Here is a 60,948-nt window from a genome sequence, read left to right on the forward strand (position 1 = left end):
AGAATTACTGATGAGTCAGTCAGTCAGTCAGTCAGTGAGGGCTTTGCCTTTTATTAGTGTACTAGCAGAATACCCGCGCTTCGCAGCGGAGAAGTAGTGTGTTAAAGAAGGTACGAAAAAGAAAAGGAAAAATTTTAAAAATAACGTAACATGATTGGTAATGTAATTGTTTTGTCATTGATATGAGTGTTGTTCTCATATCTATCTATGTATATATATATATCTCTATCTATCTATATATATATATATATATATATATATATATATATATATATATACCAGCTTGGCAGCGGAGAAGTAGTGTGTTAAAGAAGGAAAGAGAAAGAAAAGGAAACATTTTGAAAATAACGTAACATGATTGTCAATGTAATTGTTTTGTCACTGTTATGAGTGTTGCTGTGATATATATATATAGCAACATACCCGCGCGCATAGCGATGTCATGTGTTAAAGAAGTTATGAAAAGAAAAGGAAACATTTTAAAAATAATGTAACATGATTGTCAAAGTAATTGTTTTGTGTATTTGGCAGCGTCACAAAGTTGTTTTCAGTAGCTGGATCAGAGAATGTACCACGCGTGACACGCCTCCTTTTACTGTTTTTTCACAGCTTGGATTGCTGCTGTCATATATATATACACACACACACACACACACACACACACATATATATATATATATATATATATATATATATATATATATATATATTTACACATATCTTCATATCTACATATACACATATATATATATATATATATACATATACATATACATACCTATCTACATCATATATACACACACATACATACCTATCTACATCATATATACACACACATACATATATATACACATACATATACTTGTGTGTATGTTTGTATGTGTCTATATGTGTGTGTATAGCTTTGGTCACTGAGTGCAAGGGAAAAATAATAAAATATAGTCTATAAGTTATTAAACAGTAAAACATTAACGTTTTAAGAAGTACAGGTACATTGAGCACTACTGGAGTGGTTGGGTAAACTACATTTTAAAGACTGTGTAACACAACAGGTAAGTAACTAACAGCAGCTAAAATATATATGGATCATCTCTGGTAGTAGATCCCTTTTGAAAGGCTACACGACGGCTGTGGTATAGAAATTACATTTTCTATGTGAACGTTCAAATTTGTGCCTCTGGTAATGTGCCTTACCGGCAATTAAAGAAAATTAGTTTTGTGTCCTCTGCAGTGTTAAGAGAAAGGCTTTGGTTTGAGATAAAAGGAAAAAGGTGTAAAGAAAGGAAAGTTGCCTTTTTCTTTTATATAGTATAGAGAGATGTGTTAGTTGGCGTTATGATTGCCTTTTGGGACAGTCGCGGTGGGTCTTGTGTAGACTGGTGAGGCGTCCCGCCATTAATCGGCTGTGATGGCACTGTCAGTCCTCCACTCCTGTGCGTGTCTTCATAATCCGAGCTGAGGACCTCATAATCGTATACGTGCAAAAGAAAGTGTGAATCGCCTTAATATTATTTTGCCGTGGTGTAGAAAAGGGGTCCGTGTTTGCACTTGTCTGGGCTATAGCGCAGGGGAGGATGAAAAAATTAAAAGTGCTCACTTTGACTTAAGGCAGAAGCGCAGTCAGCGTCTCAAAGGCCGGCACAGCTATGCGCAGCGCTGGCTGCTCGACTTTTGCTGGGCAGGAAACCCCAGTTTTGCAGACACGTTCATGATATCAAAAGTCTCAGCGCTCTTTGGAGGTCATTCATATATATGTATATATATATATAGCAAAATACCTGCGCCTCGCAGCAGAGAAGTAGTGTGTTAAAGAAGTAATGAAAAGAAAAGGAAACATTTTAATAATAGCGTAACATGATTGACATTGTCATGAGTGTTGCTGTCATATATATGCCTGCCTAAATAAGTCACCCTCGCTTTGCTCTTACTTTTTTACCGTTCATTTAATCATGGCTAGTGGCGGAAAAATTATAAAATGGAAGGAGGATGGCTTTACCAAAACAATTATTGATGGCGAATCGATTATTCATAAAGCTTGAATTGGTGATCTGTTTTTCTGTGTTAACCTCAGATTTTTTCATACTTCTTCTCAAACTAAGGTGGTGCGAGGGTAAAATGAATCGGGATGCGCTGATCAATGTAATCGGTGTACCAGGAAATCATGCATTGACAAAAGCTCCCCTTTGCTTGTAATGCAAAGTGTGATTAAATGCATTATTTTTAAGGCGTTATGGAGCACATGCATCGAAGCTTCTCAGCTGTGCTTGTGCTAAGAAAAGGAAAGATTTTAAAAATAGCGTAACACGATTGTCAATGTAACCTTTTGTAAGTAGTGCCTGGAGGATTCAGTGTGGAGAAACTCTAGAGACAGCGTGTGTATTAACTTGTGGATTTTTCTGTGAGTATTTGGTGGCAGTCTGCGAAGTTGCTTGGAAGGCGGCGTTAGCTGCAGCTCAGCTCAGAGCGAAATGAGATGAATGGGAGGAGATGATGGCGTGACTCCCCCACCCGCCTTAACTGTCAATCCCCCACAAACACAGTCTCTCGGAATTTGCATAAGCACACCCCTTCACCTACAATTTTAACTTAGTTACAAAGTGATCAAAACTCGTTTATATCCTGCGTCCTCTCATTAAACTTGTATCCCGCATTACCTGTGGGTATGTGAAATGCCAGCGGTAGCCTGTCTATGAACTTAATTTAAAGTTTAGGTTTACACCTTGCTTTCTTTCCGAGGTAGCTGCACTCATGAATATGGTAGTAGATGTCACTTTCATTTCGCTTCTTATTGTTTTTAGCCTTCTCAATTATATAATGCATGTTTTCTTAAGCGGTTTTTGGAGGTCTTCCTGGTTTTCTACGCACTGCGTTGACAGTCAGTTCACGTAATTACGTGGGAGGCATGATGATGTCACACGAAACTCCGCCCCCCATGTCTTTCCAGCTCAACTCCATTACAGTAAATGGAGAAAAATACCTTCCAGTTATGACCATTAGGAGTAGAATTTCGAAATGAAACCTGCCCAACTTTTGTAAGTAAGCTGTAAGGAATGAGCCTGCCAAATTTCAGCCTTCTACCTACACGGGAAGTTGGAGAATTAGTGATGAGTGAGTGAGTGAGTGAGTGCTTTGCCTTTTATTAGTATAGATATATAATATATATATATATATATATATATATATATATATATACAGTGGTGTGAAAAACTATTTGCCCCCTTCCTGATTTCTTATTCTTTTGCATATTTGTCACACAAAATGTTTCTGATCATCAAACACATTTAACCATTAGTCAAATATAACACAAGTAAACACAGAATGCAGTTTTTAAATGATGGTTTTTATTATTTAGGGTGAAAAAAAATCCAAACCTACATGGCCCTGTGTGAAAAAGTAATTGCCCCCTGAACCTAATAACTAGTTGGGCCACCCTTAGCAGCAATAACTGCAATCAAGCGTTTGCGATAACTTGCAATGAGTCTTTTACAGCGCTCTGGAGGAATTTTGGCCCACTCGTCTTTGCAGAATTGTTGTAATTCAGCTTTATTTGAGGGTTTTCTAGCATGAACCGCCTTTTTAAGGTCATGCCATAGCATCTCAATTGGATTCAGGTCAGGACTTTGACAAGGCCACTCCAAAGTCTTCATTTTGTTTTTCTTCAGCCATTCAGAGGTGGATTTGCTGGTGTGTTTTGGGTCATTGTCCTGTTGCAGCACCCAAGATCGCTTCACCTTGAGTTGACGAACAGATGGCCAGACATTCTCCTTCAGGATTTTTTGGTAGACAGTAGAATTAATGGTTTCATCTATCACAGCAAGCCTTCCAGGTCCTGAAGCAGCAAAACAACCCCAGACCATCATACTACTACCACCATATTTTACTGTTGGTATGATCTTCTTTTTCTGAAATGCTGTGTTCCTTTTACGCCAGATGTAACGGGACATTTGCCTTCCAAAAAGTTCAGCTTTTGTCTCATCAGTCCACAAGGTATTTTCCCAAAAGTCTTGGCAATCATTGAGATGTTTCTTAGCAAAATTGAGACGAGCCCTAATGTTCTGTTTGCTTAACAGTGGTTTGCGTCTTGGAAATCTGCCATGCAGGCGTTTTGCCAGTCTCTTTCTTATGGTGGAGTCGTGAACACTGACCTTAATTGAGGCGAGTGAGGCCTGCAGTTCTTTAGATGTTGTCCTGGGGTCTTTTGTGACCTCTCGGATGAGTCGTCTCTGCGCTCTTTGGGTTATTTTGATCGACCGGCCATTCCTGGGAAGGTTCACCACTTTTCCATGTTTTTGCCATTTGTGGATAATGGCTCTCACTGTGGTTCACTGGAGTCCCAAAGCTTTAGAAATGGCTTTATAACCTTTACCAGACTGATAGATCTCAATTATTTCTGTTCTCATTTGTTCCTGAATTTCTTTGGATCTTGGCATGATGTCTAGCTTTTGAGGTGCTTTTGGTCTACTTCTCTGTGTCAGGCAGCTCCTATTTAAGTGATTTCTTGATTGAAACAGGTGTGGCAGTAATCAGGCCTGGGGGTGGCTACGGAAATTGAATTCAGGTGTGATACACCACAGTTAGGTTATTTTTTAACAAGGGCACAATTACTTTCTCACACAAGGCCATGTAGGTTTGGATTTTTTTCTCCCTAAATAATAAAAACCATCATTTAAAAACTGCATTTTGTGTTTACTTGTGTTATATTTGACTAATGGTTAAATGTGTTTGATGATCAGAAACATTTTGTGTGACAAACATGCAAAAGAATAAGAAATCAGGAAGGGGGCAAATAGTTTTTCACACCACTGTATATATATACAGTAATCCCTCGCTATATAAACGCTTCGACTTTCGCGGCTTCACTCCATCGCGGATTTTAAATGTAAGCACATCTAAATATATATCACGGATTTTCTAACTGGTTCGCGGATTTCTGCGGACAATGGGTCTTTTAATTTATGGTACATGCTTCCTCAGTTTGTTTGCCCAGTTGATTTCATACAAGGGACGCTATTGTACATATTACATATTAAATAAAACTCCTCAATGATATACGATATGCTTCCCGTGCGCTGCTTCGTACACTTAAAAGCTCTAACAGCCCATATTGATTTTTCATTGTTTGCTTTTCTCTGTGTCTCACTCTCTGTGAGAAATACAGGCAGATACTTATCCATCATGCAATACCATCAGGGAGACGTATGATTGTCCCCATTATCTGCTTCTGACGGAGGGGGTTTGAGCAGAGGGGCTGTTTGCACAGTGGCTGTTTGCTTAGAAGATACGGACGCACCTGTAAAAAAAATGCTGAAAGGCTAACTTCACATTGATCCCTTCATTGCGGCCGATTTATTGCGGTGCTTGCATACTTAAAAGCGCACCAGCCCTATTGATTTTTGATTGTTTACTATACTCTCTCTCTGACATTCCCTGCTCCTGACGGCGCACCTTGAAGAGGAAGATATGTTTGCATTCTTTTAATTGTGAGAAAGAACTGTCATCTCTGTCTTGTCGTGGAGCACAGTTTAAACGTTTGACTAAAGGGTGTTCCTTCATGTCTAGAGGGCTCCAATAATGTTAAAATACGTATTTATAAGGTCGTAAACAGGTTTTCAATGCTCTAACTGCGAAAATATTAGATTTATAAATAAAGAATCCTACTTCTTGGAAATCCATTTATCTGGCTGGAGCGGATCAACCGCTATAAACAAGGGTTTACTGTATAACTGCGGAGAATATTTATAAACAGTGTGGGAGAGTTTCTAAGAGCTTAAAATATATAAAAACAACCATACAAACATATGGTCTCTACTTCGCGGATTTTCACCTATCGCAGGAGGTTCTGGAACACAACCCCCGCGATCGAGGAGGAATTACTGTATATATATAAAACAATTACATTGACAATCAGGTTACGTTATTTTCAAAATGTTTCCTTTTCTTTTTCTTTCCTTCTTTATCACACTACTTATCTGCTGCGAAGCGCGGGTATTTTGCTAGTATTACATATTTGTGAGTGGCAACATTATGTGAACTTTTGCTTTCAGTATCTGGTTTAATCCCCCTTTCCAAATCATTAACTTTATTCTTCTTTAAATAACCATTCTTTGGTAGAACGACTTGTGTGCTTAGGGTCGTTGTCTTACTGCATGACCCACCTTCTCTTGAGATTAAGTTCATGGACAGATGTCCTGACATTTTCCTTTAGAATTCTCTGATATAATTCAGATTTCATTGTTCCATCAATGAAGACAAGCTGTCCTGGCCCAGATGCAGCAAAACAGGCCCAAACCATGATACTTACTACCACCATGTTTCACAGATGGGATAAGGTTCTTATGCTGGAATGCAGTGTTTTCCTTTCTCTAAACATAGCGTTTTTCATTTAAACCAAAAAGTTCTATTTTGGTCTCATCCGTCCACAAAACATTCTTCCAATAGCCGTCTGGTTTGTCCATGTGATATTTAGCAAACTACAGATGAGCAGCAATGTTTTGTTGGAGAGCAGTGGCTTTCTCTTTGCAACCCTGCCATGCACACCATTGTTGTTCAGTGTTCTCCTGATGGTGGACTCATGAACATGAACATTAGCCAATGTGAGAGAAGTTCCCCTGGGGTCCTTTGTGACCTCGCCGACTATTACATGCCTTGCTCTTGAATTGATCTTTGTTGGTCGACCACTCCTGGGGAGGGTAACAATGGTCTTCAATTTCTTCCATTTGTACACAGTCCGTCTGACTGTGGATTGGTGGAGTTCAAACTCTTTAGAGATGGTTTTGTAACAGTTTCCAGCCTGATGAGCATCAACAACTCTTTTTCTGAGGTCCTCCGAAATCTCCTTTGTTCGTGCCATGATACACTTCCACAAATATGTGTTGTGAAGAGCAGACTTTGATAGATCCCTGTTCTTTAAATAACACAGGGTGCCCACTCACACCTGATTGTCATCCCATTGATTGAAAACACCTGACTCTAATTTCAGCTTCAAACTAACTGCTAATCCTAGAGGTTCACATACTTTTGTCACTCACAAATATGTAATATTCAATCATTTTCCTCAATAAATGACCAAGTATAATATTTTTGTCTCATTTGTTTAACTGGTTTCTCTTTATCTACTTTTAGTATTTGAGTGAAAATCTGATGATGTTTTAGGTCATATTTATGCAGAAATATAGAAAATTCTAAAGGGTTCACAAACTTTCAAACGCAACTGTACACTAAACATTTAAATATCTTGTTGGACATGCTGGAAAATAGAACTCCAAGATGAAGCTTACTTTTTATTTCTGAGGCTGCAGATTAAACAAGATAAGTAATTACAAAGCTTTAGCTTTTAGCTGTAGCTTATTAGTATTTGACTGTATACTTCTTAACTCATAATCCCAGACAGTATCCAGCAGTGCTTGGTGTTTTCTCTTCTTTAATGTCACATGAATCTAACCAGCGGGTACTTGATAATGTGTGTGCTGCCCTTGCTCGGATGATTATGACCTGCCTACCATGTGTACCTGTTGAACAGGTAAGGTTTGGTATCAGATAGATTAATTAAGTTGCCTGTTCATTTGCAGGCAGGTTTAGGCTTATTGAATCAAAAGATAATGATGCAGACTTTCATTTGTCATGTCTTAGGTTTTTCCAGTCTTCCTGCAGCACCTTCCTTTAAAAGAAGATTTAGAGGAAAACAGCACAATATTTAACTGTTTGGCTTTCCTGTACAGCAAAAACCAATCTCTGGTAAGGGATTCCTTGTAAGCTTGCAAGGTAGAGAACTTCACCTGATGTCGAAATTTCATCCGTTAAGTTTTATTATTAGGTTCTTTATGAAAATGAAGTGTTAGGGTGTAAATATTCTTTAACTGCATAGTTTGGTTTCAGTCATTTATTATTTTAACAATATATGTTTGGTTTCTGACTTTGACTTAATTCTGCCATAATAGGACCTGGACAGGTAAAGCTGGTTAGTAGAATGATGGATGGAGACTAATTATCACATTCCTTGTTTTGAATTTTTGTTTGAAATTTCCTGATAAATCAAAAACAAACTTGTTTTGGATACATGCGTGTGTAATATCATGTAACATGTTAGTGTGGAGAACATTAACATTTTTTGACTGCTTTTGACTTGGTTATATACAGAATCCTGATTTTTGTCATTATTATTCCTCACCAGAGGTGTATTTTCCAGGATGGGAAATACTAAACAAAAGGTAACTGTAAGCTCTATGGCTTATCAACACATGAGGTCAGTAGTTATCACAAATTACAGCTGCATAAAGGCAGGTTGAAAAGGATATTAATTATCAGTACATAACATGTTTGGTCATTCCAATAGTTAAGTTGTCCCAGTACCTCACTGAGATACTTTTTTATAAAAAAAAAAAAAGATTTCTTTTTATAGTATACAATGCATCCAGAAAGTATTCACAGCGCATCACTTTTTCCACATTTTGTTATGTTAAAGCCTTATTCCAAAATGGATTAAATTCATTTTTTTCCTCAGAATTCTATTTACACACAACACCCCATAATGACAACGTGAAAAAAGTTTGAGGTTTTTGCAAATTTATTAAAAATAAAAAAATTGAGAAAGCACATGTACATAAGTATTCACGGCCTTTGCCATGAAGCTCAAAATTGAGCTCAGGTGCATCCTGTTTCCCCGGATCATCCTTGAGATGTTTCTGCAGCTTAATTGGAGTCCTCCTGTGGTAAATTCAGTTGATTGGACATGATTTGGAAAGGCACACACCTGTCTATATAAGGTCCCACAGTTAACAGTTCATGTCAGAGCACAAACCATGCATGAAGTCAGAGGAATTGTCTGTAGACCTCCAAGACAGGATTGTTTCAAGGCACAAATCTGTCGAAGGTTACAGAAAAGGTTCTGCTGCTTTTGAAGGTCCCAATGAGTACAGTGGCCTCCATCATCTGTAAGTGGAAAAAGTTCGAAACCACCAGGACTCTTCATTGAGCTGGCCGGCCATCTAAACTGAGTGATCGTGGGAGAAGGGCCTTAGTCAGGGAGGTGACCAAGAACCCAATGGTCACTCTGTCAGAGCTCCAGAGGTCCTCTGTGGAGAAAGGAGAACCTTCCAGAAGGACAACCATCTCTGCAGCAATCCACCAATCAGGCCTGTATGGTAGAGTTTCCAGACAGAAGCCACTCCTGAGTAAAAGGCACATGGCAGCCCGCCTGGAATTTGCCAAAAGGCACCTGAAGGACTCTCAGACCACGAGAAACAAAATTTTCTGGTCTGATGAGACAAAGATTGAACTCTTTGGTGTGAATGCCAGGTGTCACGTTTAGAGGAAACCAGGCACCGCTCATCACCAAACCAATACCATCCCTACAGTGAAGCATGGTGGTGGCAGCATCATGCTGTGGGGATGTTTTTTAGCGGCAGGAACCGGAAGACTAGTCAGGATAAAGGGAAAGATGACTGCAGCAATGTACAGAGATATCCTGGATGAAAACCTGCTCCAGAGCGCTCTTGACCTCAGACTGGGGCGACGGTTCATCTTTCAGCAGGACAACGACCCTAAACACACAGCCAAGATGTCAAAGGAGTGGCTTCAGGACAACTCTGTGAATGTCCTTGAGTGGCCCAGCCAGAGCCCAGACTTGAATCCGATTGAACATCTCTGGAGAGATCTTAAAATGGCTGTGCACCGATGCTTCCCATCCAACCTGATGGAGCTTGAGAGGTGCTGCAAAGAGGAATGGGCAAACTGGCCAAGGATAAGTGTGCCAAGCTTGTGGCATCATATTCAAAAAGACTTGAGGCTGTAATTGCTGCCAAAGGTGCATCGACAAAGTATTGAGCAAAGGCTGTGAATACTTCTGTACATGTGATTTCTCCGTTTTTTTATTTTTAATAAATTTGCAAAAACCTGAAGTAAACTTTTTCACATTGTCATTATGGGGTGTTGTGTGTAGAATTCTGAGGAAAAAAATGAATTTAATCCATTTTGGAATAAGGCTGTAACATAACAAAATGTGGAAAAGGTGATACGCTGTGAATACATTCCGGGTGCACTGTATGATTCATTATTTTGTTCCAGGATCTCACTACCCGTTATGTAAAGCTGTACTTCTTGGATTCTGTCTTAAATGTTCTTTATCGTTATTTTTAGTGATTTGCCTGTGTACAATTCACTGTTTTAACTCTTAAGAATTCTCCTTGATCAATTGTACCTATGCCTTTGATGATTTTAAAAGCCTGGATTAGCTTCCTGCTCAGCCACCTTTGCTTAATATGAAAGAGGACTTGTCAAAGGAGGGCGTGCCATATATGGAAGATCAACTGCAGAAGACTCTTTGAGTGTTTTCTGTCATAAGTGGTCGATGACAAAGTGGGAAAAGCAACTGAGAAATATGCAATGATTAGGAAAGAGCAAATAATTCTTTTTCTGAGTTTTATACCCATAGAAAGATGAGTATCATGCTTATTGCTTCAGAAAATAATCAGTTTATATTGAACAATATTGGTATCCTGGTGTAACCTCCTGCAAAGATCACAGTTTAATTCCCAGTGGGCCACTGTCTCAGTGTAGGTTGTTACTGTTTCTGTTTGAGGTTTCTTTGGGTACCGTTATTCCATCTCATTTTCTAAAGTTTTTGAATTAATTTGCAATAGTAAACTTGTTCAATATGCGTATGTGATTATATATATCTATACTAATAAAAGGCAAAGCCCTCACTCACTCACTCACTCACTCATCACTAATTCTCCAACTTCCCGTGTAGGTAGAAGGCTGAAATTTGGCAGGCTCATTCCTTACAGCTTACTTACGAAAGTTGGGCAGGTTTCATTTCGAAATTCTACGCCTAATGGTCATAACTGGAAGGTATTTTTCTCCATTAACTGTAATGGAGTTGAGCTGGAAAGACGTGGGGGGCGGAGTTTCGTGTGACATCATCACGCCTCCCACGTAATCACGTGAACTGACGGTCAACACAGTACGTAGAAAACCAGGAAGACCTCCAAAAAGCGCTTAAGAAAACATGCATTATATAATTGAGAAGGCAGCAAAACAATAAGAAGCGAGCGAGTGACATATACTACCATATTCATGAGTGCTGCTACCTCGGAAAGAAAGCAAGGTGTAAACCTAAACTTTAAATTAAGTTCATAGACAGGCTACCGCTGGCGTTTCACATGCCCACAGGTAATGCGGGATACAAGTTTAATGAGAGGACGCAGGATATAAACGAGAGTTTTGATCACTTTGTAACTAAGTTAAAATTGTAGGTGAAGGGGTGTGCTTATGCAAATTCCGAGAGACTGTGTTTGTGGGGGATTGACAGTTAAGGCGGGTTGGGGAGTCACGTCATCATCTCCCCTCCCATTCATCTCATCTCGCTCTGAGCTGAGCTCCGTGCTACGCCGTCTTCAAGCAACAACCGTCACACTGCCACCAAATACTCACAGAAACATCCACAAGTTAATACACACGCTGTCTCTAGAGTTTCTCCACACTGAATCCTCCAGGCACTACTTACAAAAGGTTACATTGACAATCGTGTTACGTTATTTTTAAAATCTTTCCTTTTCTTAGCACAAGCACAGCTGAGAAGCTTCGATGCATGTGCTCCATAACGCGTTAAAAATAATGCATTTAATCACACTTTGCATTACAAGCAAAGGGAGCTTTTGTCAATGCATGATTTCCTGGTACACCGATTACATTGATCAGCGCATCCCGATTCATTTTACCCTCGCACCACCTTAGTTTGAGAAGAAGTATGAAAAATATGAGGTTAACACAGAAAAACAGATCACCAATTCAAGCTTTATGAATAATCGATTCGCCATCAATAATTGTTTTGGTAAAGCCATACTCAGTGTAATCCTTCTTCCATTTTATAATTTTTCCGCCACTAGCCATGATTAAATGAATGGCAAAAAAATAAGAGCGAAGCGAGGGTGACTTATTTAGGCAGGAATATATATGACAGCAACACTCATGACAATGTCAATCATGTTACGTTATTATTAAAATGTTTCCTTTTCTTTTCATTACTTCTTTAACACACTACTTCTCCGCAAGGCGGGCTGGTATTTTGCTATATATATATATATATATATATGAATGACCTCCAAAGAGCGCTGAGACTTTTGATATCGTGAATGTGTCTGCAAAAACTGGGGTCTCCTGCCCAGCAAAAGTCGAGCAGCCAGCGCGCGCACACATAGCTGTGCCGGCCTTTGTTAAGTCAAAGTGAGCACTTTTAATTTTTTTCTTCCTCCCCCTGCGCTATAGCCCAGACAAGTGCAAACACGGGACCCCTTTTCTTCACCACGGCAAAATAATATTAAGGCGATTCACACTTTCTTTTGCACGTATACGATTATGAGGTCCTCAGCTCGGATTATGAAGATACGCACACAGTGGAGGACTGACAGTGCCATCACAGCCGATTAATGGCGGGGCGTCTCACCAGTCTACACAAGACCCACCGCGACTGTCCCCAAAAGCCGATCATAACGTCAGCGAACACATCTCTCTATACTACATAAAAGAAAAAGGCAACTTTCCTTTCTTTACACCTTTTTTCCTTTTATCCCAAACCAAAGCCTTTCTCTCTTAACACTGCAGAGGACACAAAACTAATTTTCTTTAATTGCCGGTAAGGCACATTACCAGAGGCAGAAATTTAAACGTTCACATAGAAAATGTAATTTCTATATCACAGCCGTCGTGTAGCGCCTTTCAAAAGGGATCAACTACCGAGAGATGATCCATATACATTTTAGCTGCTGTTAGTTACTTACCTGTTGTGTTACACAGTCTTTAAAATGTAGTTTACCCAACCACTCCAGTAGTGCTCAATGTACCTGTACTTCTTAAAACGTTAATGTTTTACTGTTTAATAACTTATAGACTATATTTTATTATTTTTCCCTTGCACTCAGTGACCAAAGCTATACACACACATATAGACACATACAAACATACACACAAGTATATGTATGTGTGTATATATATATCACCCTATATATATATATATATATATACACACACACACCCTATCTATATATATATATATATATATATATATATATATATATATATATATATATATATATACACACACACATACACACATATATATAATTTGTGTGTGTGTATGTATGTATGTGTGTGTATATATGATGTAGATAGATATAGATATATATATGTGTATATGTAGATATATATATGTGTATATGGAGATATGTATGTATGTTTGTATGTATGTGTGTGTGTGTGTGTGTGTGTATATATATGACAGCAGCAATCCAAGCTGTGAGAAAACAGTAAAAAGGTGGCGTGTCAGACGTCATGGTACATTTTCTGATGCAGCTAGACGAAAATAACTTAGTGACGCTGCCACCAAATACACAAAACAATTACTTTGACAATCATGTTACATTATTTTAAAAATGTTTCCTTTTCTTTTTCATAACTTCTTTAACACACTACTTCTCGCTGCCAAGCTGGTATTTTGCTATATATATATATATATATATACATATATATATATATATATATATATAATCTATACTAATAAAAGGCAAAGCCCTCACTCACTCACTCACTCACTCATCACTAATTCTCCAACTTCCCGTGTGGGTGGAAGGCTGAAATTTGGCAGGTTCATTCCTTACAGCTTCCTTACAAAAGTTGGGCAGGTTTTATATCGAAATTTACACGTAATGGTCATAACTGGAAGCAGTTTTCTCCATTTACTGTAATGGAGATGAGCTTCAACGCCGTGGGCGGAGTTTCGTGTGACATCATCACGCCTCCCACGTAATCACGCAGTACATAGAAAACCAGGAAGACCTCCAAAAAGCGCTGAAGAAAACATGCATTATATAATTGAGAAGGCAGCGAAACAATAAGAAGCGGCGAGTGACATATACAACCATATTCATGAGTTCTGCTACTTGAAACAAAGCACGATGTAAACCTACACTTTAAATTAAGTTCATAGACAGGCTGCCGCTGGCGTTTGTAATTTAGTGCCTGCCCATATAAGGCCGTCCGCCAGCGCAATCCAATAGCAAACTGCCACGGGTAAATATTCACGGGTGAAGGACTGTGCTTATGGAGAGGAAGATGAGATGGTCAGGGTGGTGTTTGACACAAACTCAGTGAAACTGCGAGAGAAAGTTTTAAGTGCCAGGACTAAGGTAACATTAAATACAGCCATGGACATAGCACAAGATGGCACCAGCACAGCTGGGAAACTTCGATGCATGTACACCGAGCGGCTCACGTGAACTGACGCAGTGCACAGACAAAAAGCAACAGTTCCAAAGAGCTGAACAAAACCGAATTACACAATTGAAAAGGCAGCAAAAAAATATGAAGCGTCTGATACATGCAAGCATATTCATAAATCCAACTACTGCGGAAACAAAGCACACGGTGGAAAAAGTCAATGTCCCGCTAAAGGAAGACAGTGTAAAAAATTCCGTGCATGCAGTGTGTCAGGTCTCAGATAAAGAAGAAGACGAGCTGTTTATTGATGCAGTAAGAAACGAATCGATGAATGAAACCTGTCATCTTTACAACGATTGACAAACACGGAATGTAACTTGAACACAACACATCCTACAAATACGAACCTGATTGAAAGAAATAATGATAATCAAATCCTTGATGACAGCAACACTCAGTAACACTCACAAAACAAATACTGTATATTGACAGTCATGTTATGTTATTTTTAAAATGTTCCCTTTTCTTTTTCTAGCTTTTTAACACACTACTTCTCCGCTGCGATACGCTGGTATATATATATGTATATATATATCCCTATCTACATACTCGAATAATGGATACTTTATTCGCCATCAATGATTGTTTTGGTAAAGCCATACTCAGTGTATTCATTAGATGAACGGTAAAAAAGTAAGAGCGAGGGGAGGATGACTTATTGAGGCATGCAGGCTGTAGTGCGCGTCAACTCTATCTGAATTGCGCGATCACATTTAAAAAAATATATCTTTTCAAGTTCTATTTAGTCCATATGTGTCAAACTCAAGGGCCGCGGGCCACATCCAGCCCGGCGTGTAATTATATCCGGCCCGCGAGATCATTTTATATACTGTATTATTGTTATTAATGGCCCGGGTATATGAAGCGCTGGTAACACAATAAACTACAGATCCCATAATGCAGCGCTTCAGCTGCCTTGCCGAACTCTTACCGCGTTAATCAAGTCTAGCTTATGATGCTGCAAGTTATTGCGAAGCTAGCTCACACGATGCTGAAGAGAAAAGTTGATTCTGAAAATAGAGCCTTTAAAAACCGATGGGAGGCTGAGTATATGTTTACTGAACCCGTGTGTCTCATTTGTGGAGCTAATGTGGCTGTAATTACAGAATTTAATCTAAGACGGCACTATGAGACAAAACATCAGGGTAACCTGAATGCAATGCAGAAGATACAGAAAGCAGAATAATTAAATAAGAATCTGACACTTCAGCGGACGTTTTACCGTGCACAATCACAAAGTGATTTCAAGTGAAGCTGCTTTTATGGGAGACACAAATGCACCAGTGCACCTTGCCCCACTTTCCCTGTTGCCAAGTAATGTTAAACCAAGTTGTCACTACGGTGTTCCCAAATCGCACTTTGCTGATAAACTGAGCGCACTGAGTTTGCACGGCGCTTTGGTGACTTTGAAGAACAAAAAGTCCGTCTACATGCGGCTCGAACCTTGTGCATGTTTGGTAGCACATATCTGTGTGAGAAGCTCTTCTCAGTGATAAAGACTAACAAAACAGCACACAGGAGTCGCCTCACTGATGAGCACCTGCAATCCATCCTGAGAATCTCCACAACACAGAACCTCACACCAAACAGAAACGAACCTGTTGCCAAAAAAAGATGCCAGGCGTCCAGCTCTAAAATGACATATGAGCAAAGACAACTGAATGATTTGATTTGTTATTGCTGAAAGGAACACATTTTATTTATATTTCTAGGTTTTGTTATGCAGCATGTTCATATTTGAATTTGTATAATTTTGACAGGATATATTTTTATGGAGAGCAAAATCTTTTGGGATATTTAAAATCTAAGTTTATTTTTATATATAAAATTACATAAGAGTAAAGAAATTTGAATGTTTGTTCTTTTAATGTTTACTTTATTTCTAACTTGTATAATTTAGACAGGATATATTTTTATGGAGAGCAAAATATTATAAGTTGTTTAAGGTTTGAGTTGATTTATTCAGGAATAATATTCCTGTCTGTTTTACCATTCCTACCAAAGATATTTCTGTCGACTAAATAAAAATTCCTTCTATTTAAAATTTAAATAGAACTTGAACAAATCGATAGTTCATAATATCCACGCAGACTTGCACGTAAGAGCGGAGTTATCCATTTTAACAAGCAGCGTATTGCACTGATACGAAATAGCTGTGTGTGTATATATGTAGATATGTATGTATATGTATATATATGTTTATATATATGTGTGTGTGTATGTATACATATATATGTATTTGTGTGTATATATGTGTGTGTATGCATATGTATGTGTATATATGTAGATATATATATGTATGTATATATGTGTATATGTATAGATATGTATATATATATGTTTATGTGTGTGTGTGTAAATATATATATATATATATATATATGACAACAACACTCATCACTCACAACAGTGACAAAACAATTACATTGACAATCATGTTACGTTATTTTCAAAATGTTTCCTTTTCTTTTTCATTGCTTCTTTAACACACTACTTCTCGCTTGGCTTGGTATTTTGCTAGTAGATATATATATATAAGATAGATAGATAGATATGAGAACAACACTCATATCAATGATAAAACAATTACATTAACAATCATGTTATGTTATTTTTAAAATTTTTCCTTTTCTTTTTCGTACCTTCTTTAACACACTACTTCTCCGCTCTGGCCTGGTATTCTGCTAGTCTATACTAATAAAAGGCAAAGCCCTCACTGACTCATCACTAATTCTCCAACCTTCCGTGTAGTTAGAAGGCTGAAATTTGGCAGGCTTATTCCTTACAGCTTACTTACAAAATTTGGGCAGGTTTCATTTCGAAATTCTACGCGTAATGGTCATAACTGGAGCCTATTTTTTCATCCATATACTATAATAGATGTCTGCTCGATGTAATTTAGTGCCTGCCCATATAAGGCCGTCCGTCACCGGCAGTCCAATAGAAACACTGCCGCTAAATATTCACGGGTGAAGGACTGTGCTTATGCAGACGAAGATGAGATGGTCAGGGTGGTGTTTGGCACAATCTCAGCGAAACTGCGAGAGAAACTTTTAAGTGCCGGGTCTTAGCTAACATTAAATACAGCCATGGACATAGCACGAGATGCCACCAGCACAGCTGGGAACCTTCGATGCATGTACACCGAGCAGCTGACGTGAACTGACGCAGTGCACAGACAAAAAGCAACAGTTCCAAAGAGCGCTGAACAAAAACCGAATTACACAATTGAGAAGGCAGCAAAAAAATATGAAGCGTCTGACACATACAAGCATATTCATAAGTGCAACTACTGCAGAAACAAAGTACACGGTTGAAAAAGTCAATGTCCCGCTAAAGGAAGACAGTGTAAAAAAAAACCAGTGCATGCAGTTTGTCACATCTCAGATAAAGAAGAAGACGAGCTGTTTATTGATGCAGTAAGAAACAAATCGATGAATGAAACCTGTTATCTTTACAACGATTGACAAACACGCAATGTAACTTGAACACAACACATCCTACAAATACGAACCTGATTGAAAGAAATAATGATAATCAAATCCTTGATGACAGCAACACTCAGTAACACTCACAAAACAATTACTGTATATTGACAGTCATGTTACGTTATTTTTAAAATGTTCCCTTTTCTTTTCATAACTTCTTTAACACACTACTTCTCCGCTGCGAAGCACGAGTGCATATATATATATGTATATATGTATATATATATGTATATATACATATATGTATATATATATATGTGTATATATATATGTATATATATATGTGTATATATGTATATATATATATGTGTATATATATATATATGTGTATATATATATGTATGTATATATATATGTATATATATATATGTATATATATATATATATGTATATATATATATATATATATATATATATATATATATATATATATGTGTATATATATATGTATATATGTATATATATATATATATACATATACACACCCCAATCTACATACTCTCAAATAGACAAACCACACGCCGTGGCGCAATGGAAGAGGCTTTGCCTCTAGCGCAGACGTCCGAGGTTCGATTCCCGAGAGGGGGTGCAGTGAGTGTGTACGCCTGATGACCCCAAAATTAGGGAGATTATTTCTCTCTAAATAATAAAAACCATCATTTGAAAACTGCATTTTGTGTTTACTTGTGTTATATTTGACTAAAGGTTAATTGTGTTTGATGATCAGAAACATTTTGTGTGACAAACATGCAAAAGAATAAGAAATCAGGAAGGGGGCAAATAGTTCTTCACACCACTGTATATGTGGATGTATGTGTGTGTGTGTATATATTTAAAGGAATTTGAAGAAAACTACCAAGTCATGTAGTAGAAACTTTGGCAGTATTTTAAAGGCATCTGGATGAGATTAAGGGTCAAGATAACATAGTATGAAACTTATTATGAAGTGTTATCTATTTATACCCAGGACCCATCTTTTTTGCCAGGTGCCACTGTCTAATGCTTTTATGAGACAAGACATCATGTACAGTGAAAGGATATACAATCCACAGTGAGGTCATTCCTTCTTTACTGGCATGTTCATATACTTTGTCACTACTAGGGTGTGCTTTTTTGCCATTCCCTTTCCACACTTTTACTAGCCACTCACCACATAGTGCAAATGTGTCTGAAAGGCCAATAACCCAGTACTGCTAGTCATTGGCTGCCTGTACTGGACAAAGTGATATCTGAGAATTGATTGACTTTTAACAGTTGTGTAATTGTACTGTTGAATGGTCTCCGAAGACCGTAAATACTGAGCACTGAACTATCATAACCAGCCAACATTTATTGTGGAATCTAGAAGCAGGCACAAGCATCAGATATTTCTTAGTTTTTCTTTAGATGATGTTTTTATCCAAGACGACTTATCACATTTGAGGTACAATTGGTTGCATTTCTTTTGTTTTTCCAATAGGAGCATAGGCAGATGAAGTTACTTGCTCATAGTCACAGTGTCAGTAGTGGGATTTGAACCCACAAGTTCAGGGTTTGAAGTCCTAAGCCTAAACCACTATTTCATTTCAGTTATTAATTTAATTAGACGTCAGTCTGTGTGATTAATTTATTTTCTTTTTTAGGTTTGTAGGTTTATGCCTACTGGGACTGTTACTTTGGCTTGTTCTTGCTCCCTTTGAAATCCTATACCAGAGTAATGGAATTGCGCCTCTGTTTCATAGTTGAATAACTGATCCAGGAGGAACAATGCAGATTATGTTCTGACCTTGGAACCGGAGACAGACTCTTTACCCATTGCATGGATATTTTAGGGGTCATGAAAATTTGCCAGTCCTTTCTACATGTGCTTTGTAGAATTGGAAAAACAGATGATTATGTACTAAGTAGTATCTTGTGGAAGGTTCCTCGAGATTATGGAGTTTTGGGCTGCTACTTCCTGTATTTACAGAGCGAAAGTTGTGTTTGCATATTTGTTAATTATTGAGATCTATTCAATATAGTAGTTGAACTCTACCAAGGGTTCTTTTTACTTTTTGGTATATGCAGTATAGGGAAAGTATTGTAGTTGTGCAAAGATTTGATTTTGAGAATTTTGATGAATCAAGTATTAGGTACAAAACGTAGATTTCTATTAACTTTTGGGCTATTTCCATTAACCAGAAGTGGTACTTTACCTCTGTTTTATTTAACTTTACTTTTATAATAATTGTACAATATATATAATTTGACTTGTTGTTGATGGTTCTTTAATGTACATAATATAAAAATGTAATCATTGTCTTGCAGTTTACTCCTCAAATATCCATTCCTATATCTAAGTATGCAAGAAAATCTAGGGGAGACCACTTTATATATATATATATATATATATATATATATATATATATATATATATATATATATATATATATATATAATTTATAGATGATGTCCCCTTGGCTTCATCATACTGTGATCTATTTTACACACTGTACACGTTTGCAGCTCAGTGTGATGCTTTTGGGATGGGAATTGGTACATTCAAATTTGTGGACATGATTCTCTCCCTCTCTTCAGGTAAGAGGTGAACAGCACCAGTCCTATGTGAAGGAATTCAAGTATCTTGGGGGCTTGCTTATGTGTGAGGGAAATAGTGACCATTAGACTTATCATCAAATTTGTAGAAAAGCAGCAGTTCCATGAAGGTTTGTATGAGAATGTAATGGTGATTGAACAGGACCCAAATCCTGTCAAAGCTTTTCATTACATTTTTTTCCTGTGTGCACAATTTTGTATGAATCATGGATGTTTACAGTTGGTTACCGTCAGTAGTTAGGATATTTCAGATCGGTGGAGTTAATGTTTTCCCAGTATTCTCACATCACCATCCAGCAGAAATGGGCATACTTGCTCCTTGAAGGTCATTGAGGCTACCGTTTTCATCCATTTAGTTTCTTAATTAGCACCTATCTCATTTAGTTTATTGAAAATGTCATTTAATTTAGTTTTCTGCTCCTCCTTCCCTTGGTATTTCTGCTATCTTGGACATTTTGTCTAGCTTGTATTTTATTTTTCTAGAAAATCAACACAATATTCAAGAATACAACAGAAATAGGGATGTATTATAAATCATATTGGTATCGGTCTATTTTTAATGTTTTAGAGCATTTTTGTACATTGCACTTTATTCAGTTTTTGCTTTTTTACGTTGTGGATTTTGTTTCTCTGGTTTTATTTTGACTTGAATTGAAATTGTTTGTTTTGAGTAACATCTTGTTTTTGTTGTTTATAAAACACTCTAAGCAACATTACATGACCAAATTCAGTTGGATCAGTGATGTCATCAGATAGGAGTCTATAAATATGGCAGCATTTGTGTCCTTAGATAGATAGATAGATAGATAGATACTTTATTAATTAGATAGATATGTACTTTATTAATCCCAAGGGGAAATTCACATAATCCAGCAGCAGTATACTGATACAAAAAACAATATTAAATTAAATAGTAATTAAAATGCATGTAAAAGCAGACAATAACTTTTGAGTAATGTTAGCATTAACTCCCCCGGGTGGAATTGAAGAGTCGCATAGTGTGGGAGAGGAACGATCTCCTCAGTCTGTTAGTGGAGCAAGACAGTGACAAAAGTCTGTCTCTGAAGCTACTCCTCTGCCTGGAGATGACACTGTTCAGTGGATGCAGTGGATTCTTCATGATTGACAGGAGTTTGCTTAATGCCCGTCACTCTGCTACAGATGTTAAACTGTCCAACTTTACTCCTACAATAGAGCCTGCCTTCTTAACAAGTTTGTCCAGGCGTGAGGTGTCTTTCATCTTTATGCTGCCTCCCAGCACACCACCGCGTAAAAGAGGGCACTCGCCACAACCGTCTGGTAGAACATCTGCAGCATCTTGTTGCAGATGTTGAAGAACGCCAACCTTCTAAGAAAGTATAGTTGGTTCTGACCTTTATTATACAGACCATCAGTATTGGCAGTCCAGTCCAATTTGTCATCCAGATGCACTCCCAGGTATTTATAGGTCTGCACACAGTCACCTCTGATGATCACAGGGTCCATGAGGGGCCTGGGCCTCCTAAAATCCACCACCAGCTCCTTGGTCTTGCTGGTGTTAAGATGTAAGTGGTTTGAGTCGCACCATTTAACAAAGTCTTTGATTAGCTTCCTGTACTCCTCCTCCTGCCCTCTCCTGATGCAGCCCACAATAGCAGTGTCATCAGCGAACTTTTGCACGTGGCAGGACTCTGAGTCGTATTGGAAGTCTGATGTATATAGACTGAACAGGACCGGAGAAAGTACAGTCCCCTGCGGCGCTCCTGTGTTGTTGACCACAATGTCAGACCTGCTGTTCCTGAGACGCACATACTGAGGTCTGTCTGTAAAGATAGTCCACGATCCATGCCACCAGGTATGAATCTACTTCCATCTCAGTCAGCTTGTCTCTAAGGAGCAGAGGTTGGATGGTGTTGAAGGCGCTAGAGAAGTCCAAAATTATAATTCTTACAGCGCCACTGCCTCTGTCCAAGTGGGAGAGGGATCGGTGTAGCATATAGATGATGGCATCCTCTGCACCCACCTTCTCCTGGTATGCAAACTGCAGAGGGTCGAGGCTGTGGTGGACCTGTGGCCTCAGGTGGTGAAGCAGCACCCGCTCCATGGTCTTCATCAGATGTGACGTCAGAGCAACAGGCCGGAAGTCATTCAGCTCGCTAGGACATGATACCTTTGGGACTAGTGTGATACAAGATGTTTTCCAAAGCCTCGGGACGCTCCCCTGTTCCAGGCTCAGGTTGAAGATGCGCTGTAGAGGACTCCCCAGTTCCAACGCACAGGCCTTCAGCAATCGTGGCGATACACCATCTGGACCCGCTGCTTTGCTGGCACAAAGTCTTCTCCACTCTCTGCTCACATGGGCAGCTGTAATTGTGGGTGGGGGTGTCTCACCTATGCTGGTATCAACAGAAGGATGGTTGGAGGATGCAGTACTCCGAGGTGAGAGTGGGTTAGGGTGATCAAACCTATTAAAGAAGTTGTTCATCAGGTTTGCTCTCTCTATGTCTCTCTCGATGGTGGCACTCCGCTTCGAGCTGCAGCCAGTGATAATCGTCATCCCATCCCACACTTCCTTCATGCTGTTATTCTGCAACTTCTGCTCCAGCTTTCTCCTGTACTGCTCCTTCACCGCCCTGAGCTGGACTCGGAGTTCCTTCTGCATGCGCTTGAGCTCATGCCTATCATCGCCTTTAAAAGCCCTTTTCTTCTGGTTCAAAAGGCCTTTCATGTCACTTGTAATCCAAGGCTTGTTGTTAGCATAGCAGCGTACTGTTCTTACTGGAACTACAATGTCCATACAAAAGTTGATGTAATCAGTTGTGCAGTCAACAGCCTCTTCAGTGTTCTCACTATATGACCCCAGCAGTATATCCCAGTCTGTAGTTATCCTTATCTTTATTATCCTTTGGTCGATATTTAGAAAAAACTATCAAAAGAATTGGCAATAGTTGGCTTTCAGTTCAAGTGAGCTCAAGTGTTAGGTTTTCTGAAATTCTTTTGCTGTTCAACATCAACTTCGGCTTTGCTGTTTGGTTTTGGTTGCTGTTGCTCCATGCTTTTACTGTTCTGTCTGATGCCTGTTTTTGACATTCTTTCTGGTATGGTTTTGGCATCTCCTGGTTTAGTTCTCTTCTTGTGAGAATTCTGAGACACTGTCTCGTAACACATTTTAGTTAAGGGTGTCACACTCATGTGTGTTGCTTTGTTATTTCTGTTCTTTCATAGTTATTACGAAAGTCACAGTTGTTTGTTGTCTGCCAACATGCTCCATTGACTTTTTTAGCCCATTTCAGCAACTCATCTCCTGATCCTTCCGTGGCTACATTTCAGAGAGTCCTGGGAAAAACGACAGTCCATCTTGGAGCCCACAACAGCCCATATTTGCACCCAAATGGAGAACAGATGGGAATTTGTACTTAAACTGCACATCTTTGGGGATGTAGGGTGAGAATCCAAGTGCCCAGATAAAAACTGATGCAGGCATAGGGAGGTTATATAAACTCTAGAAAATTTTAAGACAATCATTCATAATACCCTGATAGCAAAATATATCACTCAGTTCATGCCCGCAGCACCCCTAGTTTCTATTTTTAAAACAACCAATAAATAACATAAAAATGATCTCCATTCCATAATTGGGTTTTCATATCTTTTATGAAAATGCAGTATCTCTGTTCATGCTAAAATGACAGAAATCACATGTGAGTTCTAAACTGGCTGTGTTTGTTTTGACAAAAAATAAATGAATAAATCCTTGAAAGAATGGTAACTCTGCATGCCAAGGAATATATCACAGAATTGTAGCAATTGGTAAATTATTTGCCTTTTGAACAAGTAGGCAACACGCAAACTATACAAAACAAAATTTAGATGCATACAAATAAACAACACAGTAAGCACCACGGAAAGTACCTTCTCCATGTCCACTTTGTTGGAATGACCAATCGGATTGAGATTTAATGAGCATAATCCAATTATTGAAGGTCTAACCATAAACAAATCAGAGTCTTCATTTTCCACAAACTGCATTTTGTCTTTTCACATTACAGTGCTGAAACTTTTTTCAGAAGTTTTCAGAAGTGTTTCACTTTGGAGAGCATTTTCAAAAGTATTCATTTTTGTAGGTTGAAAATGCAGGGGTAATGTGGATGAAAGGTGGAAACAGAGACTAATGTCTGCATTTTTAAGTGAAAGTGTAGTATTGTGACAAGGCCTTAGAATCCCTTTATTTCTCAAATTTCTATCTGACTGCTTAACATTAGAATTACCAAAGCAATCAAGACAAGCCGCAAGCAGCCTACTATACCATCCCCCCACCGCCGTAGAACATGCACAAAGATCTCCTAGCTCATGCCTTGTTTATCTGGGAGTCAGGTACCTAGAGATGTATAGGGAAATAATAGATCGTTATTTGGAATTCATGCATTTCATGTGTGTTCCATTTCTACAACAATGTATGTAAACACATTGTTAAAACAGATACATTTTTCATATTTTAGTAACAAATGACAAAATGTAGACATAAACTGTATAATGTGTAAAGCCTGAAGTGCAAAGATCAAATAAAACTTTCACAAAAGCTGCAAGAGTGATAAACAGCTCCCATGGCACAGCAGTAAGAACTGCTGACTTATAATCAAGAGTTTCCCAGTTCGATCCTTACTGCCTCGAATATTTGCCGTTTTGTGTAGTGAGCTGCTCTTATTGTTAATATTATACAATAATTATATATATTATACAATAAACACATACATTTGACTTACATCTGTAACAGCCGGTGTAAATTTGTAGTACTTGTAAAAGTTTGCGTTTTTTTTTCCCCACTTTTATTCTCTCAGTCACGATCACGATACATACAACCTCATCCTCATAGGCTTTGGTAATTCTAGTGTTAATTAGAAGCTGCTACTTAGTAATAAGCACAAGTAATGGTGAGAATGGAAAATATTTTGATGATCAGCTGTTGCTTTTATAATTGATATTTTCTAAAAAAGAAAAAAAAAAGAAAAACTTAAGTACTCGATAAACAAGTACCAAAATAGTAGAAGGAAAATAGTAGAAAATTACTATACTAAAATACTGCTTTGTGCACAATGCAAATTGCAAATATTATAAATGTATAAGTTTTTCATTCTTTTTGTGGAAATTCTACCCCTTACTTATAGATCTTTTGTCAGACCTATGAGCCTAAATTGACTCCCTACACCAAGAACAAATGGTTTTTGAACAATTAGGTAAAGGAAAAGAATGCCTTTTGGATAACACATTGTAGTCTATCTTGTTCTATTTTAATTCAGTTCTAATTCAGGGGTTCAAATTTAATTTCAAAAATGCTAGGATCACATTTCTGTCAGAACACTAGCCATGTCTCCTTCTGACTGGCACAGCAGTGATTAAATAAGTAAAAATTCACTTGTAAACGGAAAAAATTTAAAAGAAGTTTTTAGACTATCAATGAGGAGAACACAGAGAACCTTGTGTGGGCTTTGCAGTATTTCCATGAAACCTGCGATCCAATGAGAATAGATTATTGAATGCAGCTACCAAACACGTGACGTGCAGTTTTGATTGTGTGCCTTTGTCATGAAGTGAATAAAACAAGAACCTAATTTTCTTTGTCGTGTAACTGTGTCCTTTGGAGAGTCAAAGTGCTTATTTAGTTTATTTGCTTCATGTGCTGACTCTTCTACTTTTTCCATTTCTCTCTCATGCATGTATATCGAAAGTCTTTTATGACTGCCCTTAGAGCATATTCCTTTGTATGTGAGGCCTGAATCCAGAGCTTTAGAAATCTGATCCCCAGACCCATGGATGGAACCAACTGTGAAATCAGTAGAAAGTTAAGGCACAAGAAGTCTAAGCAAAACAGATTAGCTGCCAATCAGTGAAATGTGAGACAAAACACCAGTTCTATGTGGAGAAGATAGTGTGGATCATAGGGTGTTATCTGGAGCCTCTATTGAGCCAAAATGAAATCCAGAAAGACAAAAGTAATGCAAAAAAGGTGTCTTTATTAAAAAAATAAAGCACACAAGGGAGGGATGAGTGAAAGACTGTTATGATTTGGAATTTTTAATAATTTTTATGTGGCTTTCTCAATCATTTTGAACGATCAGGCACTCAATTTAGTTTTTTTTTTTTAAGAGCCTGAACCTAGTTTCGAGGTTTGTTTTTCGTCATTGTACTTACTTTAAAAGTTGATTAATTTTTTGCACCATTTGTCTGCCATTTTGTAATGGTTGTCTCTATTTTAGACACCAATCATTAGGAGCTGAGGGTAGTCGACACGACAAGTTAAAAGGTCAGCTGAAAGTTAATTTCCCCATCCGAGTTACAAATTGAAAACCCCTTTTCCAGACATTTTTTTGCTGAATTCTTATTTTCTTACTCTGGTTTTGACCTTTTGCTACAATTTTTTTACTATGAAATTTTTGTCTTTCATTTTTGATTTGCCAATCATACCTTTTTGATCTCCCTGTTTTGACCTGTATCTGTCTTTACACTCTTTTCCTGGTCTGCTCTCAAAACCTGATCATCTTGCTGACATAACAACAGTAAAACACCCTGCTGCCTCTTTGGCCTGCTTCTATCTGGGTCTATCACTGTCTTTTGGGTGGGGTGACCAATTCTAACCTCAGTAGCACATTTACCACTCTGTTTTCCACCTCTCATCCCTCTTTCTTTGAGATAAGGGTGCTCTTCATCCTACTACTTGAACCCTTCACTTGCCCTCCACTTTATCATAGGGGCTTCTCAGACCCAATAAGGGTACACTTCCAGGATTATCACTCAGTTTGCCAGTTTAAGACAATTCAGTTTTTAGTTCACCCCAAGACAGTTCACTTTCTCAGTTCTCAGACTCTTTGGGTGACTGCCTGAACTCCCCATACAGGCGCCACATTGTTTGTTATGCTACAATATTTATTGTTATATTTGAATGTTCAGTAACTTTATGACCTATGGATATGCGCTGTCCCTAAATCAGCTGGTGGTAGTGCCAATGGGTCCTGTCTGCCTAAACAGAGGAGTAAGAAGAGAGACTGTGCGGGCCAGCAGTGGTCTTCAAAAATGCTGCTTGCCTTTTCACCAAGTGTTGTGTACTGTATGTTCTGAATGGCAGGCAGCTGGGTGTCGGTAATGTTCTGTGCCATCTCTACAGTGCTTTAAGCTCTTTAGTTCACCAGGTGCCATACCAGGATGTGCTGTAGCCACTGTGTACCTGTCAACGTCTGTGAGAACAGAAAAGAAATAACAGCTGTTGTCAGACACCTGAGGAAGGAAAGTCATTTGTGAGCTTTCTTGACAAGATGGTCAATCCAAGTAATTTAAATTTGTTGACTGTCCACACAGCACCCTCTCTGATTTCAATGTCAGTAAAGCATACCTTTTGTTTCCTGAATTCTATAACCAGCTCCTTGATTTTGGTAATATTAAGGATGAGACTGTTGCCCTGGCACAACTGATTCAGTAGGTAAACCACTTCCCTGTAAGCTGTCTCACCATTGTTGGTGATCAGACCTGTGATGGCGGTGTCATCAGCAAATGTAATGATGAATTTGGAGCTATGTCTGGCCAAACAATCAGAGGTGAAAAAGTAGTACAGAAAGGGGACTCAGCACACTGCCTTGTGGAGCTGCTGTGTTGAAGGCTTTTATAGAGGTTGTAATCGTGTCAATCTGCATATGCTGAGATCTCTTGGTTAGGCAGTCCAAAATCTAGTTACGGTGGGTGGCACTAAAGTGAGTCCTAAATTGAGAATTTTGATGGTTAACATCAATGGGACAGCAGTGTTAAATGGTGAACTGCAATCTATGAACAGGATGCTGTGGAGTGCAAGGCATATGGCATCCTCTGTGGAACAGCTGTGATGATACACAAACTGGGGTGATATTGCCTTTTGCAAATATTCTGTTTAATGTTTCCCAGCATCATCGTCTTAAACCACTTCATTACAGTTTTATTGAGTACCACTGGTCGGCAGTCATTTTGTTTTCTTTGGCACGGCAATAATTGTTATCGCTGTTGAAGCAGGCAGGGAATCACAGATTGTATCAGTAAAAACATGTCACTGAAGTTTGTCAGCTCATTGATCAAAAGAGGTCTTCAAGGTACACCTTGAAAGTCCATCTGGACCAGAAGTCTTTTGGTTCCTTAGCAAACAGAGTCCCAAAATATCTCAAAAATGGCAACTAGAAGACTGCAGTTGCTGATCTCATCACAGGACCATAAATAACTGAAAATTGCTGGGCTTCTCAAATTTCCTGACTGTGTGTGCTGACTGTCTAGCACCGTTACACTTGCTGCTTTTTCTGACAAACAATAGTGTGCTCTATGAAGTTTATCCACAATCTGTACCCTTTTTTTCTTTTTCCATTTTGTTGCAGCATGTAAAACACATAACATCAGAAAGACAAGCCTCTGTTTGTGAGGTCCAACACACCCGCGTTCCTTATTCCTTATCACTATATCATGTTCATTGTTTTTCAGCTGAGCATTCAATGGATATCAGCAGGCATGCACATCGAGCCCACAACTACAACTATAGACAAAATCAAACCTCTTTGACACTTTCTTGGCACATTATACCACTAGCTTCATGGGAGTGCACTGCAGGCTGCCTCCGACTCACTAAGGTTATGTAAATGACGATTATGACTGAAAAATCACAGTAAAGGTCACGTCTTCTTATCAGTAGAAGTTCCAGGGTTCACACAAACCTGTGTAGATCTTTGGCCTGCTTATGACTGGTGCAACTTATTAAGAGTGAGACAAGTGAGGTGTCCTCCTGACATGTACAGGTTAACCAGTGCCTGACTAACTGCTTGCTTGTAGTTTTCAGCCTCTGTATTCGAAAACTGAGTATCTAACTCACTTAACACAGTTCAGGATCCAAGGCACCAGAAGCCTGTCTCAGCAGTACTGGACCCCAGGCATGAATCAGCCCTAGACAGGACGACTAAGTGAGATATTAGTACTCTTTAAGACTTCTCATGTTTCCATTCTGCTCTTAAACAAGGCCCTTAAACTCAAAATTGACTCTGAAAGGTCTTGTAAAAAGACAGCTTTCCCTGGGGGATTAATAAATTAAAAACAAAGTCGTAAATTTTTCTGCAAGAGTTCAAAGTAACACCGAATTAAAGAGCAAAAGATTTACTTTGCAGGGTGTCTGCACTTTCGCCATTAAGCAACACAGGTTTGGGCAAATAGATGCGAGTTTTCCTGAACGTTTGTCCGTTTCCTTCATGTGATTACAGTATGTGCTGTCAGTAGCGATGAAAGGCGCATTTGACAAATTTGTCCTTAATGTGACACTGTTATCTGTCTACCACAGTATACTGAAGCACAATAACTAGACATTTTCAGGGGGCTCAGAATGAACAGTCAAAATTGGATTTTTGTTTTCTTTCAAGTTAAATCAAAGGTCTCTGTCATTGTAAGGCTTTCTTTACCAGTTAGTTCCAATATTTTTAATTTTAAGGTGATTTTTTAAGCACCCTGTGCCATTTTATTTTTGTGCTGTTTTCATGTATTTGCCCTTTTGGTGAGCCCACATTGACTAAATTAGAATCTCAAGCAGCACAAGTCAGTAACTACAGTATTTCACAAACACTGCAGACACAATGTAAAGTAGCCAGTGTACAGCTTGTATCACAGTGTGGGTAAATTACTGTCCCCTCAAAATAACTCAACACACAGCCATTAATGTCTAAACCGCTGGCAATCAAAATGACATATCATCAGTGTTGAAAGATATAATAAAATATTTACAAAAATGTGAGGGGTGTACTCACTTTTGTAAGATACTGTAGCTCTGCATGGGTTGAGACAAATAACAAAAGTAATAAGATAAATGTCAGCCTTCTACTCCAGCACTTTCCACTCGTTTGAACTCCACATATGTTGACATAAAGAAGAAACTGCTGGTAATTAACAGGAAAGTCGGTGTTACTTTTAAAATATTCATGCTGCAACAGATACCTGATGACTTGCATCAATTAAGTCTACATTTTGAGTTTGATAAATGGTGGCACAGGCGTGGTGAGCTGATGAATTTTCGTAATTGAGTCTCAAAATTCCAGTGATTTCCTTTCTCCTTCATTTAACATTTCATCTATACATTTTCTGATACTTATCCGGGTCTGGTCACAGTCGCAGCTGTCTAAGCAAAGATGCCCAGATGTCCCTTTACCCTGCCACCTCCTCCAACTCCTCTGGGGAGATGCTGAAGCTTTCCCAGGACATCCAAGAGATGTATCTCTCCAGCGTCTCTGAGGTCTCCTCCCTGAAACACCTCCCCAGGGAAAGGAGTGCAGGAAACATCCTAATCAGATGCCCAAACCATCTCAATTTTCTCCTTTCGATGTGGAGAAGCAGTGGTTCTACTTTAACCTCCTCCTGAATGTCTGCTCTTCTCACCCCATCTCTAAGGCTGAGCGCAGACATCCTGCAAGGTAAGCTCATTTCTGCTGATGGTGTTCATGATCTATTAGTTTTTTTCACTACCCACAGTTCATGACCTTGGGTGACTGACCAGTAAAGTGAGAGCTTAACCTTTTGACTCAGCAGTCCCTCCTCAAGACCAACCAGCAGAACATCCACATAACTGCAGACATTTTTTAGATCTGCCTGTCAATCTTCATTCCACAATGAAATATAAAAAGCTGTCAAATTGTAGCCTGAATGTAACAGTGTTTTAATTAATGAAGTACATATTTGTGCTGCACCTCCCTGGGGGGGTGCTCTGGGCATGGAAAGTTGTGCTGCAGTGTGTTTGCATCTTATTTTTAATTTTGTAATCGCAGATCATTCAGAACTTGAAGACGGTCCTCGGCATTGTGGGGCAAGCTTTGGGGACACCAGAACTCAAAGAAGGTAAGGACCCTTGAACAGGAAATGTCTCTCTGCTTTTAGTTCACAGTGAGTAATTGTAAGTAATTGTGCCTTTTGTTTGTAGACACCCAGAACACCTTGTGCCTCATGCTCAGAGATGTAACTCAGCGCTTTCCTCAAGAGTTTCAGACTGCTTTGATTTCACTTCCTGCAGAAGCAGCTGCTAAAATTGCTGCAAGCACTTCCTAGGGGTAAGAAACTAGTCTGACAAATTCTGTCCTCTGAATTTTTCCACAGATTCCATACTTGTATAGTAAAAACAGGTGCAATAAAAACAAAAATGCGCCAACTCAAATATGCTTTGACCTCTTGTTTTTCAGGGTGTCTGCTAGAAGACGGATAAAGAATTGACACCCAGCTTTATAAAAATGACTTGGAGTGCACAGTGCAGTAGTTCTGTAGAGGAAGATCAAAAGAAGTCGTTTTCTACATTATTACCCTCTTGCCTTTATTTAACTGGGTATTGAAGTTTTTTGTACTTTTTTTAGATGAATTCTGCTTTTTGGCAGCCTTGATAACATCTTGGTGTCTTTGTATTCTGGTGCTGATTACTGCAGAATTGAAGCCTTCTTTGATTCCCACAGTGCAAATACAATCTTGTGCTTTTCTAAGGTGACCTCCACAACCAGGTCAGTTTAGTGTTTATCTGCTCAATAAGAGTCACTTTGGCTACAGTAATAAACAATGCATTCTTTATATTGACTGCTCATTTTATTACAGTGAGTTTAGAAGCGAGTTAGACAAAACGTAGAGACAGATCTCGATGGATGTTTTTAAAGCTACTTTTGTTGGTGACCATCATTCCGAGGTGCTGTGTCAGAGACAGAGTTACACTGCAGTTGTTTCCTTTCCAGCGGGTCTGGGGATTGGGTTGGGAGTCACAGAGTGAGTCAGATGTGGGTACTGACCTGGAACATTTTAAATGGCCGCCAGGTTTAATACTCTAAAACAGGGGTGCCCACACTTTTAAACTTGCGAACTACTTTTTAAAAAAAAAAAAAAATATATATATATATATATATATATATATATATATATATATATATACACACAGTACAGGCGAAAAGTTTGGATACACCTCCTCATTCAATGTGTTTTCTTTATTTTCATGACCATTTACATTGGTAGATAAATAAATAGCCCTTACACAGTTAGCTGCTTGGTTCTTGCCATAATATGAATTTTAACAGTTGTCCAATAGGGCTGTCTGCTGTGTAGTAACCTGACTTCTGCACAACACAACTGCTGGTCCCAACCCCATTGATAAAGCAAGAGATTCCACTAAATAACCCTGATAAGGCACACCTGTGAAGTGAAAACCATTTCAGGTGACTACCTGTTGAAGCTCATCGAGAGAATGCCAAGAGTGTGCAAAGCAGTAATCAGAGCAAAAAGTGGCTATTTTGAAGAAACTAGAATATAAAACATGTTTTCAGTTATTTCAGCTTTTTTTGTTAAGTACATAACTCCACATGTGTTCATTCATAGCTTTGATGCCTTCAGTGAGAATCTACCAATGTAAATGGTCATGAAAATAAAGAAAACACATTGAATGAGGAGGTGTGGCCAAACTTTTGGCCTGTACTGTGTATATATACTGTGTATGTATATATATATATATATATATATATATATATATATATATATATAGCATCACAATCTGATTGTATGGGTGGTTACCTACCAGGTAACACGTGTGGTTGGTCTACAAGTCGGCAAACATCCACCACAGGTGCCCTCTCAATTGCGAGAAGCAGATCATAGAATGTTACATAGTTAACTGTCAAATAATGCAAAGAGTACGGGACATGTGTTTTGCCCTATTTTGGGTTCATAAGGCGCACACACTCCACTGCACCCTTCATCGGGGATCGAACCTCGGGCGTCAGACAAACGCACTTCAATTGTGACATTGTGAGAAAAAAAAATTCTCTTCCAATTCCACATCCAGCCCATACCCTCCCCAAACATTTTTTTTTAAAATCCCATCTTTAGTCGATATAAATTGGAAGGCTAATTAGATCACAGCTGGAGTTTTGCAATAGATTGCGCGTTTGATTGTGTGTGCGGGGTGACCAGTGTGTTAGAAGAGAAGAGATATCAGACTGGGCGCCTTGTATGTTAATCAAGTGGCAAATGCCATAGGCAGGATATATGATAGACTAACGTTTAAAAAAAACTTTTTTTGAATGCAATGGAATCTACCGGTCAATCGCGATAGATGCATTGGGCACCCCTGCTCTCAAAGCACCAGATATCTCATCTCAATGGCAGGTGATTCAGAATGTGTGGAACTGGTGTCACCAAATCCATGTGTGTTGTTCATTCACCGAGGCACCAAAGGAACAACATAATTCATTTTTGGGACAACAGAAAGATAGAAAGTCCTTCTTATTTCCTTAATTAAACTATCCATTAATTTCCATGCCCACGTAATCCCATTTAGAGTCATGGGAGCTGGAGCACTAAGCACAAAACAGGGGCCATGCCACAGCAGGATACGCTGTCATACATGCCACACTCAGTCACGCCCGGTCAGTTTGGTACATTTAAGGTAACACATGTCTGATCTGGAGAAGACAGACAGACAGACAGCTGGTACAGCCCTGACCCCACCACTGCCATGTCCCCCAACACAGATTATCTATTAAAAGACAATAAACTCTCTGCTGTGTCCCCCAGGGTTAGTGGCTCCTGAACTATTCAGGCCTCTATTAACCTACCGGATGTGTAGACTAAAAATAATGAGTTTTAGTTTAGTTTAAATGTTTGGTTTATTTGAGAGTATAGATAATCTGTCATGTACACCATTTCTGGATACAGAGCTACATGGAGAAGGAGAAACTAATGGCAGTACACATAAAACCTTTAAGAAAGAATACATGGTTCATGCACCATGGTTTTCTGATCAGCTACTTTGTGAAGATGTTAAAATATTTGCTTCCTTTGCCTCCATTCATTAGGTGGATCTTATAAATTGCAGCATTACTGAGGTGACTTCTTTCCATGTAACAAACTGATGATGGATTAGAATTCTTTTTTTTCTTCAGTTTTCTGCCATTTTGGGTGTGATTCACCGTCAATGGCGATCACCATTTCTACTTCATCTTGCTGTTTTTGATTACAGGACTGATCTAAAGAAGAAGAAAAAGAAGACATTGAATAAGAGTTATATATAACTATTATAAAAAGCAAGCCTATACAGTATTTAAGCTTCAGCGGGCAGCAGAATGGCATTTCTTACCAAATCTCATATGTCTATCACTTGGGGTCACCTCTCTGTCTGTACAGAGATGATACTAGTATCATGACATTCTTATGATTATGCCGTAGATCCTCTGGTTTCCACACTTTCCTTTCTACCCCAGAAGCATGCCATCCTTAAGAACTGACTGCTTGGTGATGAAATGTCACATTTGTTTCTTCTTCTTCGTCGTCTTTTCGCTGCTCCTGTAAGAGGTTGCCACAGTGGATCATCTGCTTCCATATCTTCCTGTCCTCTACATCTTGTTCTGTTACACCCATCACTTGCATGTCCTCTCTCACCACATCCATAAACCTTCGCTTAGGCCTTCCTCTTTTCCTCTCACCTGGCAACTCTATCCTTAACATCCTTCTCCCAATATACCCAGCATCTCTCCTCTGCACATGTCCAAACCAACTCAATCTCACCTCTCTGACTTTGTCTCCCAACCGTCCAACTTGAGCTGACCCACTAATGTCCTCATTTCTAATCCTGTCCACCTTGTCACACCCAATGCAAATCTTAGCATCTTTAACTCTGCCACCTCCAGCTCTGTTTCCTGGTTTCTGGTTAGTGCCACCGTCTCCAACACATATAACATAGCTGGTCTCACTACTGTCCTATAGACCTTCCTTTCACTCTTGCTGATACCTGTCTGTCACAAATTACTCCTGACACTTTTCTCCACCCATTCCACCCTGACTGCACTCTCTTTTCACCTCTCTTCCACAATCCCCATTACTCTGTACTGTTGATCCCAAGTATTTAAACTCATCCACCTTCACCAACTCTACTCCTGGCATCTTCACCATTCCACTGCCCTCCATCTCATTTACACACATGTATTCTGTATTGTTCCTACTGACCTTCATTCCTCTCCTCTCTAGAGCAAATCTTCCCCTCTCCGGGTCTCCTCAACCTGCTCCCCTCACGATCACAATGTCATCAGCAAACATCATAGTCCACAGAGATTCCTGTCTAATCTTGTCTGTCAACCTGTCCATCACCATTGCAAATAAGAAAGGGCTTAGTTCTGATTCCTGATGTAATCCCACCTCCAACTTGAATGCATCTGTCACTCCTACCACAGACGTCATCATTGTCACACTTCCCTCATTACTTATCCTGTACAACTCTTACGTACTTCTCTGCCACTCCTGACTTCCTCATACAATACCACAGCTCCTCTCGAGGCACCCTGTCATATGCTTCCTCCAGGTCCACAAAGATGCAATGCAACTCCTTCTGGCCTTCTCTATACTTCACCATCAACACCCTCATCGCATCTGTGGTGCTCTTTCTTGGCTCACTAATCATCACCTCACTTCTTAACCTAGCTTCCACTACTCTTCCCCATAACTTCATTCTGTGGCTCATCAATTTTATTCCCCTGTAGTTACTGCAGTCCTGCACATCCCCTTATTCTTAAATATCAGCACCAGTACACTTCTTCTCCACTCCTCAGGCATCCTCTCACTTTCCAAGATTCCATTAAACTTACAAACTGGAAGGAACTCGCAAAAATAAGAAGTGTGAACTGTGCGGGTCAGATACTTTTTTTAAACTGTATGCATAGTAGTCCGATTCAGAAGAGTGCAGCACCTGTAGCTACTGAGGTAAAGATTCAGGCCATACATTAAATGACTGAATTCTTCGCACACAGTCGGACTTTCTTTATCCGTAACCATCAAAATGTGCAGGTGAGTTTGATTTACTTGAAAGATGTCAGTGGGCTTACAGGACTGTCTTTGATGTTTCCTCTAAATATATAAGCAAACAGCATGGAGAGTTTCATTAAGGAGGTTGGTGACAGCAACCAAACACGACCCAGTCTGAATTGTGCATGTGCAATTATGGGATTTAAAGTGTTTTTCATCTCACAAGATGTAAAGAAAGTAATACTTAAGAGTGGCAAGTGAAATATGTGTGACCTCTCACACTTTAGAGTCCAATACCTGAGTCACAGATTTGGGGACATCGGGAGCAGGTGGGTCTTTTGGTAGTGACTAGGAACCGCTGCATTTGCAGTAGCGTCTTCTTCACCACAAGCCCATCTCCATGGATTGAATACCTTGACTGGAACCTGCATGTGAGCTCTGTTAACATGAGGATGTTTTCCTCACACAGTCGCAACAGGTTTGTGTCCTCGATCAGGTGACAGTTTGGTGCAAGGAAGCCACAAAGATCACTGTCCCAGTGCAGCTGTCTTTTAATATCACACCTAATGAGATGATGTATGTCCTCCACTGCTGTTAAGGACTCAGTCAGGTGTTGGCTCACTTTGTATAGTCCTAGACCAGTTTGAGAGACCCTGGTAGGTGTACAAGATTGGCAGGCAGTAAGGGCGTAACAATATTGGGTAAATGTGTTTATACGCACTCTTCAAGATGATTGATTCTTTGAACCAAATATGTTTTAGAGTTTTATCTTATTTCACCCATGTAGCAGTTAATAGGCTTTCTACAGGTTGTATCAAATTATTTTTGAGCCTCAGGGCTGGCAGAAATGTTCTGTTTTCTTTAAAATAGGACTGTGCATGAGTTATTTGGCCCTAAAATGCAAGCCAAAGTGAATAACAAAAGGTACTGCACATACCATAAAAAAGGGAGGCAATATTAACTGCTGGAATGCAGAAAATAAGGGGAGGTGTGAGGCACAATTAATGACATGATTGAAAAGGATGTCACATGTCAGTAATGGTGAGCTCAAAACAGAAATGAGCAAAAATACTTCTTGAGTAACCTCCCCAGGGTACATAGCTTTTACATATCGTAGGTGAGCAGACGCCTTGATGTGTACGTGTGTGTGTGTATGCCACTCACAACAATGGCAGCAGATTGCCACACTTGGCTTCATTTTTACAGGGTTAAAGAACGAATCTGTTGGCAAGAAATGTTTTATGGGAAAGTCTTCTTTAATTTCACTTTTTAGGTTATGTTGTAGTATCTGGTCTCGCTGTGGGGCTGGGTTTGGTAACTGGTGGTAGGCTGGAGATTAAATGTGTCGTTACTCAAAGAAATACAACAAACCATTACATGAGGGATCCAGATGATTTCACTGAACTGAACTAAATAAATGAAATACTTTGAGACCCACCAGAATTCCCTGTGCTAGGGAGCATCGCCAAAATCTGAGGTGTAAACTGGAGTTGGGGAACACTGCTACAGTACTGACCATGTAGGACAGTCCTCGGTCCACACGCTAATTTATTTGTTTCCTGTTCAGATTCTCAGAGCAGTTAACTATTACAGTGTAGGCGAACTTGGTCCTTCAGAGAGCACTCCATCATGGTTACAGCCCTGCTTTGTTCACCCCTCAGAAAGAAGGTAAAGAGATGCAGACGCTTACCGCTTTGCTAATGTGAGTTTAGTTTGAGTGTTCATTGAAAAACTCTGATCAGTTTTATTATATGAAATCGCAGCGAGTCTTCAAGTCTTCAAGTCCAATGTAAGGAGGTCTGATTTGGAGGGGACCTTTTTAAAACTGTGATAATACCAAGGTTATTATAGTTAACGAAAACTGAAACTATTATTAAAAAAAACATTTTCGTAAACTGAAATAAAAAAAAAACAAAATGAAAAACTAAACGAATCTATTAAAGTAGCTGGAAAGACTAACTGAAATAAAATAATCATTTACTAAAATAATTGTAGTTTTCATTTTTGAATGACTATTCTTGCTGTTAGTTTTTAACCCTTATAACTTTTAACTCTAAAACTGAAGTCATCCACCACGAATGAATGGCAGCTGGTGAAGGAGGGCGGCTGTCCACAGCATTCACAGTGACAGAGCGAGATGAATATGTGCGTAAAACCTGAGGAAACCAAAGCCATTTACGTGCCGCTTTTCTTTGCACTTGTTGTATATCAAGATATAATTCAAGCGCCTGAAATTGGAATGTGCTGCTCAAGAAAAACGTGACCGTTTGGACAGGAAAATCACGAGTGAGTAGCGTTTCAGTTTATTTCTCAGGTGCCTGCTTTTTGTTGACAGTAATTCACCTGCCACTTCACACACAAAGTATAGAGGAAGTTTAGTAATTACGTTTTAGAGCTCCCCGAGTCCAGAAATACTGATGATATTTTTTTGGAACTCTGTGTGTGTGTGTATAAACATGATAACTCAAAAGCAATCTCAGAGATTGATGGATAAAATGGAAGAAAACCGACCCTGAGGTTGTGGGTTCAAGTCCCGCTATGACTCTGTGAAGGCCACAAGCGAGTCACATTTTCAAAAACCCTCGCACTGTGCTCGATTGGAAAACCAACAGAAATGTAAGCAATTGCATCTTAGATGCTGCAAGTATAATAATCAGTCACCACAAATAAAACCATTCCTGTATATGACTGACATCTTTGTCCATGATGACTTAAAATGTCAGATTTCATTACTGTAACATCAAGTGTCTCACAGTTGAGGCCCAGGCAGTCCAAGCAACTTACTTAGGATTGCAGAGTGGGCCGTTAGTCGGGCTGATTTGACATCGAGGGCTTAAACCGTTACACGTTCTACCTGCCTTGAGTCCCTGAAGAGTTAGGCTTGTAAACTTGTCATAATTTGCAGGTGGAGAGGTTAGCGTAACCAAATTACAGTTGCCACTCTGTTCTCCAAAGTGTGGATTTCCTGCCATTCCATGGAGTTCAACATCCTCAAAAGATCTGAAAAAGAAGATCCAGCAGAATTCCTTCAACTTAAAGGTGAATCCTGTACTTTAGGGCATCATTGGAAATTAAGGGGGGAGTAATTTTAGGACAGAAGTCAAGGAAGCACTTCTTTACACAGAGAGTTGTGGGACGCTGAAACAAACTACCGAGACATGGAGCTGAAGAAGAAACCTTGAAAACCTTTAAGAAGAATCTGGATGAGATATTGGGACCGCTTAGCTATTAGTGAAACAAACGGGCTTGATGGACTGAATGGTCTCCTCTCATTTGTCACATTTCTTATGTCCTGATGTTCTTATGATGAAATGCATAAATGTACTCCTAGGCTGACTGCTAATGGGGATGTTCATTTAAGATTAAAAACACCAAGCAGTCTCACAAACGCCCTTCTTTGATTCACCATCGATCCGAACCTTTACAGATGCTAAATAAGATTAGATAAACGCAGCAAGGAAGTGTCGTCAAAGTTACAGTGAGGTTATGGCATCGGATTGTGACGAATACTTTTAACTGAAATCCTTCCTTCGATTGCGCTTGAAAATGGCTGACGTTTTTGACATCCAGACGATGAGGTCAAGACTCTCGATATCTTGTGTCATCAATCTGAGAGGCCTGCTTGCTGCATCCTTGTGAAATAGTTTATAAATAGGAATTTGAATTAAGTTATGTGGATTGTTAAGAGTTTAGTGGTCATTGGTTTTAAAGTGCCATTTATATACTGTATATAAAATGGAAAAATAATAGTTTAAAACATCCATTTACTCTTAACTATTTTAGATTCATTTCTACTTTCTCATTTTTTTTTTCTTTTGACTTGCAAATTGTAACACAGTACACGAGAAGGTGCCCAGTATTCTTCATTTTGTTCATCTTCAAAACCCAACAACTCATTGGCGGAGATGATTCAGCAGCGTCATTCACTTTGTACAACATTTGTGGCTGTCTTTATATTTAAAATGAATTTCAGTCTAATTTACTCAATTTGAATAACTTGCAGCACACAATCCCAACAGTATTTTTTTTAACAGTTTTAAAAAGCCAGATCCGTAATTAGACGGCGTAACAATTACGTGTATAGCAGGCCTGAAACAAAGAACAATGTAAAGTGATAAGAGATCGCAAACTGATCCGATGAACAATGCAAACACGTCCTCCTTTGTCTTTCAGGATTTATTGGCTTGCATTTCAAGTAAAATGTGACCCTTGAGCAGAAAACAACCAGTCTAGCAGCTCTACGTGAGGAAGAACGTTTAAAAAATCCTGTTCCAGAAATGATAGCCCTGCCATAGTTGAACCTTTTACTGTTATCGCTGTTTTTGACTTGACAGTTGAGATTTTGCTTTTAGAGGTTGAAGACCAGCATGGTCAGGTTTGGTTTATTGTGTGTAACACTAATATGGTTTTGATGGAAGTGTCCCTTCAGAGCAGTGTTAGCATGAGTGAACCATGTGGATGTGTCTATCCTAACTTGAGCTTTGTAAAAAGGACAGACAATTCAAAATGAATGCCCAAACCCCAGCATCCTCTCCCACCGCAGTCGATTGCTGGCTCTTGAGAGTCGGGTCCCTCACTGTAGCTGGGTATGCAGTGTCCCCTTCTTTAATTGACAGGTTGGCCATGTGTGCCACCACCACATACCAGCTGGGCAACGTCCTCTGAGCTGGCGAGGAGCTCCTGTAGTATACTAGCCCGACATTGTGATCAAATATAAAAGTTCAGAAAAGAGAGAGAAATGGGAAGGGGCAGTGAGGGAGAAAGAATTCGACAAGGTGGGAAAAACAGGCTGAGGCAGTTTGGGTGTGCAGAATAACAGGGTGGAAAGGCGGCTGAGCAGGAGCAGAAGTTACACCTTGAGTTTACATTTTAGAAAATGTCACACAAACCTTTAATCCACCTCGCCTTGTGGGCCTCGATGACTGTTGATGTTTGGCAGGCATGCAGCTCTTCAGGCCCCCGAGGCTCTTTCACACCCTTCACTGTATTTGTGTGGCTGCCCATGTACACCTGTAATTGGCATAAGTGCCCGTTCATTTTCTGGTAGATTGTGTTCTTGGCAGCTATTCCAACACAGCAGCTGCGCCCAAGACTTGTCTCCATGGGGTAAGCACATCACTTTGTGCCATTTAGGTTTGATGGTTCAGCCCCCATTTCTCACTTGCCACATGCTGTAGGAGGGTAGACGGACAAGAGGAGACCATTCAGTCCATCAAGCTCATGTGGTCAGCTAACTGCTAAGCCGTCCCGGTGTCTCAGCCTGCTTTTTAAAAGTAGTTGAGGTAAACCTTGGTACGACTCTCAGAGAACAAACACACAATAAAATATCCTGGCATGCATGTCACCTTTCACTAAGGCGTTCCCTGAATTAACACCAAGAATGTAGAGAAATAAACTGAAACCAAGTTGGAGATAATAACTGGCGTCCAGCAGGTATTTATTTGTTGGTGTGTCTGGCAGAAGCTGCGGGCTGCATGCATCACCTTTTGTGAAAGGCACGGTTTGTTTAATGTCACCACTCATTAGTGGATGCGGAAACTCAACCACGTGCCAACAAACCATTAGCTCAGCTTGGAGTGATGTGTGCAGATTAGCCTCGCCAGAGCGCACCATGGATTGTGAAACAAAAGTCCTCCCCGAGAAACCCGGGCTTGAACGAGCAGCACAGCAGCCATCTTACACACGCTAGTCTGAGCAAAAACTCGCACGACGGAGCCTAAAAACACGTCTGGCACACCCGTCTGCTGGGCACATCACCAGCAGTGTTCATTTGGATTTAGGTTTAGTCTTAGTCTTCGGACTAAATTGCATTTTAGTTTTAGTCCCATTTTAGTCATTTTAATTTTTGTTAGTTTTAGTCAACAAAAAAATACATTAATTTTAGTAGAGGAAAAGTAAATCGGTTTTAGTCGACTAAAAGTAAAGGTAAATTAGTCAAACAGGCCAGATCAGATGGATGTCTTGTTTAAGACACGAATACGCACAGATCTACTGTCATACTAACACTAACCTGTACATGTAGCGATTATTGAACATAAACTGAAGAGGAGGTGTGGAAAGGATTCACTGCAGGAGCTCGCGGTCGGATGATGGCAGCTCTGGTCTGTCCTGACAGATCTGTGAGTGAAGCTGCTGTAAGAGTTTAGCAAAGAGCAGCCGACGTGTCACTTTAGCATCGGGTTTAGAAAGAGGGACTGTTGTTAACATTTATTCTGATATTAATCTTATTCTATATTTTTCCTCCAGCAACAGACTGGTGCCTATAGAAACACAGGGAACTCCACTTTCTGTATTCCATCTCACCTGAAGAAGGGCCTGAGTCGCCTCGAAAGCCTGCAGATTGTAATCTTTCTAGTTAGCCAATAAAAGGGTCATTTTGATTAACTTCTCACTACCTCCAGCAAAAGAAAAATACTAATTAAAATAAAAATTCAAACATTCTTATATCTGTACTGTTGAATTAGTGAAGTCCACAATAATGCATGTAATGTACATTTAAATAAACCCTTAAAAGCTGTTTTTGGAACAAAACACTTTTAGTTTCTGGTTTGTCAGAGAATCCCTCGGTTAGGTTTGCAACATTCGCCAGTATAAGATTTCTATTTACATCATTAGCTTGTTAAAATCTCACTGAAGAGTAACATTTAACTGGCAAGTCCATTCGTTTTTACGTTAATCCAGTATTTCTGAACTCTTCTAAAAGAGCCTTTGCTTTCCAAGGTGTCTCACTTGCCTTTGCTATTGCTTAGCTGTGTGCAAATCTACAATTACAAACGTTACGTGTCATCAGTTAATCGTAACTGAGGGATGTGATGTCCCAGCCTACACTCTCCACATCTGATAGTTTGTGAGCCGAACAGGATCAGCGGAGTGATGAGCCTCAGCCGGAGAGTGAAGGGTTGAATGGTGCGAGTTTATTCACAAGAGTGCTGTACCACCGAAGTACGGTAGGGTCAGGGGGGCTTTGAGACACAGTCCTTCAGCACTGACTCTTCTTCAAAAATACATAAAAAGGAAAAATATGGTGTATTTACAAAAACAGTGCACTCCTACAACAACTACACACACACTCCAATAATGAAGGTCGTCTTCTTTTTTTTTCTGGTTCAAGAAGCTCCTCCAACAGGAACGAAAAAAAAATGAACCAGAACAAAAACAAGAGTGTGTATAAAAACAATTACACCAAAATCAAAACCTATCCCAGCACCAAATAAGCATATATACCCAGGCCCGTCGCGACAAGGCAGGCAAACCAAGCAATTGCTTGGGGCCCCGAGCTGGCCTGGGGCCCCAAGACAACGACTGGTTAAGAATAAAATGCAGCGACAAACTGTGTGAGCGCCCCATTGATAGTGAATGCAGTAAAGTGCAATGACACTGTTATCGGGATCCCCCTCAAGGGGGCCCCCCTCGCTGACAGCAGCCAGCCAACCACGCGATCTCTGCTGCCGGCAAAATACAAAACTTCCTCGGCAGTCAGGAAGCGGAATTATGCTTCAGGAAGCCAAAAAAGAAAGAAGAGGAAGGAAGAGGAGGATAAGAAAAAACAAGACAGTGGTAAGTGATAAATTACACACATAAAATAGCTCTACTTGTCTTGTACAAATGGTGCAATTTTCCAGCAGGTAGGCTAGCAGAAATATGTTTACAGTAATCCCTCCTCGATCGCGGGGTTTGCGTTCCAGAACCCCCCGCGATAGACGAAAATCCGCGAAGTACAAACCATATGTTTGTGTAGTTATTTTTATATATTTTAAGCCCTTAGAAACTCTCCCACACTGTTAACATTATTAGAGCCCTCTAGACATGAAATAACACATTTTAGTCAAAAGTTTAAACTGTCCTCCATGACAAGACAGAGATGACAGTTCTTTCTCACAATTAAAAGAATGCAAATAGATCTTCTCTTTAGGAGCAGAGAATTTCAGAGGGAGAGAGAGAGCTCAGGCGCAAAGAAAAGCAAACAATCAAAAATCAATACTTGTGCTTTAAAGTTTGCCTTTAGCCTCTCTGCTCACATCTCCTCCGTCAGGCGCAGAGAACGTCAGAGAGAGAGAGAGAGAGAGAGAGAGCGAGATTAAAGCAAACAATCCAAAAATCAATAAGTGTGTTTTTGGAAGCACCGTGATAAAGCGGCATTTCTTAGAGGTGCGTTCGTATCCACTAGGCAAACAGCCCCTCCGTCAGGCGCAGAGAATGTCAGAGAGGGTGAGAGAGAGGCAGAGACAAGAAAACAATCAAGCTCCGCGCGGGAAGCATATCTTATAGCATTGAGGAGTTTTAGTTAATATGTAATACATGCTCTGATTGGGTAGCTTCTAAGCCATCCGCCAATAGCGTCCCTTGTATGAAATCAACTGGGCAAACAAACTGAGGAAGCGTGTAGCATAAATTAAAAGACCCATTGTCTGCAGAAATCCGCGAACCAGCGAAAAATCTGTGATATATATTTAGATGTGCTTACATTTAAAATCCATGATAGAGTGAAACCGCGAAAGTCGAAGCGCGATATAGCGTGGGATTACTGTATGTATCATACATAAATGACATGACATTGCTATAGCTTTGTAATAGGTTTTGATGAAAGTGGCATAGCATGCTATACTAACTATTCCACGTCTGTGATAATCTATTTAGGAAAACAACACAATAAATTCTGTGCATCAAACATTAGCTTGGGATGTTTTTAAGCATTGGTAGTCGACTCACAGCACTACTAATAATTAGTAAACATTTAATTATAATTTCACTGTTTAACAGTAAAAAGTTTATTTATATAGCACATTTCATACACAATGGCAATTCAAAGTGCTTTACATAGAAGAAATTAAAATAATAAAAAGAAATAAGAATAATTAAAACAGTTTAGAAAAATAAAATAAAATACAGTACAGTCGGACGAACAGCTGCACAGTGCTCATTCAGTAAATGCATAGCTAAAGACTAAAGATTAATTAACTGTCAATTTACCTTCTATTAATGATTGTTTATTTGTACAGTGGTGTTTTTTGCAAATGTTCAATTGTTGAAAATGTTCAAATTTTATGCACTTTATATGCAACAGCAGTATTTGCACTGTAAACCTTTTTTATTTATATAAAGTGAGCGAATTTAAACTGTATGGCTATGCTGTGGTTCCTTTGCGTGCGTGCGTGTGTGCGGGGGGCCTCCATGTCCATTTTGCTTGGGGCCCCCAAATTCCTTCAAACGGCCCTGTATATACCTCCACCAAAACGAGCACTAGGAGATCTACTGTAGAGCTCAATATACAGAAGAGAATTTACGAAGCCGCCAATAGCTCCGCTGTGCCCACCCCTACCTCGCCTTCAGCTCCACTGTTGGCCGGTGACTCCTTCAATATAACCGGCGAGACCGTCCAGCCAATCTGCCACACCGTCTACGTCACGCACCTATCCTGGTAGACGCCAGCGCGTTCACGCCACTATGCATTTAAACTCGAACCCCTGTCGGTCGCGCGCATAAACCCCCTAGATGGCCAACCCCCTAGATGGCCAACGGCTATGCTGAGCTCAAGTTCACCCACTGCCGACTCACTAGTAAGTAAAATCATTTCTTTACAATATGGGATCCCCATCTCGGACTCAATGCTGTTTGTTCAGACAAATGGCGGCATTTTCTTTCAGGCGCGCCGCACCTCACACCGCCTGAGCTGGGCAGGCTGCGAGGACACTGGCGTGTAAAAATGAACATGTGCGGCGGGGCCCGTACTGGCCATTATGGCGGCTCCACGTGTGTCCAGACTCACAGCGCTCACAAGCTAGACGGCCCCGCGGCAGCGTCCTCAACACGCAAGCGGTAAGCGCACCTCCTTACTGCCTTATAAATACCGCAGCTTCAATTTCAGGGCATCTTCGACTTAAATGTGGTAATACAGGGGGTCGCACTTTACCACAAGGGACTGCGTTACATTCACAAACGGACCATTCTAATATATGACATCAGTGTCAATGTCAATTTATTTATATAACACATTTAAAACAACATTGGAATGCTGTGGCCAAGATGCTTTACAATAACAGAATAAAAAAAAAACATACAATTAACATGAATAACATAAATAGAAGTAAAATGAACATAAATAAAATAAATAATAAATAGAAGTAATGTTATATAATACCAATGAGGAAACTATCAGTATTACTGAAGGTCACGGCAAGCAAGGGAATAGAAATGCGTCTTTAATCTTATTTTGAACAGTTCAATTGTAGACGACTCCTTTATGTAATGAGGTAAAGAGTTCCACAGGAGAGGAGCAGCAGCTGTAAAAGCCCCGTCTGTCCCCCTTAGTTTGACACTTGGTACGAGGGACGACAAGAGACAACTGACCAGAAGATCTAAGCACTCTGGATGGCTGGTGTAAAGCACACAATTCAGATGAATAGGCAGGAGCAAGCCCATGTAAAGATTTAAAAACTACCAATAAGATTTTAAAATCAATTTGAAAACTGACAGGCAGCCAGTGCAAAGAAGCAACTATTGGAGAAACAGAATCAGACTTTCTTGCCCCAAACAGAAAGCGAGCGGCAGCATTTTGGACCAACTGTAACCTGCGTATCACGGATTTGCTAATCCCAGAATACAGCGAGTTGCAGTAATCAAGGCGAGAAAAAATAAAAGCACGAGTATCTTTCTCCAGTTCCCTAGAAGATAAAAAGGCTTGATCGTACCTAAAAGACGAAGCTCTAAAAAGCAACTCTTGACTACAGAATTAATCTGTTTCTCAAAAGAGAGTTTACTGTCAAAAATAACACCAAGATTGTGGACTTGAGGTTTGCAAAAGACAGACAAAGAGCCAAGAAGTCCAAGACCAATTTGGGCTTTAGCTGATGGACCCACTATAAGCACCTCTGTTTTATTTTGATTTAGATTAAGAAAATTATTAGCCATCCAGGATCTTAGTTGAGAAAGACGGTTGTGCAGTTGATTCATCGCAGAGTTACAGACAGGAATATAAACCTGAGTATCATCAGCATAGCAGTGAAAAGAAATGTTAAATTTCCTAAAAATAGCTCCAATAGGGTGAAGGTATATAGAGAATAAGATAGGACCCAAAATGGATCCCTGAGGAACACCACATTTAAGAGGAGCAGCAGACAAAAAAGAGGAATTTAAAGTCCCTGAAAAGTGTCTGCCAGTTAGATATGACCTGAACCAGTTAAGAGCAGCCCCTTTAAGCCCAACAAGATGTTCAACAGCAATATCTCGTGGTCAATAGCGTCAAAGGCAGCGGACAGGTCAAGGAGGAGAAGGCTACCGCGTCACCTGAGTCAGTAATAATAGAGATATCATTGAGTACTTTCAGGAGGGCCGTTTCAACACCATGAGAACGCCTAAAGCCAGATTGGTAGATCTCAAATAAATTATTGGAGTTGAGGTGATCAACCAATTGATTATAAATAATTCTTTCTAATATTTTAGCCAGAAATGGCAATTGGGAAATCGGGTGAAAATTGGCTAAAACTCCAGGATCTAATTCTGCCTTTTTTAGACAGGGACGCACTGCAGCATGTTTAAAAAATGAGGGCACAGATCCCTCACCAATAGAACCATTGATAATGGCTAGTAAAGATGGGCCCAAAACATCAAAGGCTTCCACTCCGAGGCGTGGTGGTACAATATCAAGAGGTTACAGAGCTGGTTTATGGGTGTCGGTAGTTCTTTTTAACTGTGAAAGTGAGACAAGATCAAAAGATTCCCAGACAATACCATGATTAACAGTAGGAAGTTCATAGTCAGTTTGAACAATACCACAGAGGATTGTATCAATTTTACTGACAAAGAATGAAAGAAACTGGTCACATGAATGAACAATGCTATTTGATTCCATCACAGAATGAGGGTGAATGGCCAGAGTAATTGAATTAAATAAGACCCTAGGATTCTTAGAATGACGTGAAACTAAATCAGTGAAGAAATCTTGTTTAGCTTTCTTAACTGCAGCATGGAAGTGGAATAGAGAAGTCCTAAAAATCTAATTAGAAACAATCAGTCCATGTTTTTTCCAACATCATTCCACAGTTCGACAGGCGCGGCACAGCAATCGCGTAGTTTCAATTAGCCAGGGAGCAGGTCTTCCCTTATTACTGTGTATCTTGAGCGGAGCAATTGAGTCTAAAACCGTTTTACAAGAAGAATTAAATTCTAAGACAGAATCATCGATACCATCATATGGGTCATGCACATCAAGACTAGAGAATATGGTTTTAAAATTGGATATATATATATATATATATATATATATATATATATATATATATAATAATTGGATAGAAGAATTTAAAAAGCGAGAACAGCGTGGAGCACAGCTAGTAGTCGGGACATCAACAGTAATATTCAAATCCATCATTATAGAAAAGTGATCAGTAAAAGAAACATCACATAAATCAATATTATTAACTGAAATATCACGTGTAAGAATGAGATCAAGGGTGTGACCGAGAGAGTGAGTTGGCATATTAATATGCTGGATAAAATCAAATGAGTCCAATAGTGATAAAAAGTCATTAACCAAAGGTTTTGATTGACAACAAAAGTGAATATTAAAATCAACAATAAATACTTTGTCATGGGAGAGGGTGATATCAGCCTGGAGATCAGAGAATTCAGAAATGAAGATATCATTAATTACAGGAGGTCTAAAATCACGGCAAACAACAAAGAAGGGGAGCTGCACACTTTGAAAAGTTGCAGTTTAAAGCTACTAAACAGACCCTTTGTAAGGCTCCGACACAAGAACATACCTTATAAACAGTGGCAATGCCCCCACCATGATGAGTCAGACAAGGAGAGTTTAAAAATGAATAGCCTGATGGTACCAAGTCGGTAAAACATGAAGAGTCACTATTTACAACCCAGGTCTCAGTGATGAAAAAGAAATCCAGTTTATTTGAGATAATAAAAGTTTTATTAGACACTGATCTCACATTCAAGAGAGCAGCCCTGATAGAAGTAGAAGAGCTTGCTGCGGAATGACCACGGGTGAGCGTGTGAAGATTAGCAGCGTTTACTCCCTGAGAGCACACCGTGGAATAGTGATGCCGCCTGGAGATGGAGAAATTAAATCCGGTATCCAGCGCCCATGGACCAGGGATGGAGTCCTGTGCAGGAGAAGATGGGTCATAGACGACTCGCAGGCATCAGGAATCCAAGCTCTGGGACTTGAGTCGCGTTGTTTAACAGCAATACCGGCTCTTCTTCCACGGCGGCGGTGGCGGGTGCGTTTGTGTCTCCGAGAGGCATTCAGCTTACTGATACAGGTGAACACCGGCGTCCAGGTGAAGAAGTCAGGAGATGAATAAAACAAAGGTGGAGGTTCACATAATATGGTGATGAAAATTGAGAGGAAAGCAAGCAAGAAAATATGTTAAGTAAAGAATCACAATCATAGGACAGCGGCCGCTGAGATAAACTAATACGTAAAAATGAAGTTAAAATATAGATTAGCGAGATGAGCAGACAGCCAGCCACACCAGTTGGTGCCATCTTCCAAGCATCATAAATGCTTTTACTGCGTTCTTAACATTTTAGTAGCTATTTTCATAAGCATTAACCAAACTATTAACACAAAATTAGTGTTTGCAGATGTGTATTCAGCAATGCCATGTTCATATCGTATTAATTGGGAGATGCGCTTCAAGCACTGAAATCCTAAATACATTTTATGTTTGTATTAACAAGTTGAGCAGCTCATTTCCTCTGCGATGTAGACAAGCCAAATAGCCACTGCATTTGAAACTTACCTTGAGGTTTAATTGCACTGATTGTTTTCATCACTGCCGCTGTATGTGTAGGTGGAGGCGTGCGAGTTGGTTTCACCCACAACCCTCCATTGTATCCACCATTTACAAAATGGACAGATGCGCAGACAAACTTGTAGATGTGCTCTTTACAATCAAGGAACGTATCCAAGCTTTTGTTTCTTTATCAGGACTGTGTAGAACAGACACTGCAATAAAACCAATTACCGTATATACTCGCGGATAAGTCGGGATTTGATTTTACCGTATAATTTCTGGAGTTTTATAATGTCGGCCATATAAGTCGAATGCGGAAAACTCACGCTATTGGTCCAATAGATTACGATACATCAACGCCCACCAGAGACAGTAACCACGGAGCACACGGCCTTTTTTTTCTATGTGGGTGTGGCAATGCACTGTATCAGCGTGTGCTCCTAACCTCTCTCTCTATTGTGCCTACGTGACCACACGGTAATACCTGAACTATTCTGAAGTAACGTTTGCACTGTTTTGTGTTTTTTGTATCTCACACCCTCATGCATCCTTTAGCGTAAGAGCATCCGTTATCTACGACGAAGCGTTCGATCAGAAGAAAATATGAAGCTGGTTTTAAATTAAACGTCATTGAAGTAGCGAAAGAAATCAGTAAGTGCGCTGCTGCAAGAAAATGTGATGCATCTGAGAAACTGGTGCAAGATTGGATGAGGCAAGAAGATGTAGTAAAAAAAAAAAAATGAAGTGTCACATTTTTGATCGGGCGTATAAGTCGGGGTCTGATTTTCTGATCAATTTTTCGAGTTTCAAGACCCGACTTATATGTGAGTATATACGGTAATCTCCATGTAATTTCATCTGCTATAACAAATGCGTGACACTACAACTCACATCTGAGGCTGAGCGCATCTGATTGCACTCTCAAAGCTTACAAATCTGGTTCTTAACTCGTAAAAGAATAAATCTGGTAATAACAAAATTATGTGTGCGTCTGCGTGTTGGCTTTTTTTTCCATTAATAAGCAAATTTTCCCCGATCGCACTTGACGCATTAGTATTAGCATTAGCAGGGTGACCTATTGACCTGACATTTGGTACACATATATTACGTGACATCTGCTATCCGCTTTCTCAGGTGATGATTGAGCTGCAAGGTTATTCCTCTTTTTATTTTTGTTTTATTGTAGAATCAACTCTCAGCAGCAACCAGCAGGGTGGCGCATGAGTACGGGTGCCATTCTCATCCCTACCACCTACTGTGGAGAAAAGAAGAGCTGCTCAGGAAGCAGCAAGCGCATCAACCTCTGAGCAAACGAACGCTAAACGTACAGAGAAAGAGGATGAGAAGTAGGAATGCTCAAGTCAAGTGGAGTCACTGCACGTTATCATGCAGTGCGCCGTTACTGGTAATTTTATAAGAGTTGTTAAGTGCCTTGGATTGTCCACGTTCACTTCCGTATTGGGTGAGGTACTTGAGCTGCTGCAGTAGTTTGTCTTCTGCCGATCAGAATTTCATATTTCCATGTGAAGTCTAGCAGCCTAAATACAACACTTACATTTTACTTTTTCCTGTTGTACAAATGCGATCTACGGTGATCAGAAATTCAATTTGAATCGTACGGAATTTGAACGTTGCTCCAGGTCTCTTAAACGCTGCCTTACTGATGCTGACACAACTGGAGAATTCTGAGCGTGTGAGTTAAATGAGTCTGAAAGTGAAGGCGGTGGTAACGACAGAGTCCACTAGACACGTAGGTCCGGCTTGAAGCCCGTGAACAGAGTGGAAGGGTCAGCCGCTAGTGGCCTTAACTCATTCACAGACTCCGTCAGTAATCCATGGTTAACCTCCATGAGTTTTCACACTTCCGCCAGTGCTCTTGACTGACGCTGGATGTTGTTTCTGAGGGGTCAAGCAGCACCACTAAAGCTCCACATGAAGTGTCCGGTCATTTTTCTGTTCTTTACCCTTACTGACAAAAAGTCAAATGTACTGAATGTAGAAATGGCATCTTTATACATCAGTTATCTTTACTAAAACACAAGAGCCACGTGAGCTCTTTATCCAGTTGTGTAATGACATTCGTTTTATTGCAGTGAATATTCCGCCCTCCTACCTCAGTCATTGCTCACATCTGCTCCTAGTGAGGGGGCTCAGCCTTTAAAATGTTCTCTTATTCTAAAGTAACAATTTAAGTCATTTTCCTCTATTTATCAAATGTCTTTTTATTTGCACGCATGTCTAACCTTTGCTCTCTAGCGTTTGCCTTTTCGTTGGTTGTCTTCTCTTTGCCGTTCTTGTCACCCTTCTCGTGATATGGTTTTACGAACTTCAGTGGCCTCTCCCAATCCTGTGAGCTGCGCTTCTCCTCAGTCTGTGCAGATGTTTTCTCAGGCTGATGTGCGTCTTTTATCATTTAAATGCGTGTAATTCTGAGCTCAGTGACTGACGGCCAACTGCAGGATATTTTTGCGTTTGTTTGTTCCAGTTCTGATCCAGAATTTGTCTTGCAGGGTCAGATGTACGTTACACTTCTGCAGACAACCACCAATGAAGTCCTCTGTTAAACATATAAATGTATGTATCAGGTGTGCAGAGAAAATATTCCATAATTTAAACCAGGAAACACCATTTTGTAATAGCAGATCCTTCTGCATTTAAAGACGTCACTGGACTTGTGGTAATGGTGTGTGGTGCCCTGCCGCTGGTTGGACGTGGTCACTCGCAGTAACAATATTGTCAGAGTAAATGGGAGGTGGAAAGAGTTGGCAGATGTGTCTGTTGTAACAGATGGGGGTGCCACTGAGCACCAAACCCCCGAAGCAACTAACACACACACAGTCACAGGTTCAAAAGCCGAGGCGCTTATTATAAAATACCCCACAACACGTTTCTTCTTGGTCACACAAACACAAGTAATGCAGTATAGACGTCTTCTTTCTCCTTCGATCTTCTCTCCATCCATCCACCTCATTTCATTTCCTTCCTCCCAGCTCTGAAGGAGGCAGGATGGCTTCCTTTTATGTCAGACCTAAGAGTACTTCGGGTGCCAGGGTGAAGTCCAGTGAAAGTCCCAAAAAGTAGGGATCTCAAATCACTGCAGCACCTCCTAGCAGGGCTGTCTCTTGGCACTACAATTCCCATCATGCTCTTCCGGGTTCCACATGCCTACCGTGGTCCTGGGATGCTGCAGATGGGGGATGAAAATATCCAATTTTAGGAGCTTTCCCCCACTGTTCCCGTATCTTGTCTCCCGTCTGGTTAAGGGTCTCATACTCATCCTGGCAGGGATTCCAGCTAATCTTGGTTGGCACTTGTACTGTAAAAGAAAATAAACTGTAGAGCGTGCATTCTGTCTTAAGTGTCTCCCTCAGTAAGAGGAGGTGAAACAAACTGCCACTTACAGAGGCCTTATTGCCGTTGATAACCAAAAGCCACAGGAGAGTCGATACTCACGCCTAACAATTTGGACACCCGACAGACAAGGCCGCATGGCATCCCGGTTCTGACTGCACGTCTTCACTAATCACTAAATTAAGTTAACCTTATTAATTGTAAACATGAAACATAAACACCAGAATATATACAGACCATAATACAGAATAGAGCGTCTCTCCTACTGTAAGTGTACATTTTCAAACAAATTCAATACGTTCGGTTAGCCATCAAGATGCTGCTTCACTTATGGTTTCAGTTGGATGCAGAATATTTATAGGCTGAAGGGAACTGAGGGCAGGTTTCAAGAAAAGACCCCCTGTGGGCATCACCTTTAGTACGTTGGTCCGCAGACAGGTATTTAAAACTAAACCCCTATAGATCTTGACTAGTAAAAGGAGCCTTCACAATCTATACTTGTTAAGATCTGAGCTTTTGAATTCCCCACTTTAATGAACGAGTCGTCTCTTTCAGTTCTTACACAACTTACTCTGTGGACCACTTTATGACACTCTGCTCAATTTGCTAAGGAAAGTAATTAAAGAGGCCGCCTTATCTCACTTTATGCTGCCTTACAATTATTAGTCAAAAGAGTGCAAGGATCCCTCGAGTCGGCTATTCAGGATCCTGCCAACTACACCAAGTTGTTGAATCACAATAAATTAGGGATTGTTATCAGATTCTTCAAAGAAGAAATTAAAGGTACTTTTTGACTAAGTTAATATTTTAACTGAGCTCTGGGAGATGGCAGCTCTGTATCACAGTGCACTAGTTAGCCAGATGCCTTTTCCAAAAGAGATTATTCATAACACACTGGGAGAAAATCTTTGATTAGATACGAGTTAAAGGTCAGCACATCCTAACAGATATTATCTCTGTGGTGATTTAGTATCTGTCACATTGGACATTTCACTAACGTTTTTAGAAGCAATGCAATATTATAACTGCCCAGGCAGATTAGTTAATGTAGAGCAGGGGTGCCCACACTTTTTCGGCTTGCGAGCTACTTTTAAAATGACCAGGTCGAAATGATCTACCTAATTAAAAATGATATATATATATATATATATATATATATATATATATATATATATATATATATATATATATATATATATATATATATATACATACACTGAGTATACTTTATACATGAAATACTTGTTGTTGTACCTTGCATAACTGAATAACCTTTATGGCACAATAACAATTCAATACATTTATTGTCACTCCAGTATTTGGATTTAATAATCGTCATGTGGGAAAAGGCTTACTCGCATAAATAAGTAGAGCCGAATAATGCAGTCAAGGAGCTTTTGAATTCAGCCGAGTGAAAAATGACGGCCGTCCGCGATAACTGCGATTTTAGTTCCCTCTCCTTTTTCTTTCTCAGATCGCTTTTTGGAAGGAAGTCAGTTTCGTAGTTTTTACAAACAGTTCGAAAGTGCCTTTCCACATTTTCCTTCTTTGGAATAGCAATGATAGAATGACAGATCAGACAAACGCACTTCGATTGTGACATTGTGAGAAAAAAAATCCTCTTCTAATTACACATTAAGCCCATATCCTCCACAAACAATTTTTTTAAAATCCCTTCTTTAGTCGATATAAATTGGAAGGCTACTTAGATCACAGCAGGAGTTTTGCAGTAGCTCGTGCGTTTGATCGTGAGTGCAGGATGACCAGTGTGTTAGAAGAGAAGAGATCTCAGACTGGCCGCCCTGTATGTCAATCAAGTGGCAAATGCCATAGGAGGATATATGATAGACTAACGTTTAAAAAAATTTATTTTGGAATGCAACACAATCTACATGCACTACCTTTACGATCTACCGGTTGATCGCGATCGACGCATTGGGCACCCCTGATGTAGAGGATTGGGAGATGAAATGCGAGTCAAGTTTAGAACCAAAACATCACTAAATCTTTGTCTGACCACATGATCTGTGAACATGTATCCTCTTTATAACACAGACCTTAACAAAACGTCTCCAAATCACTGCTATAGCCTTCCTATGTTCCATTACCTTTTATATCTGTGACCTCTGGCAACAAGACAGCACCAGAACAGGCAGGAGACAAAAGCTGCACATTTATTTCCTGTATGTATTAAAGATAATAAACTCAAAATAATAAACAAACTACAAATGTGAGGGTTGATGAAATAACACAACCTGAGCATTGTTACCTCTGTCTTTATCTTAGTCCAGCTTCCATCGAGTACCTCCTGAGGGCTATTCCACGAAGCGAACTAACCTCAAAATCCAGGTTTATTTCGATAATCTCGGCTTAATTTCTCGAAATTCGGTTCCATGAACGAGGCTAACCTGAAGCTCCGCTTAATTACTATGCCAACATATGCTCTTGGACAAGCCTGCTCCGTGGCAGGTTAGTTGTGAAGCTTAGTTTAGCTTGATGAATATGATTGGACAAGCCATGTGATGTCACAGCACGACATTCTGCGGGGCTGGGATTATTCTGCTGCTGTTCACTCCCTCTTTCGCACACATCGACCCTCCAATATAAAATTATTACAGATTACATGCAGGCGATTCTAATTACTTAGAAAGTATAAAATGACAAGGAGTGCATTGAAGGCTTTTACATGAATAACCATGGCGTGCCCATGTATTCATAATCCAGTTGATGAGGGAGCGAGGCTCATTCGTAGAGCTTTAAGGCAACAGGTTTCACAATTACTTCGGCCCAGGTTAGATCCGTTGCATTTTGCGGATGATTATTTATACAAGCGCTATAGATTTAGTAGACACAGTATTGCATATTTGTGTCAGTTATTAGAACCTTACATTTCTAAAAACACACGTCGCTCTAAAGCCCTTACGGTTGCACAGTCTTTGTGTATCGCTTTGCGTTATTTTGCCAGTGGTTCATTTCTGTACAGTGTGGGGGATGCTGAACATTTAAGCAAAGCTACAGTGTGCCGTGAAATCAGGAAGGTTTGCGTTGCATTAAAGTCCTTTTAAATATATTCATTACCTTTCCTGGCCACCGAGGAATTCTTGCCATTAAGGAAACTTTCTTTGGAATTAATGGTGCTTAATCTTTAAACATCTACTCATTTACAGCACATAAATCATTACCTGATAAGTAACTGAATTTAATTTGTCAGGCTTTCCTAACGTCATTGGAGCCATTGACTGTACACACGTGAGGATAAAGGCTCCAGCAGGTCCAGCAGAGCCTGATTACATAAACCGCAAATCATATCACAGTATTAATGTACAGGTAAGTACTGATAATCTCACATTTATATACAAGAGGTGAAAGTGTAGTCGTCCAACATTAGCAATGTATGTCATTACCATTTCCTAAAATGTTTCAGATGGTATGCACTGCTGAACATCTAATTTCAAACATTGTGGCAAAATGGCCAGGATCAGTACATGATGCCAGAATTTTTCGAGTCTTCACTGGCTCAAAGCCTCAGACAAGGCAAGTCAACTGAAATTCACAAATATACTATAGTTTATTATACTACAGTCTAATGTGTCTACTTTCCATTATAGGAATTTTTCCTGGTGTGCTGCTTGGTGACAGAGGATACCCATGTCTAACGTTTCTTCTCACACCATATACAGATCCTGCAACACAAGCAGAAAGACATTTCAACCATGCCCATTGTAAGACAAGGGCAGGCATTGAAATGACATTTGGACAGTTAAAATCCAGGTTTAACTGCCTGCGGCATCTCAGAGTTACACCAGACAGAGCGTGTGACATTGTAGTAGCCTCTGCAGTTTAAAGTACCTTACAACTGGTAACAAAATGCATATGTAAAAGGAAATTTTAATGACTATACATTTTGAAGGCTTGAAACTGTTCTCATTTAGTTGTTAAATAGTTTGACATCCTTAACAGAAAAGTTACTAAAATCATGTTCTTACGCATTTAACTTGTCAGCTATTTTCTGCCATGCAGCCTCACGAGCTTTGATAATACAGCTCGTGTTCCCCTTTCTAATTATTATAGCTTTGTAGTCCTCATAGGCTTGTAATAATATTTCTTGCTCCGCCTGCGAAAAAAACGCAGCTCTTTCCTTAGTTTCCATTCTTACTTATCCAGCATCGATTAACAAGGCTGCCTTTTATATCGCGTGGACGCGCACGAGCCTCGCTTATCAAGCTTGGCTTGAATTAGTGGAGCTTAAATACACCTGAATTTTGTTCGTGGAACTCAATGAGCCTGAAGTGAACTGTTAGGCTAACTCAAGCGAGGCTATTACAAATAATCCTCGATTTTATAAGCTCGCTTCGTGGAACAGCCCTCTGGACTCCCTGCTTCATTCCAATACTATTACGCTACAACTAAGTCCTCCATTCCTGCCCAGGCGTTGATCCTCATCATCGATGTTACCTACCCCTTCCAATTCTGGCTAGAACGGCCTGTTAATGGCCTTTCATTTCAGCCCAACTGTATTCCCCAGTCTAGCTGACCAGCCAGTTTCTAAGATTTCATCATTACTGGTTTAACTTGTAGTAAGGTTATTATAATATTATTATCCCATCTTCATAACACCCCAAAACCCTAAACCAAACCAAAGATACTCCACAAGATCTGTTAAATAGTAAATACAAAGAGAATCGCACTGTAAAGTCTTGTAGTTCGTATCCACAAACATGTACAGCCAGTAGTGCCCGACGCTGACCCTTACAGCATTGCTGTCATGCCAGTAACAAAATAAGCATAAAGTGGTGCTGTGGAAAGATTCATAAATAGTGTAGCCTCCTCTAAAATGTCAGCACAATACACAGAGATGGAATTTGGATTCAGCATTGTTAGAAATCATGAAAGGGGAGGGACAGGCATTCATAACACTAATGCATTGCAGATCTGCATTTTTAAATTTGGCCATTCGGATGTCCAGTAACAAAAGATCACAGATCTTCAAATCTCCACAGAAAAACCACAGGAAGAGGCCGACAATGTCTGGTGGAGCACCTCAGTGGCAGAAACAAACCTTCTAACCAAAGGCACACCTCTGTTTGCTCCTCCGCCCAAACAGCAAACGGGTGGCAAGTCTGACACAGTCAGATCACTTGAGTTTATGGTTTGTTTATTTGTGATGTGTGCGGCAGCGAGCAGTACTGGACCAAGTGTCACCTCACTGCCAGGCCCAAATTAAGTTAACAATGCTGCCGCAGTGTGACTTGGACTACCGTTCATTGGCTATCCTTTATAGAGAAGCCCATGTTCTGTCTGTTCATTTTTGATTTTATTGGGCTCAATGTATCAGCAGTAAACACAGTAAAATCGCCTGGCCACACTCAGTGTTGTATTAAGTTATCGTCCAAGAAAACTGGAAGAGCCAAAAGAATGAGCAGCCGGAAAAGCTAAAACAGCTGACGGCCCTTTGACGACTCGGCGTGCTCAGTAGTGAGGGTTTGAGTGCTTTTAGTTCAGCAAACGCGCAAATAATGAACATAATCATGAACGTTCAATAAAATGTGGTGCTGCCTTCAATGTAACTGCTAAAATGGGGGCTTAGGGTGACCTGAAGGCTGAACCAAATATTACCAAGTAGTACGGTTTAAGAACAACATGCAGCCGAAGGAGATGGACCATTGAAAAGATGTCCGTTACTGAGCAGTCCAGGATAAATCTGACAGTTCAAGTCTCTGAGTCTCTGATGGATCATTTCTAGATCTAGTTGTGCTTGTTAGGCCCCATTTCTGGCGCTGTCTTATCTAAAGATGTATTATTATTACAGAAACACCACCGTACTCTAAGATGATTCTCTCATCAGTATTAGACCGCCATAGTGGAAAAAGTGAGCAAATAATGGAAGGCGTGTTCTGATGTTACATTATATTGCTGGCTCAGTTCTTTAACTCTCAGTTATTTGTCCAAAAAACGCAAGTTTTCCGTAAAGCACACAAAGCAACATAAAACATCTGTCGCTGTGTGCTGTGGCTGCTGTTGGCGCCTGTTTGACATCACAGCAGGAGAGCAGCGGTAGTGGTCTCAGTGTGACACAATCTGGTTTGTACCTCTTGTCATCATAAGTGGTGGTCCCCCCTGGCGAATGTTGCTGCAGGGGACCAATCAGATGATGCCAATACCTCACTTTCGTTTTTGATATCCATCTCCAGATCACTTGCATCAAACTTGGAGTCCGACAGGTAAGATTCCTATTGAACGAAATTATGTAAAACGTCCATGGAGTATTTCGCTTTGGACTCTCGCCAGATGTCGATGCCATTTTAGAGGTTGTTTGCTCTTCGCTCCTCCTGCACGCGTAGGGAATCAAGAATTAAATCAGCAAAGCCATGTAACTCTCCTTCTAGCAAAGAGAGTCGAACTTAAACGTAAGGACGAGTTTTGTCACAGGTTACAGCTGATTACCGTTCTATACCCCTGCATTTTGACAAAAGTCGACAACCGCCCTGAAGGAGTGAAAGAAAACAAAATATATCTTCATTATGCAGTACAATCTCATGAAGATAACAGTGCCTGGTGAGCTGTTGGATTCCGTTGTGTTCTGGACCTGCTCAAATGTCCCCCATTAGGCAAGGATGAAATAGTTGTTAAAAGAAAAACAGAACAAACTAAATATTCTATTTGGCACTTTTTTGATTTTATTTCTCGTGTCCCATTGCTGTTATTTCTGGGCAGGCACTGTAGCCTGGTGAGTAAGGCATTGCACTGTAAAGGATTCCTCAGCCACCAACTTGAGTGTGTCACTTAACCCACGAGCTCAGTATGGTGTACTGGAGTGGTAATTGCTACACAAAGGCACTAAATACTGTCAAGTGAACCTTCCTAACATACGCTGATGAGCAGACTTTGTACTTTACCTTTGCTTGGCTCCTTCACCCAGGGCTGCACAGACACAAGCGTCTTGAAGTACTGCCGGTCAGTGTGACTCTCTGAGCCATACGTCACTTCTTGGACATGTCCATCACCCGGTCGTACAGCGCTGACTCTGATGTGCAGAATGAGTATCTCCTTCTCCTTGAGTTTGCCAGTTTTGGTTCGTACTTGAGTCCGCCTGCTGTCCACCCACACTACCCTCTCCTTTATGCTGGCTACGTCGATGCCCAAATCATGCAGAGTCAAATCCAGGAAGGGAAAAGCCTCTTCGACACCCAGCACCTCTATTGGTAAGGTGACTGAGTATGGGATGGGGTGGTAAACTGTGGCACGGTGCATTGTCCCCCGTAGGTTTAATGATGAATCTCTCTTGTCCCTTCCTTTTTGAGTGCTGTGTGATATGACAAGACAGGAGGTTATGCCTGCCCCACATCTTGACTGTGGAGATTTAAAGCCTTGCTCAGAATTCTAGGAATTTCTCAGCTAGTCGAGTCTCATAAACTTGCCAAGGTCAAGTGTTGGTTCAGTGCCAAAAAATGCAGAGGTCACTCGCTGGACAGAAGGAGCCTCACAAAGCTGGGACTTATCATGTTTTGAGCGCTGTCATTTGTTAAGTCGTGTCGACTTCCCATCAAAGCTCTCCTCAGCATGTACGTGCTGTCATGTTAGGACTCGGAGAGAGTGGGCTCACCACCGCCATGCTAAAGTGCATTCGAGTTTCAGCCTCATTTGCTGCGAGTGTCACATAGATGTGTAAAATAATTCGCCACTGAGAGCAGCCACTCTGATCTCATTCGCCATGACTGCCGGTAATCAATTTACTGTAC

At 40.0% G+C, this 60,948-nt stretch overlaps 2 protein-coding genes across 2 annotated transcripts in view; one reads left to right on the forward strand and one right to left on the reverse strand.

Annotated features, from left to right (window-relative positions):
• ipo4 (importin 4) overlaps nucleotides 1-31,898 on the forward strand; it is a 162,391-nt gene extending 130,493 nt beyond the window's left edge. The window contains exons 27-31 of the mRNA XM_039747609.1: nucleotides 7,387-7,519; nucleotides 7,630-7,734; nucleotides 31,115-31,184; nucleotides 31,267-31,393; nucleotides 31,523-31,898. Coding sequence (XP_039603543.1) covers nucleotides 7,387-7,519; nucleotides 7,630-7,734; nucleotides 31,115-31,184; nucleotides 31,267-31,391 — 433 coding nt within the window. The 3' untranslated portion in view covers nucleotides 31,392-31,393; nucleotides 31,523-31,898. The remainder of the gene's footprint in view (nucleotides 1-7,386; nucleotides 7,520-7,629; nucleotides 7,735-31,114; nucleotides 31,185-31,266; nucleotides 31,394-31,522) is intronic.
• Nucleotides 31,899-33,975: 2,077 nt separating this feature from the next.
• Nucleotides 33,976-60,615, reverse strand: si:ch211-196f5.2 (uncharacterized protein LOC556372 homolog). The gene is made up of 2 exons (XM_039747633.1): nucleotides 60,106-60,615; nucleotides 33,976-34,336 (listed from the first exon to the last, which is right to left on the reverse strand). Exons 1-2 carry the CDS (start codon nucleotides 60,458-60,460, stop codon nucleotides 34,230-34,232), a joined length of 462 nt encoding a protein of 153 aa, XP_039603567.1. The 5' UTR covers nucleotides 60,461-60,615; the 3' UTR covers nucleotides 33,976-34,229.
• Between the last annotated feature and the right edge of the window lie 333 nt (nucleotides 60,616-60,948).

The sequence above is a fragment of the Polypterus senegalus genome, chromosome 1 (assembly GCF_016835505.1).
Source record: "Polypterus senegalus isolate Bchr_013 chromosome 1, ASM1683550v1, whole genome shotgun sequence".
Classification (NCBI taxonomy): domain Eukaryota; kingdom Metazoa; phylum Chordata; class Cladistia; order Polypteriformes; family Polypteridae; genus Polypterus; species Polypterus senegalus.

Bases quoted from the DNA above. Each gene is read 5' to 3' on its own strand.
- si:ch211-196f5.2 (XM_039747633.1), bottom strand. From the start codon at position 60,460: ATGCACCGTGCCACAGTTTACCACCCCATCCCATACTCAGTCACCTTA. The intron at 34,337-60,105 runs GTAAAGTACAAA...CTTCTTCTTTAG, and splicing joins GGTGAAGGAGCCAAGCAAAG to ATCAGTCCTGTAATCAAAAA.